Here is a 72,089-nt window from a genome sequence, read left to right as displayed (position 1 = left end):
CCAAGTCTTAGAGTTGCACTCCAAGATTGTGGCTTGAGTGACATAATCTTAAGAAAGGTTTATAACACTTATCAAATGTAGAGTAAAATGTTACTTAGTCTTGTACATTTGAAATTGGTAAGTTGTGATGTTTTGGATAAAACAAAGATCAACTAAGACCAATTGTCAGAAGTGTTTGTCTTGATAAGAAACTAAACTAACTCTTGAATATTTGTTTGTCAAGCAAAGTTTCTTGAAAAAGAGAATCTTATATGTCAAGAGGTCAGTGGGAGTCTTAAAGATCTTGAAAACGTTTCGAGAACTAATCGAGAATAAAACCTATTATTTATCACTAGCACACGACTTGAGGTTTGCAACCTATCGTGTTGACATATTCATGTTTTTGTGCCCCTTCCAGTTAAAATTTGACTATGGATGTGAGTTCTATGAGTTCTTAATTGTTTGCATAAGGCAAAGCACCCGGATCAATGAAAGTTTCATTGATAAGTATGGGTGAGCTGCTTAACAACTTCGAAGCAATGGTAGGCCCTCGTGCTATCGGGTGGCAATAAATTAAGATTGAACAAGTTCAGTCCATATGAGTTTGGATTTGTCACTAACCTTGTCTTTTGGTTATGGTTTTGACAAATAAACATGGATAGGAACACATACACCATAAAATCTAAGTGTCATAAGGTTTCTCTCCAATTCATGAAAATGATTGTGAGGAAATGCTTTCACTAAGTAGATTTTAAGGAGATATAAATTGAGATATTTGCATTCTCAAATTCGATTATGATTACGACATCCTTCTTGATAGTTCGACTTGTGAGAAATGGAAAAAGTTCTAAACATTTGAGACTTATTTCTGTAAGTTCTAAAATTGTTTAGACACATATGTGAGCTATCCGAGGAAGGGTGTATGAGTTTGAGAATACTAGATAAAGTCTTATCGAAGCATGTCGTATTAGAATTTTGAACTTTGGTAAGAAAGTCCACAAGTATCGATTTGTAGAAGTCCAACTTATTTCTGGGTACAAGTCAAAGCTAATGGGAGCATAAGTGTTATGCTCATAACAATGTAATTATTTTGCTAGTGGGAGCACAATTATTATGTTAAGTGTTGCGAGTTAGCAATGTTAATTATAGAAAACAAAAGTTTCCATTCGCAAAGTTCCAGGGTTTGAAAAGTTGTTTTGCTATAATTAAGGGAGAGAAATTCGTACTTCATTTCAAATCTAAATGCTTAGACTGAGATTTTTAATCAAATTTATTCAAGGATATATATTAATGTTATGTGAAAAAGATTTGACATAAAGAAATTGTATATATGGAAATATTATAGCAAGAGACTTGTAAAGTACTATGTCTTTATATGAAACATTATGTATCATATCTCATATGCTTCGGGTATATGATCGATTACATATGCTATAATATTAATCTGTTCTATTTTTCCATACACCTAGGGCGTTAAGAGGGAAAAGGGACTAGAACGAGATGTGACTAAAATGGTTAAGCAATTATCGAGGACAATCTGAGGTTTACCGAAGTTTGGTTGCTTATAGACAGTTGGAAGTATATTGTAAATTTTGGAAGGATCATATTGACATACTCTGAGAAGAGGTAACTCTTGTTCAGAAGGGATAGTCAAAATGGGAATATGTAAATGTTACCACAAGTGGAAGTTAATAATTAAATCTGTGTAAGATTAGAAAACTTAAATGCAAGAAGGATGTTCAAAGGAATGTACTTTGAATATGAGACTTTGTTTCCATGGAATTGCTCACCGTTGGAATACTTTGTAATGTCTGTTGCCAAGTCTTTGTGATTTTTGTGCATAATCATTACAAGAGGATCATTGTATATAAGTTTAGAATCGAACATATTACAGTAAATGGCAAGAATTTGGTATTATTACATTTACGGTAAGGATTTGGAATTATGAAGTGAATTTCATTGAAGAGGTGTTCAATTGATCTATTTCACAAAGAAAAGATCATATGTAAACATAGTGTGTATGCGTGGAGCATGGGATAACTATTGTTCTAATTCAAGTATTAAGATGATTATTCGAAGCATTATACAATGAATAATGTGTAATTGATATGATGATTAAATAAAAGGTGTTTTATTTATATTCAAAAGTTTTGAGACCATATTGGATTCGATTATTCTTGTGTTTCACTTTGCATGTTTTGACTTCCAGAATAATAAGATTATTCAAAATATCCACAGTCGATCATACTTTGGAAGTAGGTATTGAGGCAAGACTATCATGAATCTGACTGTAGATTGTCTAGGTGTTTTAGACATAGCACAAGTTTGCTGCAATGTTCATGACTATAATGAGATTCGTGAGTAATCTCATAATAAGATTTGAGTATTGGACTAAACCCACACTCATTTGAATCACTTCATGGATTTTATCACGAGTGATCATGAGACGATAATATCTTATATTCTTGAAACGAAGAGATATGAGTTGCAGTTTACAAGTCGGTTGCATATTGATAATATGTAAACGCACCAGTAACTCAGTGTTATAAAACATATTGTTGCGTGTGATTTGATAAGTAGATAGATCAAGCATATAAGTCGAAGTTTATCCATTCCTTTTACCCTTAGAGGGATAAAAGCAATATATGTGGGCCCTTTGATGATTTAGTGATGACAACCTAGGAGCTCGGCCAAGCCTGGACTGATTTGATTTGTTCAATTAGTCGGTCGTCTTAAATCGAAAATCAGGAAACAACAGATGGACAAAGAGAATGATTATAATCCATGTCTCGGTCCATACGATATCTAGAATGACAAATATATGATCCCTAATCTATTGGACGCGTCATTGACTAGGTCAGAGTTCGACAACGACTTTTAAGAGCTACGATTGCTAGTCGGGATTTTGGAGTCGTACTTATAGTTATAGTTATTAGACTTATACAAGTGGGAGACTGTTGGATTAGGTGTCTAAGCCCATAACTATAATTGGTATATATGTACTTGACCCGAGAGTAGCATGGTCCATTTCGGGTTGCATATCACCTGGGCAATTTGATAGGATGTTTTGAGAAAGAGGTTGATGTGATTTTTTAATATGTTATAAGTATAATATATTAATTGAGGAATCATATTATTTGTATTGATCAAGAATTAATTTTGAATTAATTTAGTGATCAAAAGAGACTAATTAAATATACAGGGGCTGATTGTGTAAATCATTGATATATATAGGTTGGGTAATAATCCATGATTGATTATTGATGGGCTAAGGTCCCGTTTGATAGTTGCTGACTGAGAACAGTCTGTCTGAGTAAGAAATTCTGACTGAGTAAGAAATCATGTTGTTTGATTGAAAATCTAACCGAATGTCCTGACTGGTGTAAAATGACCATTTTACCCTGATGCTATATACGTTTCTATGCAATATTACAATAATAATAATAATAATAATAATAATAATAATAATAATAATAATAATAATAAAAAATAATAGACATTAATAATAATAATAAAATAATAGACATTAATAATAATAATAATAATAATAATAATAATAATAATAATAATAATAATAATAATAATAATAATAATAATAATTTATACAAAAACCTCCACCATAATAGACATTAAATATATTATTTTAAAGATAAAACACAAAAAACCTTTCAGCTTGCTGGTAAACACCATTGCTTCTACAAGGGAGACCCAAGTTCGATTCTTGTAGCCTTCATTAGTTGCGAATTTTTATCCAAGCCAAGGGTACTATTGGAAAACCTTGTTTTCTTTCTCAGTCAGCCAACTCCCAACTTCTTTCTCGGTCAGACATTGCTTTCCGAGTCAGACGCCAAGATTTTGTCTATCAAACACCTTTTGTCTGACCGAGTCAGCAAAAATGTCTGACCTCACTTAGTCAGATGCCATATCAAACTGGGCCTAAGCTTATGAAAGAATCCATAAAGTGTTAGTCCATTACAAGCGTAAGTGTAAGAATTAGGGTTACACATGACACTTGGAATTCTACACCATATATATGAGACCCCTTGACACAAAATTGAGTGACTAGTCATCTTAGAGATACTATAGTTGATTTTGGTGTGCCTAACCTCTCTCTCAAGTTTCTCCATTTGTTCATGGTGTGTTGTGAATCTTTTGAGGCATCACACTTGGGGTGCTAAGTTCTTAAAGGCCAAAATAAAACAAGCTACAAAAGGAGGTAATTTTCTAACTAGTATTTTATGATTTAAATATCAAATTGTATGCTAGTTGTAGGCTTCATGCTTTGGATAATTTTTGTTGCATGTATAACTATTGAAAACTTAGATCCAAAGCATTAGGGTTGTATGTGCACCATAGGATTGTTGTAATACATAAAAACCAACAACCACCACCTCTCGCACATAAATATTCGCTAATTTCTCAACAGAGATGCTCTCGGAGATCGGAATAAAATGGACACTCATCGTCAGTCTATCCACAATAACCTATATGGCATCCACACCCCTTGCTGTCCTCAATAACTTTGTGATGAATTCCATGGTGATCTCTTCCCATTTCCACATACGAATGGGTAACGGCTGAACCTTGACATGAGGCCTCTGATGTTCGGCCTTGACCTTCCTGCAGGTCAAGCATCGCTCCATGAACCATGATATCTCCTGATTCATGCAGGGCCACCAGTAAGTCAACCTCAGATCCCTATACATCTCTGTGGCCCCTAGGTGAATAGAGAACTTGGATCTGTGTGCTTCCTCCAGGATCTTTAGTCTCACACCCTCGGTTATTGGTACCCACATCCGACCACACTGTATCAGAACACCTTGACTATCCCAAACAAACAAGGGAAACTGACCCTGAATCCCCTCTATCTTCCCGTTATTTTTCTTCAAGCCCTCCACTTGAACCTCCTTGATCATATCTAGCAATGGAGAGATCATTGTCATCCTCAAACAAATGTTCCCAATCGGGGAACCCGCTGTCTTACAGCTCAAAGCATTGGCCGCCACGTTGGCCTTTCCTGGATGGTATAAGATCTCACAGTCATAATCTTTCAGTACATTTAACCACCTCCTCTGTCACATGTTTAGGTTCTACTGATCCATCAAATACTTTAAACTTTTGTGGTCAGTGAAAATGGTGCATTGAACTCCATACAAATAGTGCCACCAAATCTTAATGGCAAACACCACATCCCCAAATTCCAGGTCGTAAGTGGGGTATTTCTCCTCGGGAGGCTTCAACTGCCTCAAGGCATACGCAATCACATACCTTTGGTATATCAGTACAATGCCTAACCCCGAGATCGATGCATCACATTACACTACCAAATCATCCAACCCCTCAGGTAGTACGAGAATCAGAGCCTCACATAACCTCTGTCTCAGGGTCTCAAAAGCCAACTGCTGATCTGGGCCCCATTGACATGTCACATTCTTCTTGGTTAGGTAGGTTAAAGGTACCGCAATCTTGGAGAAATCCTAGATGAATCTCCGATAGTACCCCGCTAGACCCAAGAAGCTACGAATCTCAGATACGTTCTTTGGTACTTTCCACTACATCAGTGCCTCTACCTTGGCTGGATCCACAAAATTAATCTCCTGGTTGATGATGTGCCCCAAAAACTGCACCTCTCGCAACCGGAAATCACACTTTGAGAACTTGGCATAAAGCCTTTCCGTTCTTAGTGTCTCCAATACCTCCCTCAGATGCTGCTCGTGCTACTCCTTGGTCTTAGAATCGACCAAAATATCATCGATAAACATGATCACTGACCGATCCAACATCGGTCTATACACCCTGTTTATGAGGTTCATGAACGTTGTTGAGGCGTTAGTGAGCCCAAATGGAATCACCACAAACTCATAGTGCCCATACCGAGTCTTGAAAGCTATCTTCAGTATATCCTCATCCCAAATCCTCATCTGGTGGTACCCCGACCGGAGATTAATCTTGGAAAACCAAGATGCCTCCTGTAGCTGATCAAACAAATCATCCATCCTTGGAAGCGGATAACTGTTTTTCACCGTTAACTTGTTCAGCTCTCGATAATCAACACACATCTTGTGTGACCCATCCTTCTTTTTCACGAATAGGATCGGTGCTCCCCACGGGGAACTGCTTGAACGAATAAACCCTCGGTCATGCAGCTCCTGAAGCTGCGTAGATAGCTCCTGCATCTTGGGCGGAGCTAGCAAGTACGGTGTCTTGGCTATCAGAGCTGCACCCAACACCAAATCAATGAGAAACTCTACTTGCCTCTTCGGAGGCACTCCAGGTAACTCCTCGGGAAAGACATCCCGAAACTCCTGTACAACCGGTACATTGCCCAAATCTGTCGAGATCTCAACCATCATATCCGAGATATATGCCAATAATCCTGAACAAACCTGCTGAAGAAGTCTCCTAGACCTCACAGCTGAACAGAGGGTTGGCCCCTGTGAGGCCCTCTCCCCACAAATAACCAGTTCTCCCTCACTTGGGGTTCGAACCCTCACCAGTTGGCGCTCGCAATCTATCATGGCCCCATTGGCCCCCAACCAGTCCATCCTGATGATCACCTTCAACCCTCGCAACGCTATCGGGACTAGATCGCACGAAACCTATCCCTAAGAACATTCATGACACATTCCCGATACACCCTCGCAGCACTCACAGTATGATCGTCCACAATCTCAACCTCAAGAGAGGAGTCCAAAGTCCCTGGCGCATCCCAAAACTTCTTGCTAAGCGCAAGATATACAAACGATTGGGTATCACCCGAGTCGAATAGAACATGAGCCGACTTACCATTGACCAAAAAGGTCCCTATACATGAGCATATATATATATATATATATATATATATATATATATATATATATATACACACACACACACACATAAGCAATACAAATCAATATCAAGTAAGAAAGATGAAACACGTACCTGCCACGACATCTGGCGTTGCCCGAGCCTCCTTGGTAGTCAACTGAAATGCATGACTCTTCACCGCTGGAACATCCGCCTCAGCAGGTGTGGCGAGTGCATGCGTAACCACTGCTCCCCCTCCCTGTAACCTCAGACAACCAACCTTTTTACGGCCGGTCAGGTTGTAGTGGAAACAAATCAAGCCCTTCTTGGGGCACTCCCTGCTTACGTGGCCCAACTGACCACATGTATAACATACTGGGTCCCATTCCCTGACAAACACCATCATGAGATCTCCCACACTTGGCACACCGGCCACGACCCTGCTGGCTCCAACCAGAAGAATCAGAGGTCTTAGGATTTTTAGTCTGACCCACAACTATATATGCCTACTCTGGTTTCCGCTTGGTGCGAAATCCAACTCCATCTCCCACTCACGGGCCTTCTCCACCATCTTGTTCAGGGTTTAGCACCATGTAAAGCTCACAAACTCCCGTATATCATCCCTCAACATGGAATGATACCTCGTACTCCACATGTCCTCGTCTGTAGCATACTATAGGATCAACAATGCTTGTTCCCGAAACTTGGAGGTGATCTCCGCCACAATCTCGGTAGTCTGTTGGAGTTCCTGGAACTCCCTCACTAATCGCTGCACCTCAATAGGTGATGCAAACTCCAGATCAAAGAGATTAACAAACTTTGCCCACGTCATCTCAGCCACTTTGGCTGCTCTCACCTGGCTAGTAACCTCTCCCCACCAATCCTAGGTTCGATCCCTCAGCATACACGAAGCAAAACCCACCTTTTCCGCACCAGGGCAAGATCTTGTGTGCTGGGTGTTCTCTATGTCCGCCACCCAACGTCGGCTAACTATGGGGTCCCTGACCCCGAAGAATTCTGGCGCTCCGCACGCATTAAACTCCCAAAACGAGGGAGTTCGGGCCCCGTCCTGGCCCGCAACAATCTTAGCTTTGAATGCCCTAAGCCTCTCCTCAATGATCTCCATCATCCCTTCCTTGACCGTCCCAAAAATCATTGGGGTAGCATCAAGGATGCACCTCATAACCTCAGTTGCAATAAGTTAGCGCAACCTCTCATCAATGGGCTCGCTAGTGTCCCCCGACCCAAATCCAGATCTTGATCCTGATCCCCCTACTCCAAATCATGTCACCACCATACTGAACTGCAATATCATAAAATGTAATGATCAGGATGTCCAAAAAGAAAATCCTCCCATACTGTTTCTCCTTAGAGCGTCCAGATCTAACATTGGTTCGGGTACTGGTCCTGTGCTTCTAGTAGTATGGGCCTAATACTACCTTCCACACCTATCTGTACCTTCCCCCAAGGCTCTACTGCATAGCTCAAATCCTAGGCTATCCTTATATTTACTCCATCCATATCAAATCATTACTCAATCGTAACAGGTTGCCTTATGCATGCAAATTAGACACAGAATAGGATCAAATAGACTTTCGAATAATAGAATCTACCTTAAGACCACAACCAGACAAGGAATAGAAAATAAGGCCAAATTAATCATTCTGAGGCTATAAGACCCTAATCGTATACAATTTTGAAAGCATACACATAACAAGATTCATACTAGTATCATAACTTATATATCAGTATAACATGGCTAACATATTGGGGGAACTACTTACTTGGCTCGGCCGATTACGCACATTGCACTCTCCTCTTTTCCATTTTAAGTATTTTTAACTTTGATTTTTTAAAACAATTTTACCATTTCCTTAGTTTGATTCTTGACACACCCGAGAGTGTACCTGAATCCCTCAAACAAAGGCTCTGATACCAACTTGTAACAACCCAAATTTTCAAAAGAAAATTTTCATTTTTGAATAGTTAAAAACATTCCCAATAAACCATAAAATCTCAAGTACATTTGTTTTCAAATTCATAACATCAACAATATTATTCAAAACATCAGATTGTCCCATAAAAATGCCTGAGAGAGAGTGCATGCCACATCATCAAGCCTTGCCCTTGCCCTTAGGCCCATATGTACCTGAAACAAATCCACTAACTATAAGCTAATTGTTAGTGAGTTCTCCAGAGCATACCCTACACAAAGCACATAATGACATAATCATATTAGCTATAAAAGCTACATAAACGACATAAGCCATGCATATCAACCTATAAGGATGTCGTGAAAAACCTCGAAGGTCTTACTTTGGGTGCCACTGGAACCCCCACATGGTCCTAACCCACTGCCATTGGAACCCCCACATGGTCTTAACTGTCTGCCATGTGAACCCCCACGTGGTCTTTCCTAACACAAAAAATATCATATAAACTAAATGTACAACATACTAGGATGCCATGGAAACCATCCAAGGTCTTAAACTGAATGCCATGGGAACCCCCGCATGGTGTTAGTCTACTTCCACGGGAATCCCCGTGGTCTTCCATACTAGTATCATAAAGATAACTATCATATCACATATCCCACAATCAACTAGAATTCCACATAACATATAAATGGGACGGCCTTGGTGACTTCGACCCACTGGTATGGTGAGGAGACTCGCCTCTGTCTGCTGAATCCGAAAGCTGCTCTAATAATAGTCTGTGACCAAACGTGTTGAACAATTATACCATTAACCCAAGTTAGGGTTGAACATCATCCAATTAGAGGACCCAAACCCCAAGTCCTTTCATAATGTCCCAAAATGTCTTCCTTTGCTAATGGGCCCAAAGTCCATCTTCAAAATCATTAATGGGCCTCATGGCCCAATAAAGCCCACTCGCAGTAACCATGGCCCAAAATAGATAAGTTGGCCCACTAACTCAAAACGTGACTAGGCCCAATGACTAATTAAGGACCAAATGGTTTACAAGCCCAAATCAAGCCCGAATCCATCTGAGGTGTGTACGCCTTGCGTACCACCCTGATACGCGCAGCATACTGAGTCCCCGAGTTGTACGCGCTGCGTACTCTAAGTTACACCCAATGTACAAAAAGATTATGCACCATCTTCCATTAAGTGCTTAATACTCGACATTCTAACGTCCAATATCATATCTGAGCTCATTAAGACGTCCTAGGGCATAAAGTTGGCAACTTTATGCCCTTGCATGTTATATGGAACTTAAAAACTACATTATTCACATTAGGACTTCATATAAAGCTTCAAACTCATGCATGGAGTCTAGATACTCTTTAACCTAGCACCTTGATGCAACTAGCATGCTTACAAGGCTCAGATCTAACTATTTCAGTCTCTGGAGCTGCTCAACTATCAAGAGAAGGTCCAAAACTAACTAATGGGACTATATAGAAAACACTAGCTAGACCTAATGAATAAGATGGAAAGATCAAGACTTTATACCTCCAGAGGCTCTTGAAGGTGAACTAGATGTAAATTCTTGAAGCCTAATGTCACTCGAAGCATGCTTATCAATTCCTTCTTCTTGAATGAACTCTAAAATGGCAACAAATACACTCTTTAAGCTCAAAAACACTTTCACAAGGGATCCTTGGTGCAAAAGGGTGAAAGGATGTTATGGAGATTGATTAGGGTTTGTTCTAAGAGGGTAAGGGTGTTTAAATAGGTGTCAAGTCCGAGAATTAGGGTGCTGGCCCTCTGTCGCGTACGCCCCGTGTACCTATACGTACGCCCTGCGTACGTGACCAACCTCCACGTTTATGCATCCTTAGTACGATAAACGTACTCCTAGAGTACGCCCCACGTACTAAGGGACCTTTTAGGCCATCTTTTCCATTTCAAGGGTCTAAAGAGTAATACCTGATTTAGAGTGTTACAATGTGCAGCGTACTCAGGACTACGCATGATGTACTGGTCAGTCAGCCCAAACTTGCTCCAATGTCTTAACCCATTAAGCTTTAATGCCCAAATTTTATATCCAAGTTCATAAAAGTGTCTTAAGTCATAAATTTACAAACTTTATGCTCTTGCATGCCTTAATACGACTCAAACCATGAATTAAGCCTTCTCTCTCTCTCTCTCTCTCTCTCTCTCTTAAATGGTCACCAACTCATGCATGGTTGAGTATTAACCTTCAAGATACGATTTTTATGACTTCATGAACCTCTAAGAGTAAAAAAGGACAACTTAAATGGTTTGGAGTAGCCCATACTCCAAAAGACCAAGTTATGGGACCAAAAGATGCTAACTCTTCCCCTAAACCTAGATCTAAGCTAAGAATGAACAATTTCAGACTTTATACCTAAAATGAGCTAGAAATGATATACAAACTCTGGATCTAAAAGCTTCTTCTTATCATTTGCTTCTCCTTAGGCTTAATTCTTCTTCGAAACCACAAAAGAACACCCAAAATCTCTTTGTAATCTCAATATGCACTCAAGATGGCTGGGGTTTCGAGATTAGCATTAAAAGGAAAGGGGGCTGATAAGGTAAAGAAGGTGAAGGGATTAATGTGCTTAAATAGGGTGCATACCTTAAAATTTAGTGTTTGTCTCTGGCTTGAGTACGCCCAACATATATAAGGATCACCTCGATCCGTGCATGTAAAGGGTGTACGTCGTGTGTACCTTATGTATGCCCAACGTACTCGAGTCTAGTCTAAGGTTAAAAGAGTTTTAATGAAAGAGTTTTACCTGACGAATCTGGGCGTTAAATAACCGATACCTAAAGAGCCATAAGGTTAGTCAAGAAACACCAAATCCCCCTAAGAGCAAACAAACTACTAACACCCATACCCCATATTTCTTTTGAGCTAAAATAATTTTCTACCTAACAAGAGGTATTTTTTCTCGTCCATCTCATCCCTAAGAATAATTTATTTTATAAAGTTTCTAACTTAGATAAAAACACCTTTATGAGGTTTATAAATCGATATGAAGTAAGTTGGAACAACACCGAGCACTGATTTGACTAGGGTCAACCTCTTGCCTATCGATAAGGTCTTAAATTTCCAATTCGAAAGTTTAGAAGCAACCTTCTACACCATTTCTCGCCAAGAATCCAAACGAGTCATATTATCACCATCAATAATGTTGGTGTAAGTTTATATAGTATTAGAGTTATTACACAATACACAAATAATCTAGTAGAGAAGATGCAATAGCCGATTTAGATGAGGCTATTAAGGTAATTTAGGACATGTTTCACTTTTTATGCCATCTTCATGTGTTTTACTTAATTATTTTTATCTGTTCCTTTTTGTTGTTGTTGGCTGACAATAAGGTAGAAATAGAGAAATTTAATCGGTAAACGTAATGTGAAGGCTTCGATATGTTAATGTTTATTTAATTTATAATTTACTTATGCTATAAAGACTATTTTCTATCTTTTTTAGGTAATAAGACAGCAAAAATAGTATTTCAAAAAATAATAATAATATGGTAGTGTTTTTTATTTTTTATTTTTTTTTTTGGAAAAAAAAATCTACTATATTCTACTCCTACAATTCTCCTAAATCCTCACCTATGTCCCTTGCAGGACTTGAACCCTCGACCTCAAAGAGGGATGACAACACCAGATAACGCTCGACTAGAAGCCCTTTGTCATATACACATTGAGGTAATTTTGTATACACATTGAGTTAATTTTAGCGCCTCTCCTCAATGTTTTTAACAATTGAGAAAATAACAATGCAATTATGGAAATTGAATAAAAAAGTAAATAAGTTAAATGTATAAAGAGTAAGGAATTAATTGGCAAAACCCCCATTTTCTAGACTTTGTGTATTAAGTCTTCAAAATACAAATTGTCTGTCATAATTAGATTTCATAAATGTATTTCTGTTTTTTCAAAAGGTACATAAAATTGCGACATACAATATACAATGTTTGTCGTAAATGCATGTCGTTATAAAAGTACATAAACAATCACGGCATACAATGTTTGTCGTAAATGCATGTCATATATGAATGACCGACAGATGTCTGTCATCTTTCATTTATGTATAAGGCTTCAAGGGCAGACATTTACATGCCATTTGTACCCTTAAATAACACATGCATGTAATTAAAAGCCTTTTTTCTACTAGTAACATGAGCCTCACTGCCACATACATTTAAGATACAAATCCTTATAAAATTTTCCTAATAACAACGCCACCTATCGCCATAATCCAATATCAAACCAAAGATTTATCTTCAAGACTTCCAAAAGCATCACCTTGCACCATCATAAATTTGGTACTCTCAAAAGAATTTCAGGCCTCTGCATCCATTTAATATATATATATATATATATATATATATATATATATATATATATATATATATATATATATATATATATATATATATATATATATATATATATATATAGAGTCAAGATCAAATAAGAAGGAAAATTTTGGTAGGAAGGTAAGAAGTTTTTTTCTACATATTTTTTTAGCAAACAAACAAAATGAATCATCACATGATTCATTTGTAAGATGATTCATAAGAAAAAATTCTCAAAAAAACATGTTGATAATTCATTTATACAATGATTTTGTTGTTATTTACTAAAATTGTCATAAAAATGAATATTTTCTTAATTTTCTTAAAAATGAATCATGAAGATGTTTTTTTGAAATTTTTTTTCTTGTGAATCATCTAGTGATTCATTTATTTTGTTCGTCAAAAAAATATGTATAAAAAAACTTCTTACCTTCCTACAAAAAAAAATTTCTTACCGATATATATATATATATATATATATATATATATATATATATATATATATATATATATATATATATAAAAGCTCATCATCTCCTATCTCCATTTTCCTTGTAATAAACATCTTATCCTTCTGGTATCTTTCCATATGCCTGATCAGATCTAGTGACGCCTGCGCAGTAAGTTGGGGCTCACACTCCAGCAGTTTCATGTTGCTTGTTGAGGATATCAAATACTACAATTTTGAATACTGGTATTGAAGCTAAATAACATCACCTGTAAAATATAACACAAATAAAATGACAGATAATGTTTTGAATTATCATATAATATTACCGTTTACCCGCTTAGATATTATAGTTTCCTCTCATGCTCTCTTTTCTCTTCTCTTTGTATTCCCTTGATAGCATCCCTTTTACTGTATCCGCCTTCATAATCTTTCCTCCATACCCATACTTCTACTATCAACCTTTGATAAATCAAAATAAAGCACAACTTCAATTTTAAATCTAAGATCAAATCAATATGCAATTTAGATTAAAACAAATAAACCTACATCGGAGGACACCATAAAAAAATTGAAAAAAAAAATACAAATTATAAAATCGAGCATAGTACTATATCGGAGGGGAAAAAATTGGAAATTTTTTTTTAATCATTAAAATTAAATCATAGATCATAAAAACTGAATCATGGATCATAAAAATGATCCATGCTTCAAATATAATAATCCAAAGTTTTTTTTCAATTTTTTTTCTTTCTGATATAGTATTATGCTCGATTTTATGAATTATATTTTTTTTTAAAAATATTTTAAAGGTTTCCTCACGAGTACTCACCGAAAAAAAAGTCCTCACCCGATCGTTTCTCTCTCTCTCTCTCTCTCTATATATATATATATATATATATATATATATATATATATATATATATATAGGTTGACTTTATTTATATATATAAAATGGGTCGAACCCTTGATTCCTAGATTGTTGATTTTATTTTTGTTAGGTTTAAGTCCGACGAGAAAAATATTCTACAACTAGCAATTCATTTATTTTCAAACCGAACAATTTAGTATCTATTATTTGATCGACTAATCCATTATTTAGAATGGTTGAAGAGTCGAATGATTTGGCAATTCCTCACAGGGGGGATGAAACAAGAGAATTTTAAATTAGAACTCTAGATTTTTGTTCATCCCTCGCCACAATAGTATCTTGGGGTTTGCAGCGATAACTTGCTATATCTACTATACGACCATTGACTAAAATATGTTTATGGTTAACTAACTAGCGACCTCCCGAAGTAGTCAGAGCCATACCCAAGCAAACAGAATGTTATCAAGGCGCATTTCAAGTAATTATAGTAAAACCTGACCTGTTGACCCTTTTGCCTTTCCATTGATACGAACGTATTTAAGTAATTGTCGTTCTGTAAGATCATAATCAAAAAACAATTTTTTTTCTTCTAGGCAAATTCGATATTGAGATTTTTTCCATGAACGCGATTGGTTTCTAAGATCACTTCCAGATCTGGGCCTTTTATTAGTTAACCCTGGTAAAGGCCCAAGGTGGCGTATTTTTTTGAAACAAGGACCTCGGTAATGCGACATGAAGACTCTTTATTTATATTTAATTATTAATTCTTATTGATGAAATTTCATTCTACGGAATAAACCTAAACTAAAAATGAACTAAATTCTAAATAAAGTGAAATTTACTTGGTTATTCTATTAAAGAATAATGAGATGAGTTGGATAAATGTCCAGATCTTTATATTCTATCTATAGAAAAAGAAAATGATTTTTTCGTTAGATAGTTGAAAATTACTATCACATAATAAATCAAGGGCTTTTTCCAAAAGAGGTGAACATTTTTTTTTCAATATTCTTTGATTTCAAGGATGCATCATCAATCACGTAAAACATAGAGTAAAATAAATAGAGAAAAGCCGACTATTGGAATCGAACCGATGACAATGCGATGCTCTAACCTCTAAGCTAAGCAGACTCACATAACATAAATTCGATATAAATTCGATATGTATAAGAATTCAATAAACTCTTAGAATCTTTGATATTCACTATTATACTATTTTAATTCTTAGCTATTCATATTCTCTATTCATAATGAATATTAATATATTAAAGAATAGAATATAGAATTTCAAATAACTATTAAATATTATAGAATATAACGATTGATCTAGCGATATAGAATTTACATTTTTTTAACACAATTAAATATTTTTTTTAATAAGAAAAGAATCGACCGTTAAAGTATTCGAAATTTCACGGGTAAATGAGTGGAAGAGAAGCAGATGTATAACATATGTATCCACCTATATTGAATTGCCGGTACAGAAATGAAAAAAACCATTTTTGATTGGACCGAATATAAGGCTACTATAGATATAGAAGATGAAAGAGGATAGAGAAGAAATCAAAGACAAATAAGAGAAAACACTTTTTCTAGACAAGAATCGGCATCTATCTAATGAATTCAACGGTTTCGGTATAAATGAAAGAAAAAGGGGAACGGGATCACAATGAGATTTTCATCTCAAAAAGGGGGATATGGAGAAATCGGTAGACGCTACGAATTTAATTAGATTGAGCCTTGGTATGGAAACTTACTAAGTGATAACTTTCAAATTCAGAGAAACCCTGGAGTTAATAAAATGGGCAATCCTGAGCCAAATCAAGTTTTCCAAAAACAAACAATGGTTTAGAATGTGAAAATAAAAAAGGATAGGTGCAGAGACTTGATGGAAGCTATTCTACCGAATGGAGTTGATTGTTTTACATTAGTAGGGGAATCCTTCTATCGAAACTTTAGAAAAGATGAAGGATAAACCTGTATACATACTAGAGAAGAATTGTTGTTAATTGATTCCATATTGAAGAAAGAATCAAATATTCATTGATCAAACCATGCACTCCATAATCTGATAGATCTTTTGAAGAACTTAATCACTGATTAATCGAATGAGAATAAAGATAGAGTCTCGTTCTACATGTCAATACCGGCAAGAATGAAATTTATAGTAAGAGGAAAATCTGTCGATTTCAAAAATCGTGTGAGTTCAAGTCCCTTAATCCCCAAAAAGACCATTTGGCTCCCTAACTCTTTATCGTATCCTTTTTTTCTTTATCATTTTTTCGTTAGCGGTTCAAAACTCCTTATGTCTTTCTCATTCACTACTCTTTATACAATGACCGTAAAACTACATGTGTTATATATGATACATGTACAAACGAACATCTTTGAGCAAGGAATCCCCATTTGACTGATTCACGATCAATATTTTTATTCATACTGAAACTTACAAAGTTGTTTTAACAAATTATAGCTCCGTGATGAGGGTTTGTAATACCCTTTCAATTGACATAGACCCAAGTTCTCTAGTAAAATGAAAATGAGTATAAGACATGATGAATAGTTTGGATATCTCAGTTGGTAGAGCAGAGGACTGAAAATCCTCGTGTCACTGGTCCAAATCTGGTTCCTACCACATGATTAATTTTTATGAGTCTCTCTTCTACCAATTAATTGATATGAATACATATTCATTAAGAGTCTAGATAATAATACATATTCTCCATCTCTTTCTTTAGAACCTCACTTATTTGATTTTTATAGAACCCCATATATATATATATATATATATATATATATATATATATATATATATATATATATATATATGGTAAAAGTTCAAATGAGAACCACTAAAAGTTAAGAACCATTTGATTAAAGGTATTTTTGTCTATTTAACATAAACAATACAAAAACATACAAATGCTTTATTTTAAAATCAGATCTATCTTTTCAAATTATAAATCATTTCAAACTCTCCCACCATTTTTGAAGAACACACATTCCCTGTTACCACCACCACCTAATGAGGTTGTCACCATCGTTTCTCGCATCACCCCCACCATCAGAGAACCACCGTCGGAAGACCACCTTCACCTCCCTCCACTGTTGTTGTTCTACCACCACCTCCACCACTCTAGACATCCAACTTTATATTTTTCCGGCAGCCTCCAGATCTGTGATTTTCCTACGGTCTCCAGATCTGCGATTTTTCAACTTCAGATGATCGATTTTCCTACTAATGTTGCACTAGACCTTCCCGATTTGTGATTTTCCAACCACCACCACCTCCTACACCTCTCGATTCTGCTCTACGATGATGACAAGCAGCATCACCTCCTCGTATCAGATTGATGTTGAAGCACCGATGAAACACAACAAACTCGCTTCCATCTCTTTCTGGATGATCTTGGATGAAAAACCACTAGATCTGTATCTGATATGATGTGTTTGAGTTCTAACACTGATGAACACCACCATTACATTCAACCGCCACCATCATTAATGTCTTGCAGCTCCGGTGAAACTCTTCTAGGTCATCTCCATCTCTTTCTATTAGTTCTCCACTTACACACCACCGGATCTGCATCAAATCTGATGTGTTTGATGTATTCTAGGTGTTGATATGGTGGTTATTATGTACTTCATGGTAGTCGACGCCTTGATGGTGGTTCCACCACCGGGTCTGATTAGTTTCTCCTCCTCCCCTTCTTGTATTTCTTATGTAGTTTTTCTCCATCATTGATGATCACATCATACCAGATCCACATAGATCTAATAAGATCTGACATTTAGATGTCATTTCATAAAGCCTTTTGTTTTCTAACAAGCTTCCTCGCCTCAGATCGTCTGAAAAGCCACCAAACATCATCAACCTCTTAGATTTAAAGCCAAAGACGTACCAATTTCTCAGATGTAGTCAGATATGGTTGTGCTTGATGCATTTTCATACATAGATCTGGTGTTTATAGAGCATTTCTGGTGTTTATACATGTGAGTTACCTATGATAGGATGCCACTAAGATTGGCAATGAAAGAAGCATGATGACAATCCAAAAGGCATATGAGTGATCGATATAAGCGAAGAATTCAAAGCAATACTATAACAACACTCACAATGCAGGCTCAAAAGCAAGAGGAAAGATTAGACCTACAGCAACAAGGTACACTTTTCGAATATATAAAAGATTCCACTAATATTACACTCGAGGTTGATAAGCTATCAAATTGAAACACCTTATTATACTTTAAGGAAAAATTAGAAGATTAGGCACATGTTGAACTTCACCATGACACTATTACGGTAGCCAAGTCCTTTTTGGACTACCACTAAGATAGAAGTACCCTTCTACGAAGAAAGCAAATGAAAAAAGGGATATCACAAATGTGTAGGTTGCTCGGAGCAAATCAATGCTGTAAAAAAGGTCACCATCAACAATCTTTAATCAAATGAAGACAAAACACAGTTGCAGAAAAATAGCAACTTCAAAGGAACTACTAATGGAACGTTAGAAAAGAAAAGGAGGGAACCCAGCAAAGAAAAGACAAATAAAACACTCAAACAGTGGCAAAAACCAACTCGCAAAATGGTGGGTGATAGCTAATGCCCTGAATCTGGTCCCAAATTCATCCAACAAATTTGATTATGGACTATGAAGACTGTAACGGGTTTCATTTCCACACAATATATGTTGCGAAGAAAATATAGAAAACACAGGAATTTACGTGGTTCACACAATCAGGGTAGTCAAGCTACGTCCACAAGCAAACTAAAGAGATTTCTATTGATTTCATAGTGAGGATGAGGTGCAAAAATGTAGAATTAAGGTTGAAGATAAAGATGAATGGAAGAAGGAAAAGTCAAATGTACCAAAATACACTTAAAACAAGCCATTGTCACAGAAAATGGATTGATCAATGGTCATAAGCTGATCGTGTTGGTTTATAGGTTTTATCGACCAAATATGGAGAGAGTGGTATTTTGGACCAACCATTAAAAAAAAAACAACTGACCGAAACTACACATTAAGGAATGGTCCAGGGAAGAAATTACTAGTTATTCTAATAATAAACAAAAACCTCCACAGTAGCATGGGATACCTCAAATGTTCATTTCTATGAAATGGGTTTGGTTGAGGGATTTAAGCAACAAACTGATTTAAATTCACAGACAACTAATGGGAATTCATGCCAAAAAGAATGGATAAAGAATAAATATACATACATTCAGTCTGGGAATAGCGTAGGGTCTGAAAGTTTTGAGCTCCATAAATGATGCTTTTAAGTGTTGTGTCTGACGAGATTTTCTCCATCCTCGTAACTCTATGACAGTGTGTGATGTAAGGATCCTATCATTATTTGTAGACTAAAACCATCAGCAAAAAGAGGATCGTACCTGTAGAGGGAATGGTATCACCAAGTAGCACCTTTAACCAATCAGGGGTGGTTATCTTGAAGTAGTCGCGACGACAAAGATAGTAGGCTCCTGTGGTCAGCTCAAAATCAGATAGATCTCCTCCAATAACTTCTTCCCCTTTCGTGTAACTTTTGCAGTTTTCTAGCTCTAATTCATCATCATCTATGTAAACAAAGCTGGCACTACACTCACTTACCATCAATCCATTCCCCACAATGGACACATTGATTTCATCACCAGTGTCTAATATGTTTCCAATTGGCCAATAGCTTAACCACACAGCATCTTCATAAAATCTCGGTTGGCAATAGACCATAGGGTTGTACATCCAATTAAGACCCTTGGTTATATTACTTATTTTGATGAACAAAACCCACATATCTTCATCCTCGCCTGATAGACTGTATAAGCAGGTTACATTTAATCCTCGGATCATATGTTTTTCAGTAGAAGGCACACGAAAGGATAAGAACGGAATCGATGACATATAATCAGGAATTGGCATGTTTTCATCCCTTATGCCTGGCAGATATGTGCTCATTATACCATATTCATACAACACCTGCCCACACAAATCGAACAAATATCTACTTAATCATATGCTAACCAATTTCTCGGAATAGATGTGTTTTTGTGTGCTTATTCATGAACTTGAGAGAGAGAGAGAGAGAGAGAGAGAGAGAGAGAGAGAGAGAGAGAGGTACCTGGATAGGCAGGTATCTCTCTTTAGTAATCTCATCACCCACTAGGTCCACCCAGTAATCTTGATATGCTTTGATCCATTTCATATGACCCAAATCGGCTTCATCATGTTTTGCTATTGGCACCAATTTGAAAAGGCCTTGAATTTCAGAGATTTTGTTACAACCTCGATATACAAATTCCCGTAATCTGAACCGGGTTGATTCAAATGTTATTTTCTCCAGTGAAAAACACCAATTTGTATACAGCTCTTCTAGTGTACTTGGGAGACATAGGAGGCACTTGAGATTTGGACAAAAAGTCAATTCTAGTACCCGAAGAGTTTTAAGATTAAGGCTATTGGGCAGGACCTCAAATAGATTATTTCCTAAATTCATGTAAAATAATGATTGGTCACTAGAAACCACTGGAACATCATTGTTTTTTACAAGGTTGCAGTTATTGAGAAACAACAATTTTAGCGAGTCTGGTAATAAAAACGGAGATTGTTGAATTCCTGCATCAGTGCATACACCTGGAAACTGTTGCGCATGATTTAAGTAGCTCTTTAAAGTCTTCATAAGATACTTGCACCCTGTAAAGTCCAATAGAGCAAGACTCTTAAGGCCTCCGATGGATTCACAAACATGAGTAAGATTGCTACAGTTCCAGAGAATCAAACTCTCAAGATTTGGAAGTCGGGAAAGATTGTGGATACTGACAAGTTCGTAACACTCTTTAAGATTTAGAATCTTCAGTGAATTAAGAACCTATTCCAAGAATAAAACCTAATTAATTTATCATTGTTCATTACACAAATATTTTCCAAGGTAAACTGAACATAGAATTATTCCTACCTTGGGAGGTTCAAACCTTTTCAAATTTCCATAACTCATATCTATAGCCACCAAGCTGCTCATCAATAAGCCGGAGGGTATTGTTTCTAAAGGACATCCATGCCAGCACAACCATCTTAGTTCTGGAAAATTGATCTTATAAGACCCTGAGAGTACTACAAATTTGAGCTGGAGCAATTTTAGTTTGTCCATCTTTGCAAGTGAACCAGTTTTAAGGGTTAATGGCTGCAAATTTAGCATTAAGTGAATAAATTAGTATACCTCATATATGAGTGAAATTTCGATTTACTTCTAACTAGTAGGTGTTTGGCAAAAAGATGTAATGTAAGAGGAAGATAATAGTGAAATTTCGAAAATCTTGAAAGTAAATTAAGTTAGGGGTTGAAGTTTGAAAACATTATAATGAATATATCAAACAAAACGACATATTATGGTGTGTTTGGGTACCTAAGCTTATATACATTTAAGGGTATATTTACATTTTTCCCAAAGAATTATAGGATGGAATTCAACCCGGATACAACCCAAATTCTAGAGCAACTTTACATGCATAGTTACTGTTGAAAACAGCAGAGTGATTATAGTTGCACACAATGGCATGTCAAAGGGAAGCAACCAGTCATACAGCTCATCTACCGATCATATTCAACAAATCTAACACTACTCAACCATCATGGGAGTTAGAAAAATAGTGATTACGTTCAAGTTCTAAACATGAGAAGTTAATGCTTAGAGTTCCTTGTTTAGTGTTGAACTAGGAAGACATCTACCTTAATTGAAGATGTCATTCCAAGTTGAAGCAATAGCTAATAGCCTGTTTGAATTTCCATGTTTCTCATTTCATTTATTTATTCACTAGAAAGTTGGTCAAATTGGTAAGGTCATAAGGACTAGATTAGATCTTTAGGACTCATAAGTTTCCTACTCACAGTGATGTATGACAATTATGTATCACGATAATAACTGTAATTATTCCCTTGATTTATTAATAAACCACATTAATTCACTTCTTTGGCTTACATCTGATCTCATCTCTTCCTCGAGCTTTCGCATGTCAAGTACTAGACCTTCAATTGAATCTGAACCCTATTAAGGAAAGACATGAAATAAGAGGACACTTTTTAGCATGGTAGGCTGTGATAGGGCAAGTAAATTTAAAGATACACATAAAAGCTCTTAATTACCTTTCCTTTTCCCAACAAACGATAAGATTCATAATTTTGCGAGACTCTACTACGTTTTGCAGGATCTTTGGACTCTTGAAGGACTATGTTTCTTGCCATCTCTTGAAGCAGTTGATGCATTATCAGTTTGTTACTTGGTGATACGGTAAGAAGGCATTTGTTAATTAGAGTCATGATCCCAGATTTTGCATGCCAGTCATGCTCCAATATCTTTACCACATAATCCTCATATTCACCAACAAAGAAAAAAGCAATATGCAAAAACAACTCTTTGTTACTGGCTCGTGGCAAGGAGTCGAAGCTCTTTTGTAGTATACCTTGGATTTTACAGTCAAGCTCACCTTTCAATGGATAAAGTGAATTCAATGTACTTTCCCAAATCTCTATTATGTTACTTTGTTTCCTTGGGTCCTCAGCATCAACAAATAGAGAAGAGCCCAGTACTTTAAGAGCTAGTGGGTTTCCACCACAATACTTCGTTAATTCAACTGCGAGCTCCTTGAAACCTTCCATGGGAATTTTGGATCCAAATGCATGGCAACTTAAAAGCTCTAATGATTCATGATCATTCAACAATTCAAGTTTTTCAACCTGGCACCTCCAAGATATGGACCCAAACCATGCATTTATATCTAGAAGTCTCGTAGTTATTATGATCTTACTTTTTGTATGGAACGCCTTTGTTCCAAGTAAAGCACCTAATTCCTCATGTCCATCAATGTCATCAAGAACAATAAGCACCCTTTTCACTTGTAAGGCCTCCTCGACCTTCCTTGTACCCTCTGAAACATTAGATATCCTGGCATTCCTTCCGCCTAAAATGTCTGTGAGAAGTTGTTTTTGTAGCCCAAGCAAACCGAAAGGCTGTTTGGAGTGCTTTCCAATCTCTTCAAGGTAACTGCTGCTTTCAAAATCCTGCTTGTTTGAGTTATAAATGAATTGGGCCAGTGTCGTTTTGCCAATGCCTCCCATGCCACAAATTGCTAAAACATTAGGACCAGATTGCTCATTTTTCAACCAAGAATCGATACCTATAGCTCGAGTGTCCATTCCAATTAGATGAGCTGGAGTACTTACTAGTTTCATATCTAGTTTACAATCAATTGCATCAACCACATTTGCGATAAAGTCTGTTTCAGATCTGCAATTACAAAAAGGATAAAGAAAATGAGCAGGAATGCGGATAATGCCATACCATTAGTTCGAATTAAAATTGTAGATTTAACATAAATAAATGGGGGAAATTTTATCCAGTGAGAAAAAAAGAAACTCTTTGGCTCCAGTCATGAGTCAAACTTGTATATGATGCATCAAGAAGCTTTCAGCTGTTGACTTATTGACATAACTAATGAAATCATCGCAGTATTTTCCAAACTTCTCAATCAAAGAAATAATAATATGCTAAAGTTATCAAAACATTTATCAACAAAAAATCCACAGGTAGAGACCAAAATTTTGCTCCATGTTAAGATTAATATATAATTGTCAAATTGTTAGACAAAGTCGCATCAGTTGAATTGTATTTAAGTAGTGATTGAATTACAAGAAGAGAAGCAATGGCATACCCGGACAGAACCATGCCGGCCAAATCAGCTACCTCCTTAAGAGCTTTCTTCCACAGGTTCACGTTGTGATCTGTCCACTTTGAAGAGGCTTTGACTTCAATTGCAAAAGTTTTATTTTGTTTCCTCACATCAGAAGGATCAACATGATAAAAAACAGGTAGAATGAAATGATTGTGCTCCCTTTTTTGTTGGAGGATCAACATAAGCTCGTCCAGGCACCAAGAGGAAGTTGCATAGTTCTCTGACAACACAACTATTGAAGCCCTAGATTCTTTGATTGCTCTCTGGATCTCCGGCTTCAGTTCTTCACCCCTGTTGATATCGTCGTTATCCCTAAAAGCATCAATTCCTGATTGTTTTAATGTTTTGTAAAGATGATCGGTAAAAGAATAACGAGTATCTTCGCCTCTAAAGCTTAGAAAAACGTCATAGCTGCTGCCATTAGCGCCAGGAGAAGAAATAGAAGTCATTGAAACTGGATCTAAAAAGAATGAAAAGTAAGTCATCGGCAAAATTTTCATCTATTTAAACTGATATATAGTAAGTTATTTGTTGATAAAGGTGGATGTTGGTCAGGTATATGTTCTAACCTTGTTTTAGATGTTGGTCAGCGGCCCAGCCGATATCAGTTTAAATAGATGAAAATTTTGCCGTTGACTTACTTTTCATTCTTTTTAGATCCAGTTTCAATGACTTCTATTTCTTCTCCTGGCGCTAATGGCAGCAGCTATGACGTTTTTCTAAGCTTTAGAGGCGAAGATACTCGTTATTCTTTTACCGATCATCTTTACAAAACATTAAAACAATCAAGAATTGATGCTTTTAGGGATAACGACGATATCAACAGGGGTGAAGAACTGAAGCCGGAGATCCAGAGAGCAATCAAAGAATCTAGGGCTTCAATAGTTGTGTTGTTAGAGAACTATGCAACTTCCTATTGGTGCCTGGACGAGCTTATGTTGATCCTCCAACAAAAAAGGGAGCACAATCATTACGTTCTACCTGTTTTTTATCACGTTGATCCTTCTGATGTGAGGAAACAAAATAAAACTTTTGCAATTGAAGTCAAAGCCTCTTCAAAGTGGACAGATCACAACGCCTTCGCCGGAATGGTGTTCATATTATTAAATACTATATCATTGTGGGCTCTCCATATGCACCAAAACGCGCCATAACAAATGCTAGTTAACATTTTCCTTTTTTTTCGAACAGTTCCTCCATCTAGCTGCAAAATCCAGAACCTCCATCATTATCATATAATAATTGCTATATTATTTTCAACATATCGTTTCTAATAATTTTATTATTTCCAAATAATCATTTTCATCAATTTTATTATTATCAAAATATTTTGTTCAATCTTATTATTTTCTTCTATTTCATAAGAGATATTTTTTTTCAAACTTATTATATTTGTTATATTACAGTGATATAAATATAATTATAAGAAATATATGAACTCAATAACACATCTAATAATTGTTGATGGATATAGATTAACTAATCTTCACCATACCCGATACAAACAACCATTTATTGAAAACTATCATTTATATCACTCTTACATCTTGTATATGTATGATGTATCGAATCATGATTGTTGGAATTTCATTCAATAATGAAGTATGTGCCACGGGTGGTTCCCCATTCAAGTCAAATCCAGCATGAGCATTGGCGTATTGGTTCCTCAATCTGGTAAGAACATTGGACTATTCGTTCCACGTTTAAGTCCATCTAGTATGAATATTGTCTTACTACTTCCTTATTTGAGACCATCAAGAATGAATTATGCCTAGTTGGTTCCCTATTCAATTTCACGATTAATGAACTATGCGTAGTCAATTTGGTTCGTGATTCAAGTATGAAGAACTGTATTTGTGAGGAACTTAAGTTTGATGCTAAACACTGTATACTGACTGTTTTTGTTCTTAATGAAGGTTTATTGATAATTGATGGATCCATTATCCCATCAACTTTCATAAAAACTAGATTTTCCATGATTCGTTTGATTCTTGAATATTTCTTTAAACTATAACATCCCAAGAATCATGATAAAATTTTTCATTTTAAAACCAAGAGCTTCAAACATCAAATAGTTCCAAAACATTCACAAGATACAATGTCAAATCATTAGAGTAATAATATCCAAAAAGGTGCGGAAAACATGAGGAGAGGATGTTGTGTCATCACGTCGGGCCCTTCCCTTTAGTACCAGAAATACCTGAAACCATAAACACAACCGTAAGCAAAAGGCTTAGTCAGTTCCTCAAGAGTACCACATACCAAACATACAGTTGGGCCCCGCCCTGGGGTATATTTCAACCCAATAAACAAGTATGGACCCCGCCTTGGGATATATTTCAACCTGAACATGCCATAATGGGCCCTGCCCTAGGGTGTATTTCAACCCGGCATACCATAGTGGGTCCCGCCCTAGGGTGTATTTCAACACGATCACAAAACACATATATATCACATAACAACTAGCAATATATATATATATATATATATATATATATATATATATATATATATATATATATATATATACAATCTAATAATGGGCCGATATTGGTGCCTTTGACCCATGCATATAATGAGGAGACTCGCCTCTAAATGAAGATAACTGAATTACACACTCGAGCTGCTGCTAACACGACTCCTCACTCTAAACATATCCCAAAATAACCCTTATTAACAATTAGGGTTATAACCCATAAACAATGGTCCAAATCATCCTTCATCAAATTAAGGGCAAAAGACCATTTTACTCTGTCCATACATAACCCAACTAATCAAGCCCAAAACCCAAGTGGCCTAAGGCCCAAAAATCGGTCCAATGGGCTACTGAGAGAACGCCCGGCGTCCACTATATGACACCTATCATCTCAACACCCAACATTCTCATGTTTACGCCTAGCATAAACCACTTAGTTCCAAATTCTAAACTAAGATCTTAATGGCTTAAGACCTAACGTCCAAACTTTAGATCCAAAAGTAACAAAATATCTAAACCCATAAAGTTGCAACCTTTATGACTTTACATGGCTACAAAAATCCCAACACTAAGATCATAACTCATATCATACTCTAAAACTCCAAAACTCTTGCATGGAAGAGTATCAAGGTCCAAGCTTGCATTTTTATGATCCTAAATATTCTAAAATGCTTGAAATGACAGCCCAATCCTCAGGAATGTTCAAAACTCACAAAGATCAAGATCTTGGGATAAAAGGGCATAAAAAAAAAAAAAGCTTAATCAAGACCTACAAAGAATCCATCAACATCTAAACTTTATACCTCCAGAAGATGTTCTAAGATGCAAATAGTCTAGATCCAAAAGTTTAAGAGCAACTCCACCACTGCAAGGGTCTTCCTTCTCCACCAAGAACACTAAAATGGCACCAAAATGACACTCCAAAGCTTTAAAACACTCATACACACTTAGGGTATCGAAATGAGGGCTAAGAGAAATGGAGGTTGGAGTTAAGACGGGTCTTGAGGCTCTAATGTCCTTTAAATAGGGTGCAAACCCTTAAAATTAGGGTTTTCCCTTCGCGTGCGGACACCTGGAATCATCATACAAACTCCTGGCAATCGTATGGGAACCCGCGTTCAACCTTTAAACGCCAATGCCTGGTGTGTGTAACCAAAAATGCAAAATTAATATAAACAAAGCCAAAATTCTAAATACCTGGAAACTGGCATTACATAAAACCTTTGCAGATCATGATCAAAATTAACATCACCACATTACATATATAGAAGGATCCATCAAGCTTTCTCCAAAAAGCATCAATTAAATCTAATGGATTAAGTAAACATGTAGTTAAAAAAGATAAAATATCGTTGAGTGATTACAAATATAAAAATTGTCAACTCAATCTGGAACATTAAACGAACATGCACATACATACAACGAAAATTCGTAAGCTCATAATGTTAAAAAAACATGTTCGTAATTGACAACGACATTATGAGGAGTCATCGGAAATCCTTTTGACAGATGAAGCTATTCTAATAATTTATCCATATCATGCTCTTTGAACTATAGTAAGGAATTATAAAAAAATATTTTTATATCTACAATAAAAAACAGATGAAGTTCTTCTAATAATTTATCTGTATCATGCTCTCTGAACTATAGTAAGGAATTATAAAAAAAATATTTTTATATCTACAATCAAAATTCAACTATCGATATTTAAGTCTTCTAGAATTGTCTATTAACTTTACTTTAGTTATTTATTAAGATTTATAATTATCGTTTAATATTAATTTACAAATTACAAAATTAACTAATAATGGATAAATGTAAATAAATAACAATCAACATGTACACTTTTAACAAACAAAAATACACTAAATTTTAAGATTTTTATAGCAAGGGGCAGAATAATTAGACTTTCCTGGGTTTTTCTAACAATTTAGCATGCTTGTCGCCTGAAAGGAAAGTCGAATTTCAAATTAATTTGATATCGGTCGCTACTTGTATCTCTCTCTCGATATTATGCTCATATGGAGATGCGTGAGTTAATGTCCCAACTCCAAAAATTACTCGACAGAGGCTTTATCCATCCGACTTCTACATCAGCGGGTGCACCAGTATTGTTCATTAAAATAAAGATGGGTAGATGTGAATGTGCATCGATTATGGCGAGCTCAAAAAAATCATGATCAAGAATCGGTACCCGTTACCATGGATTGATGATCTATTCGATCAACTTCAAGGGCTTGCTTAATTTTCAAAATTTGATCTTTATTCTAGTTATCACCAAGTCCACATAAAAAATAGTGACATCTAATGATGGAATTCGAAAACCGTTATGGTAACTACGAATTTTATGTGATGGCATTCGGTTTTACAAATGCTCTTTCTGTGTTTATGGATTTAATGAACTGAGCCATTTCTCAAAAGCTTGGTTATCATATTCATTGATGATATTCTTAATTATTCGACGGCCAGAAAAGAACATGAGAAAAATCTATGAGAAGTATTGGAAATCTTGAAAAGCAGGCAATTTTACGCCAAATTCTCAAATAGTGATTTCTGGTTACGATAATTTCAAGTGCCCTAAGATAAGGGATCACATAATCCTCCATTCTGCAAGATATCATGTGGACAACTGACATGGAACATAATCATTCTCATTGTCCAACAGTTTGTTTCCCGATTTCTGATTTTGTAATGACATAGAACTTAATTGAACACATTAATTCAGTCTTGACCGGGCCCGACACATAAGTAAACACCAAATCATCGAGGGGCCCAAGATATTGCTTTTCCCGTTAGGGCAAAAGGAACAGATAAACTTTGACTTATATGATGGTACTATTTACTCATCAAATTGTACACAACAATACGTTTTATAACATCAAGTTACTGATGCGTTTACGTATTATCAATGTACAACCAACTCGTAAACAACTCATATATAATTGTCTCATAATTACTCGTGATAAATTCCATGAAGTAATTCTATGAGCGTGAGTTTAATCTTATACTCAAATCCCCATTTTAAAAGCACTCGTGAACGTTGCAGCAAACCATTGTTATGTCTAAACCCTTAGACGATCTACAGTCCAATTCACGACAGTCTTGATTCACAACTTACTCCCAATGTATGATCGACTGTGGATGTTTTGAATAATCCAATTATTTGGGAAGTAAAACATGCAAAGATGAAACACAAGATAAATAATTTACAAAAGACAGCAAATAATACTCATAAATAAATCTCCATTACTTAATCATCAAATGTCAATTACATTTATTTATTATAAGTATCTAAATATCTATCTAATCACTAAAATTAATATCATCCTTCAGATTAATGCTCATGGCATGCTGAATGTGCTTAATCCTACTAAGACCCTTTGTGAGGGGATCGACATGATTTTCTTATGATGATAACCCTCTTAACGATGAGGTGTCCTTCTTCTACTCGATGTCTGATAAAATGATATTTTATGTCGATATGCCTAGATCTTCCATGATCTTTTGGTTCCTTGTTCAAGGCAACCGTTCCTTCATTATGGCAAAAAATGTTCATCGGCTCCTTAATGGCTGGCACAACTCCAAGGTCACAAATTAAATTCTTTAACCATATAGCCTCCTTTAATGCTTCGCTCGTAGCTATATACTCTGATTCACATCTTGAATCAGCTACAGTCTCTTGCTTGGAACTTTTCCACGTTACTGCTCCTCCATTAAGGGTAAACAGCGAGCCTGACTGAGAACGGAAGTTGTCTCTGTCTATCTGAAAACTGGCTTCGCTATACCCTGCAACTCTTTAGTCATCACTGCCACCAAGTACAAGGACCCAGTCCTTTGTCCTTCGTAGATACTTAAGAATGTTCTTAACCGCTATCCAATGAGCTTTACCTAGATTTCCCTGATATTGAATAACCGTGCTCAAAGTGAAAGCCACGTCAGGGCGAGTACATGTCATATCATACATGATTGATCCAACAACAGAAGCATATGTAACTCGACTCATCTTTGCTATCTCTGCATCCATACTCGGACTCTAAGTCTTACTCAACTTCGTATTACTCTGGATAGGAAACTATCCCTTCTTTGAATTCTCCATGTTAAAACGCTTTAGCACCTTATCCAAAAAAGTACTTTGACTAATCCCAATTAGTATTCTACTGTTGTTTCTCAAAATCCTTATTCCCAGAATATATGTAGCCTCTCCCAGATCCTTCATAGCGGAACACTTTCCAAGCCAGGACTTAACCTCCTGCAAAGTTGGAATGTCGTTTCCTATAAGTAATATGTCATGAAAATACAATACCAAGAAAGTGACTATACTCCCACTAGCTTTGACATATACACAAGACTCATCCTTGCTCCTAGAGAAGCCAAACTCTTTGACTTTCTCATCAAAGCAAAGATTCCATCTATGAGAAGCTTGTTTCAATCCATAGATTGATTTCTCAAGCTTACACACTCTATTGGGGGTATTTAGCATCAACAAAACCCTCTAGATGACTCATGTAAACATGCTCAGCCAACTTTCCATTAAGGAAAGCAGTTTTGACATCTATCTGCCTGATTTCATAATCATGAAACGTAGCTATGGCTAACATAACCCTAATAGATTTGATCTTAGCCACTGGTGAGAAGGTCTCATCATAGTCAACCCCTAGGGTTTGAGTAAAGCCCTTCGCAATCAATCGTGCCTTGAATGTGTGTACCTTTCCATCCATGTCGGTCTTCTTCTTGAAGATCCATTTGCATCTAACTGTCTTATGACCTGGTACATTATCAACCAAGTTCCAAACTTGATTGTCATACATGGACTGGATCTCGCTGTCCATTGCCTCTTTCCATTTAAAAGACTCAGGGCCCGCCATGGCTTCCTTGTAGTTAGAACGCTCATCCAAATTTACCATTGTACTATCACTGATAAACATATCACCATCTGTAGTAATATGGAAACCATAAGACTCTAGTGTCGTTTTAACTCGAGTGGAGCGCCTGAGAGGCAATGACTCGTCATTTGGTTCAACAAAATTTTCTTCCTCGGGTTGAGCACTAGTTTTAGAGGTTCCTTCATTGCTTGACTCTTAAATTTCTTCAAGACAATTGTGCACCCACTGTCATGTTTGTATATGAGCTCTCTCCGCGAAAGACTCATTGTCGTGCTACTAAGACCATGTTCTCACTAGGTCTATAGAACAAGTATCCAAAGGACTTTTGTGGATAGGCAATGAAAATACATCGCTCACTTCGAGGTTCAAGTTTATCGTGAGTCTATCTTCTAACAAAAGATTCACAACCCTAAACCTTGATATGTGGCAACGAGGGAACCTTCCATGTCCACATCTCGTGAGATGTTTTGGCAATCTTCTTCGTCGGGACTAGATTAAGAATATGGGTGACAATATGTAAGGCATACCCACATAATGATATTGGAAGTGAAGCTCGACTCATCATGGAACGAACCATGTCCAACAAGGTTCGATTACGCCTCTCAGCCACACCATTAAGTTGTGGTGTCCTAGGAGGTATCAATTGTGAAACAATTCCATATTCCTTGAGGTAGTTGTGGAACTTGATACTAACATATTCACCACCCCTATCGGATATGAGCATCTTGATCTTCCTGCCCAATTGATTTTCAACTTCATGTTTAAATTCTTTTAACTTTTCAAAGGTCTCTGACTTATGCTTGATTAAGTAGATATATCCATATCTGCTATAATCATCGATAAAAGTCACATAAAATCGATTTGCATCCCTTGTGGTGGATTTGAAGGGTACACACACATCCGTGTGTATGAGATCAAATAATCCCTCACCTCTTTCACATGAACCCGTGAAAGGTGATTTAGTCATCTTTACAAGAAAACAAGATTCGTGTGTATCATTTGACCTTAATTCAAATGATTCCAACACTCCATCCTTTTGGAGTTAGGCAATGTGCTTCTTGTTGACATGTCAAATACGACAATTCCACAAGCATGCTTTGTCTAAACCATTAGACGCATCAATTTGCAACATGCTATTTCTTAAATTGTCTATAACAGTCATAGTTTCATATACACCATCACAAGGTAATGCTTCAAAATAAAATACACCATTACAATAGGCATTAATCAAACCATTTTCATTATTAAAAGAATATCTAAAACCTTGGCTGTACAAACCATGAAATGAAATAATATTCCTTGTCATTTCTGACGAGTAGCAACAATTATTTAAATATAAACTTAACCCTTTACTAAGAACTAAAGAGTTAATCCCAATCTTGGTAATAGGTGATGATCTCCTATTTCCCATAACTAGGTTTATCTTCCCATGCTCCACATCCTCACTTCTTCTTAGTCCCTGCAAGTCAGAGCAAATGTGAAAACCACATCCTATATCAAGGACCCAAGAATTAGAATGCGATGAGTTTTTTGATTGAATAGTGTAAACACCTATCGAGGTTGACTTGATCTTGACATCCTTTATATCTTGCAGGTACTTGGGGCAGCTTCTCTTCCAATTCCCTTTGTCATGGTAGTAGAAGCAGGCAGCCTCTTTTGGACCAGAGGAGGGGGCTTCAAAACTAGACTTTCCCTTCCAGTTCTGTTTCGAGGGAGGGGGCTTCATACCTTTCTTGACATGCTCTTTGATGGTAATTCTCCATCAAGTCCTTTTACATCTCATAAGGCCAATAGTCCTTATAAAACCATTGTAACTCAGGAGTCATAGTTGCCACCATGATACACGACACTTTGGTCACGTCTTTACAGTGGGCCCTATACTTAGCTATTTCTTCAGGAGTAGCTTTTGTTTCATCTATCTCATTCAGCTCTTTGTTGAGGACATATTCCTTGACCTCGAATCGCAAGGCCATCCTAATGCTTCACATCCAATCATTAAAGTTGGAGCCATCGAATGTGACCTTGGTACAAATGCTCAAGAGCGAGAAGGTGTTCGAGGTGCTGTTATTGGAGGAACCAGAAGCATTTTTGGAAGTTGACATCTGCAAAAGAAGAAATAATTTTTTTTGATTAAATAAGGAAATCCTTAATATAACACCCAAATGAAATGTTAAGTCTAGGACCCAACATAATAATTCACAATTTAGAAAAGGGATTCCGTAATCCAATCGAAAATTATTTGAAGGTACGTATATGATGATTTACCAATTTCATCAAGAAAAACGAAATTTAAAAGAATTACATTTTTAAATGAAATTCCTAGATCTTTTGAGATTCATTGAACTATTCAATGGCATGTTTAATCTCGATTATGCCCTTTCCATTTGTGACTGGGATACCGAGGATCACAAACTAGGTGTGAATAACCATGCAAATTAGCTTGGTACTCTCAATGTCATTTACCACCTAATCAATGTACCGATTAACCACACACGCTCCATTGATCAATGATAATTTACGAGCTACCCATTTCCACCCTTTATTTGTACATATTAGTGTGTTGGTTAACCACATACGCTCCACTAACGACTTTTATAGAGTGTAATTTGCAATATCATGGATTAACATCAAATTCACATTTTCCTAAAGTAATTAGGATTGAGAATTTTATGAAAATGTTTAGTTACTTTATTTACTTCCTTATACTTATTAATGAGAGTTTAATATCCTATCAAACCCATTCCACTAACGACCCTCCACTAGTCAAGGGTGCGGTGGGTAAGAATGGATACCCAATGGTGGTCATTTTATAAGCCGCTTCCTTAAACACCCCTTATAAACTTGCTTCGTGAATGAGGCCTACTAACGGTAAGACTGGCCTTTTCTTATATATATATATATATATATATATATATATATATATATATATATATATATATATATATATATACATATAAAGGGTGTATTTTAAACATTTAAAATACTAGGGTTCTAGAATTTAAGTTTTCAAAATTAAACTATTTAATTAAATTTTAAATTCCAAAACTAAGGGGGTATTTTTAAAACTTTTCAAAAATAATAGGTTAAAATTTTTAAATAATAAAGTTAATAAATTAATTTTATCTTTATCTTAAAAATTTAACCAAATCATAACTTTTGATAAGGATATCCAACTACCTTTTTTCAAAGATTCGATTTTAACTAGAAAAAACAAATTAAGGTAATTTTCCTAATCAAGCCAAGATTATCAAAATCGAAAAATCAAGGATCTAACCAGCCAACTCGTCGAGTCTGAGCAAGACACTCGTCGAGTTGGGCTAACTCGTCTAGTTCCAAACATGAACTCGTTGAATTCAATGAACAGAATGACGATTCTGCTCCCTTCTCCTATGGCTGATTCGCAATTGCATCAAGTTCAACTGAAAAGCATCCAAGGCTCTGATACCACTGATGGGTTATGAGCTTAGCTACAAATCATATGTGTTCATGCAACCCTAAGATTAAGGATCTAGGTTTTCACTAGTTGAATATGCAAACTTGAATATCAAAGAGAAAACCCTAGGAAGCTAGTACATAATTCAAAATCTATACAAAATAGGGTTTAGATGTGTACCTTACTTGTTATGTAGTAATAACAAGAAAACCTTGTAGGTCTTGAACTCTTGAAAGCAAGTCAAATACGACACCTCTAATGGCTTACAAACACTCTTTTCAAGAGGATGAGAGGAGGGAATTCTCTTAGAAATTCGGCTCTACTAGGGTTAGGTGCAAGTGGTCGAAAATCCCAGGGCTTAGCCTCCTTATATACTGCAGGTTTGCTTAATCCCAAAGCTAGGGTTTGCAGGAGGAAACCCAAATTTCCTGCTTAAGGCTTAAGCAACCCATGGACTCCACTTCTAGAAGGCATTGGACACAAACTTATATGGCCACCCTATAATTTTTGTCCACTCCTATCCAATGGGTCCAAGAGCCCAGTTTCACAACTATCAATGATTTGCAAAACAACCCCTGTACTTTTAATTAATCCTAAAATTAGTTCCAATAATTTTGATTAAATATTAATTAAAGAACATGATTTCTAATTAATATATTATTTTCATAACATATTAATAAATCATTTATATCAATTTATTATTCCAAATAATAAATTCAACTTCACTCCAAAAATCATCATGTCAAGTTGCAAGAGTAAAGGCAACCCAAAAGGACATGTGCTTCTATTAATTCAAGTATATAACAATTATATTTATGGGCTTAGACACCTAATCCAACAATTAGACATGCTGTGAATAGAGGTAGAAGGAACCGAGGAGTGAAGGAAGCAATGAAAGGTGGATTTAGGGTCATCTTAGGTTTCAAGGAAAGTGTAGGACATGGCTGCATCTATTGTCATGGAACTTAATGTAAAGACATTTTCATCAAACTTAACATGAAGAGAGATAACAATGTTGCTGGTGTGAAGATCGAGACAACAATATGCTTTGAAATGTGATGGATACCCTAGGAAAATACATGGAGTAAATCTTGGTGATAGTTTGCCAGGAGCATTGTTGTGAGGAAAACAAAGGCAACCGAATACTCAAGGTGCGAGTAAGAAGGTGGATTTGCAAATAGATTTGATACGGGGATATGTTGTTCAGGGCAATAGAGGGAGTGATGTTAAGGAGATAAGTATCCACGTTGAGTGCCTATGCCAGGTAAATAGTGGAGGCAAGCTTGAAAAGGAAGGGTAAAAATGTACTTGTTTATAGTACGAATCATACGCTCAGACTTCCTGTTTTGTTAAGAGGTATGGGGGACATAAAAAGTGTATTTGAATTCCATGGGAATCACATAGGTGGTGGAACTGGGTATTGTTATACTCACCATCATTATTACATTGATGGGATTTAATTTTACATTTAAATTGATTTTGAACATATGTCCAAAAGATAGAAATTTTTTAGAAGACCTCAAATTTAGCTTTTAGCGGATAAACCCAGAGATAATGAGAATATTGATCAATAAATAACACATAATATTTAAGTCTAGAGTTGCTAATAATAGGAGATGTTCAAACATCATAATGAATAACTTGAAAAGGAAAAGAAGCAACGGTATCAAATAATTAAAAGGTAGGCACACATGTTTTCCTAACTGACATGATAAACATAAGCTTGGAAACTTATTTTATTTACACGAAATCAACATTTTGAGAAATTAAATGTTGAAATACACCATTACCAGGGTAATTAAGATGTTGATGTCAGGTGCTAACTAAGACAAGAGTTGAGGAGACTGGAGTGCGGTAGGATATAGATTGCTAGTGTTGTCAGATCACAGGAGGGTTTTCCGAGTTTGAAGATCCCTTATAAAAAAAACCCAAAGGGATTGAATTCACTAGAGCATTTTTTTTATCAATGTTAAAGTTTTGAACAAAGATTAAATTTTTGATAATTTGAGGAGTAATAAGAATATTTTTAAGAACAAGAGGATGATACAAATTATTTTGAGGAATAATGGAATGTACCGAGGTACTAACATGGATTTTAGATCCATTATCGACTAAAAGCGAAGGTGAAATAAAGAATTTATCGTTAAGGAAACAAAGTATGCGTATACATCTGAATGAAGATGTGTAGCCGCTCTGGTATACACGTTCCACCCATTGTTGGAAGGATATGTCTGTAGTCTTCAACATTTTGGGCAAGGTTTTAGCTTGATTTGGGCTCGCTGAACTGGGATGTTGGAACTATTAATGTATATTGTGTATCTTTCCTTGTATTTTATTGTAGACCATTAGTTAGTTTGTTTATATCAATTGATAAAGCCATTGTATATTGTATTTATACTTCTTTTATTAATGAAATCTTGATGAGAAACATTTTTGTTGGATTAGTGTCTAAGTCCATAACTATTTTGGTTTGTAGTTGATCCGATTATGAGCATGGTCCTTTTGGGTTACCTTCATCATGGCAATATGTAGGATGAATTAAGGAGAGAAAGGTTTAAATATGATTTATTAATATATTATGAGAATAATATATTAAAAGAGAAATCATATTGTTGGATTAATATTAGTCAAGAATTAATTGATAATTAATTTTGTGGCTAAAAGAGATTAATTAAATATAGGGGACTGGACTGCAATTATTGGATAATTGAGTTGTTGGGCTAAGGAATGCTAAAGGAACAAGCAGTGAACGAAATTATGATGGGAGCACATCATATTTTCGTCCATGGCCTTATCCGAGAAGGTTCCATGCCCTGCTTAAAGTTTAAGCTATCCATTAGGGTTTTGACTGAAATCCTAGCAGCCCACACAAGTATATAAAGAACCCCTTAGGCCCCAAAAATGTGGTGAACTAAATCCTTAGGGTTTCTAGACGTTTTTGGGTGCCTCCTCTCTTCTCCTTCTTCATCTAGTTGCTTAGTGGTGTTTGTGACTCCATTAGAGGTGAAACACTTGAGGCACTAAGCTTTCTGAAGCCAATCAAAGCAAGGAATTGATTGTTATTACAATATAACAATCAAAGGTAATTACTAAACCCTTATTTCATTTTTATATGATAGATCTAGGGTTTATAGCTTTGGATATTCAATTGCATGTTCATTAGACAAACTAGATCCAAAAGCTATTAGGGTTTGCATGTACACCATAGGAATGATGTTCTGCTCGAAACCCATCAACATTCATCAAACATGGCATCAGAATTTTTATGATCTTGGATCCCTCCCAGCCGGCCCTACTCTTTTTTATATGCATTCATGTCAAATCCAATGTACCCCTTATACTAGAACTCAATAAATTGAACTATGATGCACGACTTGAACTCTTCCTCACTCATTTTTGTGCATATGGTGTTCATGGCTACCTTGATAGCTCCATTAAACCTAAAGACTCAGCCGATGCAGATTGGGACAACCTCGATAATCTGGTGAAATCTTGGCTCTATGGATCTATGACGTACTCTCTCCTTACCATGATCCTCAAATTGCACCACTACTCATTCCATCTAGACCGCCCTTGAAGCACTTTTGGGAAAACAAGAATTCATGATCCATCAAATTACACAATGAACTTCGTGCTTTGGTTCACAACGATCGTTCTATAACCGATTACTGTCAGAAAATGAAGGCAATTGTTGATTTGGTTGGCAATATTGATGTCTCGATCCTAGAGAAACCCTTGGTTACCTACATGCTCAATGGTCTCACCCCAAAGTTCAAGAACATTTCCATGCTTATCCACTACAAAGATCCACTTCCTTCTTTCCTTGAGGATCGATCTACCCTAGTCTCCGAAGAGTTATGTGTAAACTGAAATCACTCCTCTTCTCCTACTTATTGTGATCATGGTTCTGTCCCTCAAGTGTTCATTGCCAATAACACCAGACCTGATTCTTGACGTCCCCACCAAAATTGATCGTCCTCCAGTCGGCATATCGGAGAATCCTCTTTCAAGTCATTCCCAATTTTCTGTCTTCATCCGTATTTGGCGACTGTTTCTTGGAAAGTTTAATATGACTTCCCAATGGTGTACTTCTTCGTTTTTCATCAGTCATGCTAAACTTCTTTAGAACCTTTTGGATATATTTTTTCTTTGAAAGCTTCAAACTTCCAGCAACTCTCTCTTTGACTATGCTCATCCTGAGAATTTGTTTCACAACTCCCATGTCCTTCATTTGAAACTCTTTGGAGAGATGCTGCTTTAGTCTATTGATTTCCTGTAAGTCTGACCCAACGATGTGTTGGATTAATGTCTAAGTCCATAACTATATTTGGTATGTACTTGACCGACCCGACATAGTCCATTTAGGTTGCACTTCACCGACACAATTTATATGGATAATCTTTTGAGAATAGTATATTAATATTTTATAAGTTCTAATATATTAATATGGAATCATATTATTTTAATTAGTATTGATCAATAATTAATTTAGAATTAGTTAAGTGATCAAAATGAACTAATTAAATATGGACTCTTAGATATATGTGTGTGGTGGGCCAAGTTCATTTAGGGTGGGCTAAGCTTTCATGGATAGTCCATGGAGTGTTTAACCCTTGGATCATATGAAATGAAAGGTCATGGGTTTAACCCTAGTCTCCACACTATATAAAGATGCCATTGGTTGGTGAAATGGGCACTAGTGTGGGTACACTAAGAGGGTTAGTCGATTTCACTAGAGAGAACCAAAGTATCCATATTCTCAAAGTTTTCCAAAGTGTTTTGGTGATTTCTGATTCCACTTGAGGCTTCCACACTATTGGGGCTAAGCTCTTAAAGCTTGAAGACATCAAGCTACACCAAAAGGTATGTCATCTAACTAGTCTTTGTAGTATAGTTGCCTCATAGTATGCTAGTTAGGATTAAAGCCTTGGAAAGTTCTTATTTGCATGTATAATAGAGAAAACATAGATCCAAGGTTTATAGGGTTGCATGTACACCATAGGAGTGTTAGAATGCTCAAAACCCAACACAATGAACATATCATCAACATATAATAAATGAATAATGTAAGAGGATCTAAACTTCTTCAGATAACACCGATGGTCCATCTCACATCTCCTGTACCCAATTTTCTGCATGAAGCTATCAAACTTTAAATGCGACTTCCTTGGGGCTTATTTTAGTCCATATAAACTCTTCTTTAGTTTAAACACCATATTCTCCTTACCCTTCACCAGGAAACCTTTTGGTTGGTATATGTAAATATCTTCCTCAAGGTCATTATGTAAGAATGTAACATTAACATCCCGTTGTTCTAGATGTAAATTTCCAGCAGCCACAATACTCAAGACCAATTGAATAATAGTCATCTTCACAACTGGTGAGAAGATTTCATTGTAATCAACCCCCTCCTTCTGTTGGAAACCCTTTACAACTAGTCTGACTTTATACCTCTTATTTCCATCAACTCCATCCTTGATTCTGAATACCCATTTACTTTGCAAAGCTCTGTTTACAGCTGGTAATTTGACCAAGGACCAGGTATGGTTCTTGTCAAATGAATCCAACTCCTCATTCATGGATTTCTTCCATTTTATATAACTTTAGCACCTCAACATAAGATTCTAGCTCTCCATTTAATTTTAGTAATAGGTAACTAACTGATGGAGAATATTTGCTAGTGGGTCTTCGTCTCTGGTCAATCTTCTTAGATTACGAGTTTCAATATGTCTGATTTGGAGCTTCGTTTTCTGACCGGTTTCGGATTTTGGTTTCTAGGTCTTCATCATCTTCAGAACTCTCACTGACTTCATTATTTAATGTCATTTTAGTACTCCTATTTTTTCCTGAGCCTTCACCTATTTCAGGATGTAAAACATCAGCATCTGTCAATTCTTCGAACACTGTCTTCTGAATTTGTTTGCTCTTTCTTGGAGCTATAGCTAAATCATCTTTATAGAGAACATCTTCATTAAAAGTGACATCTCTACTCATCATCACTGTCATGGTTTGGTTATACCATCATCTATAACTCATATCATCCAGCCTATACCCGATAAATATACACTTCTTAGCTTTACTTCAAGTTTGTCTTTTTCTGCATATTTAACCTTCACATAAGCATTACAACCAAATACATTAAGGTGAGATAGAGATATTTCCCTTTTATTTGATACTTGTTCTGGAAAAATAAACCCAATGGGGGACCAAGGGTCCATGGTTTATAAGGTAAGCAGCTGTGCTCATTGCGTCTGCATAGAATATTTTTGGCATCCCTGCATGTAACCTCATGCTTTTAGCTCTATCGTTTAATGTTCTGTTCATCCTTTCCACAAAACTGTTTTGTTGAGGTGTTTCTTGAATAGACTTTAATGTCCTAACTCTGTGTTTTGCACAGTAATTGGTAAACTCCTTGTTGCTGTATTCACCCCTATTATCGGAAGTTAGACATTTTATCCTCAGATTTGTCTCGTTCTCACAATAGTTTTGAACCTTTTAAAAGTACAGAAAAGGTTAGATTTATTTTTCAGAAAGTAAACCCATATCTTTCTCGTTCCATCATCTATAAAGGTAACGTACTACTAGGAACTTCTTGTTGATGAAACTGGTGTGGGACCAAAGACCTCAGAGTATATCAGCTCAAGCTTCTCTGATTTTGGTGGTTGACCTATCTTCATGAAAGTAAATCCTTTTTGTTTACTGAATACAAATGGTTCACATAATGCGACCCTCACATTCTTTAGTTCTGGGATCCTGCCCTTTGAAGCAAGAATCTGCATTCTCTTCTCACTCACATGGCCAAGTATTTGGTGCCATAAAGTAGAGGACTCCCTATCTCCAATAGTTGCATTTTCTTCTCCTAAGGTCAACTCCACCATATATAGAGTACCATTCTTATTTCCTTGAGCAATGACCAAGTTTCCTTTAATAACCTTCCATTTACATTTTGCAAACTTTACATCATATCCCTCTTCATCCATCTGTCCCACAAGATCAACATTTTGTTCAGATCAGAAATGTATTTGACATCCTTCAAAATCTGGGTAGTACCCATTGATGTTCTTAAAGCTACATCTCTGATACCAGTGATCTTCATAGTTTTACCATCAACTAGATGAACAGTACCATTGTAAGGTTTGACATTGCTCATGATTTCTTTGTTGTGGAAAGCATGAAACGATGCTCCAGAATCCATCACCCAAGACTTGACTGAATTTTCTATACAACAAATCAGTGCATCATCATAGTCTTCAGCTGCATTCATCTACTTCTTGCCATTATCTGCAGGAGGTTTAGGGCATTTATTTATTTATGAAATGTCCTGATTCATTACAGTTCCAAAAAATGATTTCTTTTCAGCTTCTTGATTATCCTCTGATCCTTTACTTTGATCTTTTTCTTCTGTATCCACCTCTGTTTTTTTTCATGCCCCTCTCTTTCTTATTGAGTAAACTGGTGGAACCTTCTCCTATATTCATTCTCCAAACATCTTCGTCAAGAATTAGATCTCTGATGCTTTCGAATGCGAGTTTCGTAGTTTTTGAAAAACTACTTACTACAGTAACTGTTCCAACCCAAGTTTTGGATGACGAAGATAATAATGATAATAAAGCCTCGACTTCGTCTTGGAATTTAATTTTAACGGAATCGGGTTAAAATCATTAACGTGTTCTGTCACAGACTCTCCTTCCTTCATTTTCGGGTTTACCAATTGTCTGATCGAGAAAACTTTGTTTTCTTCGAATGGCTTTTCATATATGTTGGACAACCTCTTTATCAAACCAAACGTGGTCTTCTCATTAAAGATGTTGTATGTGACATTCTTCGCTAGTGATAATTTGACAATGCCAAGGACCTATCAGTCTAGCAAATTCCATTTTGCCTGATCCATCTTCTTAGGTTTTTCTTCAGATAAAGGTAAGTGTAATTTCTTCTGACATAAGTAATCCTCAATCTACATCTTCCAGAATCTAAAATCATGGCCTTCAAATTTATCGGTCTGCACTTTCCCATCTTCTTATATAAGTAATCGTCAATCTACATCTACTAGTTGTTAACAAAAGAACAAAACGATAAACAAAAACAACTATGAGGAATATGAGAAATCAAAAACAAAAATAAAGCACACAGAACACATAGATTTAAATGATTCACACTATCTTGTGATAGATTACGTCCACTGTGAAACTAGAGAAAGAGAGAGAGAGAGAGAGAGAGAGAGAGAGAGAGAGAGAGAGAGAGAGATTATTCCACATACGCTTTTCTGCTACAACGTTATAGATATAGCTATTCACGATTATATCAACTAGAAAATTTGACCTAAACATTTAAAGGGACAAGCCCTTTTTGAAAAAAAAAGAATTTGTCCCACCCAGGGCACACCCAAGATCTTGACATTGGCTCCCAAAATAAAAATATTCAGTCATTAAAATTTCAATCCTGATGATTAGTCTCCATATTTAACATTCTTATTGTCTATCTTCATGTTGATGATCAGCTCATGACAGGAAATAAGAAATTTTAAAAAAGTGATGATGCATGTCTTTTAAATGACACATTTGGATCTCATATCATATTTTCGTGGCGTAGAGATTAAGCAAGACAAAATTATGGTGTTCATCCATCAAAAGAAATCTGCAGAGGAAATTTTGAGGAAGTTTCAAATGGAAGAGTGCAAAGCAGTGAGCACCCCAATGAATGAGAAATAAAAGTTTAGAAAATAAGATGGTGCATATAAAGTTGATGAAGTTTAGTTCTGGAGCTTAATCGGTCGTTTGATGTATCTCAAAGTGAGAATGGTAGAAATTCTATTGCTATTAGTATTTTATCACGATTTATGCATTGTGAAAGTGTGATACATTTTAGGGCAACAAAAAGAATATTAAGGTACATCAAAGGTACCATCAATTTAGGAATCAAGTTCGAGAAAAATCGAAAAATGAAGCTGCATGGTTTCTCAAATTATGGTTGGGGAAGATTGATTGATAATATGAGAAGCACATCAGGCTACTATTTCATCCTAGGCCTATGTGTTTTCTCATGGTGTTCATAGAAGCAGCATATTGTAGTGCAATCTACCACAGAAGTAGAATTCATAGCAAATACAACAACAATAAATCAAGTTTTATGGCTGAAAATGATTTTGTGTGATTTGCAAGAAGAACAAAAAATTAGCGTTGAGGTTTTTGTTGACAATGAAGAGGCTATTGAAATCTCCAACAATCTGGAATTTCACGGGAAGACAAAGCATTTCAACATTAAGCTCTATTTGTTAAGAGAAGTGTAGTAAAAGGATGAAGTCACTACAAGTCTACTACAAGTTTGAGGACCAGCTAGCAGACATCTTCACAAAACCACTTTCGGTCAGCAAGTTTAAAGCAAAGTGTGTTGAAAATATGCTTTAAGGAATCCACTAATGAGGAATAAAAGTAGTTATGGTTTCTCTTAGTTTTTTTTTATTTGAATAAGTTTAGTTAGGAGTTAGTGAATAGTTATTCTCTAGTTAATTCTGAATAATAGATATATAAGCCATGTATTTCAATGATTTGGGTATTTCAATTTCCCAATTCAAGTCTTTGCTTAGCTTATCTCTTGTGTTCATCTTTGTCCTGTTTAAAACCTTTTTGCTTCCTTTCATTTGTTTAGAACTAACAGATTCGATGTTGTCAAGGAGATCTACAAGTGACTTAAATCTTGAAAAAATAGGAAGCAATGTTAGAGTCGTCCGGTTTGATATTCCGCAACTCATTATCAAACTCCATAGCGTTTACATCATTGTAGGTTTAAAAACAAAGATTCAAGATCCTTCCATATTTTCCAAGCAGAAGAATTATTCATCAACACTGTCTATAGCTTATAAGAGAGACTGAGAAACGGAGTTGTACATCTACATCTTTACAATATCGATCCTTTCCCATTCTACATGATCTGATATAACTCAAAGATTTTTCGTTATGTTCTTCCAAGTATGTATAGACCCCGAGGCCATTACGATGAGTTTCAAATAACTCTCTCCAAGCATCATAATTGAGATGTTCTAATTAAAGAAACAACATAATCGATGCCTTGATGTTTTTTATTCCATAAGATTTTTCATAAATATCTTGTTTATCGGTTGTGTCACCTTCACCCATTGATGATAGATCACGGAAACAAAAAGAAGCATAGATCAATTAGAAACGGAAAAGTAGTGAAAGACAAAGATTAATTAGAAAGGGAGAAGTAGTGAAAGACCAATATCAAATGAAAGAAAGAAGAGAGGGAACCAGAAGGGTTTAGCATCGGAAAGAGGAGATCGGTGGCTAGGGTAGAGAGAACTGTTGGGTGACAACAAAACAAGTTAAGAAATTCAGAAAAATATGAAAACAAATTGCGGTGAACTTACGAAAATAGAACTTCTGAAAATGTAAATCAAGTGAACACGATATTTAACGTGGTTCAGTCAATGTGACCTACATCTACGGGTGAACAAGAGAGAGAGAGAGAGAGAAAGAGAGTAGACTTTATTAACTTTCTGAAACTATTACAAGCACTCAAAATTGTATCTCACTTTGAGCTATCACAAAAATCTAGCAATTTACAATGATGAGCGTATCAACCTACTTATACTTGAGGGATCAAACCTAAAACCCTAATGGGCCAACCCTATTGACCCATAGGCCCATGAATGGTGACAACCAATCATATTCCACCATGTAGCATCTTCTAGATCATATTTCCATCTTGAGCATCATAGAGGACTTCATAACATACTTGGCTCATCAAGGACCAAGATGGCCCATCTTGTGCCATCATGGCGCAACACGAATATGGATGACGCAAGTGGTTTCAAGTGTGGGAAAAGAACACCAAGATTGGAGCAACAACACCACCATGGTGCAATAAGTACATGCATGGCGCAAGAGCATACCTCATGGCACAAAAAGGATCCTGATGGCGCAAGAGGGGGCATTATGGCGCAAGAAGGAATGTCATGGCGCAAGAGCATCCTTCTTGGCCCATCCCTTTAACATATGGCGCAACAATATCCCCTTGTTTTTCTACATCACTCCCAAGTGCTCCAAAGCTCTTCCAGGTGCTCCAAAGCCCAATCTTCATGATCCGTTCCTTTGGCACTTGGTCCATTCCTCTATCACATAATCCATTCCTTTCTCTGATTATCCATTCCGTTGTCACATGCTCCTTGAACCCCAAGTGCTCCATTGTGACTTAAGTGCTCCATGTTGGACACGACTTCATACCTCAACAATATCCCACTTGAAGGCTTGAACAACTTAATTTTCTATTCAAAGTCTTCATCATTCTCTCAATCTTTCTCCCTTTTTATGCCAACCTCCGTCCTCAAAATCTAGGAAGGGTAGCCGAATCCATGTCTGGCTTCAACTTTTCAGTGGTACACACCTAAGTATATTCATCTGCTGATTTCTCCATACTAAGGATTTTCTTCAACTTAGTAGCCCCTTGGTTCATTGTCTTGAACTCTCTGGTCAGCCGCATCTTAAGCTCATTGATCTTCTGCTTCTTGGAACCAACAATCAGCATGTCATCAAAATTTAATACGAGGATGATGTATGAGGAGCTTAACTTCTTCAATTAACAACCGTGATCAACCTCACGCCTTCTAAACTCACTCCTCCTCATGAAGTTATCAACCACTACTTAGAACTTTGTGTTGGATCAGTGTCTAAGTTCATAACTATAATTGGTATGTACTTGACCCGACTCGGCATGGTCCATTTGGGTTGCATGGCATCGGAACATTTAGATAGAACGTTTATGAGGAGAGGACATTTGTTACATATTAATATATTATAAGTTCTAATATATTAATATGAAATCATGTTATTTAATTAGTATTGATCAAGAATAAATTTGGACTTAATTTAATGATCAAAAGAGACTAATTAAATATATGGGGATTAATTGTGTAAGTCATTCATTCTTATATATGTGGGCTTATGATCCATGATTTCTTATGTTGGGTTTAACCCATGTGGTGACCCATGGAAACTCCATGGAGGTTAAAACCCATGGAGCATAAAGATTGGGTAAAGTCATGGGTTACATGGTGTAACCCTAATGTGCACACTATATAAGGACCCCTTTGGTTCAAGAAATTGGCACAAGTGACACATATATGAGGGCTAGCCGATTTGAGCATGAAGTGTCTTCTTCATCTCATGGTTATTCCATGTGTTGGTGATGTTGTGTGAACCATTTGAGGTGTCACACTTGGGGCAATAGGCTCTCGAGCTTCATGGAGTCAAGCTACATCAAGAGGGATGTATTCTAATTAGTTATATTACCCAAGTATCAAAAGATTGTATGCTAGATAGGATAATACCTTGGAATATTCATATTTGCATGTATAATAGAGAGAACATAGATTCAAGGTATTTTGGGTTTCATGTACACTTAGGAGTGTTAGAATGCTCAAAACCCAACAGTGGTATCAGAGCCTAGGCTTGTTTACAATTATACTTGATGCAAAGTGCTGAAAAATGTTGAAAAAAATTGATTTTCGGGCTGTCTGGGCACTGGACACGCCGAGTCCATGAAGAAACTCATCCTACTCGTTGAGTAGGTTCATACACTCGACGAGTAGGACCCCCAGACAACATATTTTCGACTTTTAAGGATGGAATTGGACTAGAATCATTACCCTAAGCTGTTTTTGAACCTATAAACCTATTTTTGATGTGGTAATGTTCATTCTAATCCAATTTCATAGATAATTGTCAATAAATTCATGTTTTGTATTAGTTTAAGGATTAGGCTAATTACATGAAAAAGTTTGATTTGAATTATCTTGTTCTTATGAGTTTGTAACATCCCAAAATTCCAGGCCAAAAATTTCATCTTTTTTTAAGTAAGTTATTACATAAAACCATCAGTATAAAAACATTCATTATAATATCTCGTGACAAACCAAAGTGTCGATAATCAAAACATATTATCGTAAAACCATATCAGAGTGTAATCCCAAAGATCTCATGTGCGGGAAACATAGTGTGATGCGCTGCGATCGAGCCAGCTCCTTTCCTTGAAAAGAAAGTACCTGAAACCAAAACTGAAAACCGTAAGCACGAAGCTTAGTGAGTTCCCCAGATACCACATACCATACAACCCATCTGATCCATACATGCCATACATAGCCAAGAGCCATACATAACCAACATATCCATAATCAAGTAAGGTGCTATGTGCCAAACATAGTCTTGCTAAGGTGCTATGTGTCAAACATAGTCTTACTAAGGTGCTATGTGCCAAACATAGTCTTGTGGTTATGCCACGGGCCGCACGTGGTCTTCATGGTCAAGCCTGGGGCCACTCCCTAGGTCATACAGACAGGTGCCAAGGGCCAACCCCTGGTCTTTCATGCAAGTATCACAAAGACAACTATACATACTACTCTACTAGGCTACTCCGCATATAGTGTGCCAGGAGCCACCTCCTAGTCTTTCATACACAAAGGCATATAGTGCGCCAGGAGCCACCTCCTGGTCTTTCATACATATTGCCTAGGGCTAACCCCTGGGTCTTCCTATCATACATAATAACATAGTGTGTGCCAGGAGCCGCCTCCTGGTCTTGCATGCATAATGCCTAGGGTTAAGCCCCTAGTCTTCCTATCATATATAATAACATACTGTGTGCCAGGAGTCGCCTCCTGGTCTTTCATGCATAATGCCTAGGGCTAACCCCTGGGTCTTCTTATCATACATAAACTAAATGGGTCGGCATTGGTGCCTTAGACCCATACAAACAGTGAGGAGACTCACCTGGTACTGCTGAACTTGTTGGTAATCCCCCTGGCCGCTGTCTGACAACTCTCTCTTAATTGCTGCTCCACTAGCCCCCGAGCTACCAATATCAATATAGTACTTACTCTAACTGTCCTCCGAAAGTCAACTAAGTCCACTCTGGTCAAAGTCAAAGTCCTAGTCAAAGTCAACCTTCCAGGTCAACCCTACTCGCCGAGTCTGCCTACTGACTCGCCGAGTTCATATGTTCAGAATCCTTTCATTTGCGACTCGACTCGCCGAGTCAGCCCTTAACTCGCCGATTTTACCGATTTTCGAGTCTTGACCTGCCCAACTCACTGAGTCCCCACTCAACTCACTGATTTGAGTCTTAACTCGAAGGGTTTGGGGTTTCGCAACCTGACTCGCCGAGTCCAAGAACAGACTCGTCGAGTCTAAGGCAATCTTCAACAGGCTCGCCGAGTTGTTCTTCCAACTCGTCGAGTTCCTGCCCATCCGCAATTGTCACACCCCAAAACCGATAACGGCGGAATACGTTTCAGGGTGGATGACGTAGCGAACAGTATAATCACAATTTCATAATAGTAGAAACAAGAAACATACAACCATAGTATTACATAGTGAGTTTAATTATAAGCGTGTTTTGTAATGTTTAACAATCACCCAAAAGTAAATCAAAAATAAGAGATGGGTCTTGTGTGCTCCACCTTCTCCAAAAATGCCGCGTCTGTACCTGTCTATCTTTGACCTGAAGATACAAGTTATTTTGAAAACGAATATCAGCATAAAGCTGGTGAGTTCATAAGAGTTTAGTGTGAGTTTTTGTATACAAAGCATTAGTGCTGAAAATGTATCATTTATGTTCATAAGTAGTAGAAACTTAGAAAATCCCATATTTTCCAGAAAATGCATTGTAAGTGACAATCTGTGAAAAGTATGCATTCTTCATTTCTTTGAAACAGTTTATTGTAAAAATATATTGGCAAAACTCCAAATAACAAATGTGATAGAATAGGTTAAGTCTGTAATCAGTGATAGAGGTGCGAGCTTCCTTTAGTGATAGATACTTACTTACTTCGGGATGCAGTTTAGCATTTAGTGTAGTATTTTAGAGTAGTTGTAGTGTATTCCTTGCATATTACTAATAGTGAGGATAATAGGGGATCCCATGACCTTCCGGGTCATGCACAGTATAGTGAAGTAGTGGCATCCCTGGGCCTGCACGGCGCGGACTGAGTTTAACAGTCGGGATGTAATAGCGTCTGCCCCGTATAGATCTATACATGTAGAGTCGTCTCCCTGCTGGAAAACTCCGGGCGTAGTGGATAGCGAATAGAGTATCTCGTAGTGGGATAGTGTATTATTGTTTGTTTAGTGTTTTCTCTATTTTTATAGTGTAGTAATCTTTTAGTATTGATCATAGTGTATTCTCTTACTAGTGTATCGTCTAGTAATAGTGAGTATTATAGTGTAGATAGAAATGACTTTAGCGAGTAGTAGCTGTAGCAACCGTAACTATACCTATTATAGTTATCTTAGTGGGGATGGTTCTTGGCATGTTAGTGACTTGAGTATTAAGCGAAAGCAGTAACATTCGTATCCCACACTGATATAAAGATTACATAACTAAGAAATCAACGACAGTCGGACGGATAACTACTACCCTAAGCCCACAATCAAACAAGAACAGGAAATAAGGCGAGATATCGGTCCTAAGTCCTCCAAGTCTTACTTATATAAATATATTAGAGTGGTTACATTTTATAAATAAATTGATTGAATAAAAGTATTTTTCCAAAAGAACATTTAAAATCAGACTCACTGTTTAAAAATAGTTTGAAAAGGGTAAAACCCGTTTATAAGGCATAGGGACAAATCACATGTGATTTGAACTAAAGGTAGTGAATCACATGTGATTAATCCTTGTAACGCGGAGATCGTTCTGTAAAACTTTACATAACATTTATAAGCAACTTGTATCTCCCCCCTAAAACATTTAAAACATTTGAAAGGTTCATTAAGGGGTATGAACTCACCTGAAATCGCGGAAATCGGGTGAATCGGGTAAATCGGGTAAAAGTGTCGATTGAGCGCTTGGTACCAAATAACCACTTGAGCACCTTTTAGGACCCTAATGTCATATGAAATATGTATTTTACAAGAAGTTAATCATCTTATGCTTTTCATTATAGTATTTGGACATTCTAGCATCGTTTTCGGGGTTTTAAGGCCTAGAAAGGGTTCCCGGGAGTGGTATAAGGCCATGAATGATTTACGGGAGGGTCCATGAGCTCACTCCCTTGGAGTTTATGGCCCAAAGGCCATCCTTTGGGAGTTTATGGCCGTAAGCCCCCTAGGCTTGGCCGTAAACTCATGTGGTACTCCAAAGTGTATGTTTAGGGCCTTATCTCACTTCCTTAATTTAATGGTATGTGTTTTGGACTAAGAGGGAGGGATTTAACATCATAATTTGTGACATTTTTGGGGAGTTTACGGCCAAGACTTGTTCTTGGGCCGTAAACTCCAATAAATCCTTCAAGATATATGTTTTAATGGTACAACATGGTCTCATACACCTTAGATAAATCCTATAAGGCCTAAAAATGAGTTTTGGGACAATTTGGCATCAACGTTTGGGGAGTTTACGGCCCAAGAACATCCTTGGCCGTAAACTCTTCATTTTGCTTCCAAATGTGAAGTTTAATGGTATACACACTTCCAAAGGCCTTAGCTAAATTCCTTACATGCATTTGAGTGGTTTAGGGACTTGTTTGACACAACTTTTTGGGTGTTTACGGCCCAAGCTTAAGCTAGGCCATAAACTCCTCATTTTGTCCTCAAATGGAGTTGTTTGATGCATTTAAGTGTTCCTTGGAGTCAAGTCTAATTTACCAAACATCCTAGAAGTGTTTTTGGGGCTTTAAACATAGATTTAGAGTGGTGTTTGAGGTGTTTACGGCCTAAGCACAAGCTTGGGCCGTAAACTCCTTTTTAAGCATCAAATCCTTGTGTTTTAGTGTCCAAACCCTTCTAGATATATGCCTTAATTAGTATACTAGCTTAAAGGAAGGAAAAACATGGTCTTTGGCATGATTTTGGGGGTTTACGGCCTAAGGAGCTTCTTAGGCCGTAAACTCCTTTTTGGTCCTTGATTTCTATGATTTTGGCTTCTAAATTCAGTAAAGTATGTGTAGATTAAGATAGGGGATGAGTACTTACGTTTGGAAGTCGGAAATTAGCGGAATTGGGGTCGATTTCGGGTCTAGAGAGAGAAAGTAGAGAGAGAGAGAGTGGGTGTGTGGTAAAAGAGTATTCAAATGTTGTGTACACTCATTTCATATGTCTCGGGTATCGCACCCGATACACGGCTACCCGATGTTTAAAGTTAACTGGGTTAAAACTTTTTACCCGGGTGAAGTGGTTGAACATGTAATACAACTCTATTAGGTTAAACGGGGTTAACACATACGAGTTATATTTCTTATGATAATATCAAGCCATGCATAAATTTAGATATTCGGATATTGACGATTCCAAATGTTACATAAAATAACGTATAGTGATGTGTTCCGTTAGTGAAAATGGGATTTGTAACGGAAATAGATTTGGGGTTGTCACAGCATACAACTCGCCGAGTCTACCCATGTGACTCGTCGAGTTACTACGCGACTCAAGTCTGATATCTAGCCCGACTCGCCGAGTCATCTCCCAGACTCGCCGAGTCCATGCATGCATTCCGACAATTTCGAGTCACAGAGCTTCTCCTTTGCTCCAAACAATAGATCTCGTCTTCTAAGACTATCTGAACACGTAAAGTTGCTAACTTTACGTGTGTCTATGATGCAATGAAGCCAAAACACTACAAATTAGCTATTATGGAGGCTAATTGGGCTAGAACAAGGTCATGGCTACCAAAAGATGTCTTTCTTGAGCTCCTGGAGCTCAAGGATGTCTAGATCTACAATATGAACCGATATAACTGCTTCATCATTACGAATTTATGGCTTTTGAGCTCAAAACCATCCATTTGGGGGCAAACTAGATCTAGAAGTACAATAGCCAAGGTGAGAGCTTTATTACCAGAAAGTGATGAGGTTGAGAAGCTAATCCTGGACCAACAAGCTTCTCCTTGGACCTCCCAACTCTTCTCCTTCTTCTTCTTCTTCTTCTTCTTCTTCAAAGCTTGCAAATTACTTCTCCAAGGCTAGACCTTGCTCCAAGAAAAGGATATGGTGGCTAGGGTTTGGGGTTCTGGACTATAGGGGCCGCAAATGAGCCTTGGGGAAGAGAATAAGGTGCTTAAATAGGGTACCAAGTCCCGGAATTAGGGTTTTCCCAACCTAGACCAGACTCGCCGAGTCGGTCACTTACTTTACACCCGAATCCCGCTCCGACTCGCCGAGTTCCTCCCTGGACTCGACGAGTCAACCCTCTTTAACTTATGGTTTTCCTTTCCTTTCTTGACCTTTCTGATTTCGGGTGTTACAACTCTCCCCCACTTAAACTAAACTTCGCCCTCGAAGTTCGCTATGGTCAACTACCTTACCATCTGGTTACCATTTTACCACTAGGTACACCCTCCGCGCATCCGATCCAAAACTTGAAGATATCGCTTTTAGAATAACCCGTTCCCTTACTACCCTTGAGTACAACACTTTTATCTAACTGGTAATGATACCAATACTCCTGTTACACTTGCCCTTGATTCGCAAGGGGTTTACCCTTTTGCCCTACACTGTCACTGGCCTTTCTAATGTACTTTCCACAAGCAACACCCTTCCCAATTTCCTCCGAGGACCGATCCTCTGCTGAAACCGCAATCCAGACCATTACCAGTGCTGGCCATCATACCAACAGTCACAGAATAACCCCCATATAATGCTCCAATACTGAAAACTCTACCCAATCATGAGAATTCAGACAATCCTTCGGGTAGTAGATCCCTCTTTGCTATGTTTAAGGCTCAGTCAATAACGGCATCACCGCGCCAAATCCTTTACTTTGAGATCATTTGATCCCCCAATGGGCAGCTTAGCATCATCCGATCAGCTCACGACTTTTTACTGAATTCCTGTTGTCTCCCATTTGCTTACCGGATGAACCGAGACCGCCTTGGTCCCAACTAATCTACCATTACCTGGAATACCGGTTTCCCCCATGCTACCTCGGAGATACGGGCCCCTCGCCTACTCTCAGCGAACCAAGCTACCAATGAAAGCTACGGCTACCCACAGTCTTACGCCACTCCTGGTCTTCAATGACCTACCGTCTCCGGACCCAAACATGATGTGGCCCACTAACATCCGAGCGGCTGCCCCGCCCTGAACTTAACTATCTGAGAAACCCGGCCAATGAATCACACACCTGATATATTCGCACCAGTGAATAGGGACCGAGGAATGCTACGGGCCACCCCGTAGTCTCACTATACTTGCTCTGCCAACTAGCAAATGCTAGGGCCACCCACATAGTCTTGCAACACTTCAGCGCTGCCAGTCATCTAAAGCTACGGGCCACCCCGCAGTCTTGCTATACCAATGCTACGGGCCACACCGCAGTCTTACTAAACTAGTTCTATGGGCCACACCGCAGTCTTACTAAACTAATGCTACGGGCCACACTGTAGTCTTACTAAACTAATGCTACGGGCCACACCACAGTCTTACTAAACTAATGCTACATGCATATGTGAGTCAAGTGAAGGACTAAGGGATCGAGTACACATTCTTGTGCACTGGTCAAGTCCACCATAAAAGATCGATAAGACTATTCGTCATGATTTACTAAAGTTTAGTAAATATGGTTATACTTACAAGCTTAAGTATAATTCTAAAGCATTGGAAAAATTTCAGTGTATGGCAGGACGGATGAGAAGAATCAAATTAGATAGAAGGATAAAAGTTTCTCAAATCTGAAAACATGGGAGAGTACTTTAGTATCGTGTTTTGTGTTCATCTCAATGATTAAGAAACCATGTCACAATTGGTCCTCTAAAGACATCTTAGTGCATTCATATGGCTAAGAAGAGGAATCATGAATTGCTGAAATGGTTAAATCAAGAAGATGAGTCATACTTTGTTCCAAAAAAAAAACAATTCTTTGAGTCATACTCCAAGATTGTAACTTGAGTGACACATCTTAAAGAAGGTTTATAACACTAGACAAATGTAAGAGTAAAGTGTGTCCCACTCTTGTACATTTGAAATTGGTAAGCTGTGATGTTTTGGATAAAACAGAGACCAACTTAAGGCCAATTGTGTGAAGTGTTTGTCTTGATAAAGAATATGCACTATCTTTTGAATATTTGGCAAGATAGCCTTATATGTCAAAAGGACAGTGGGAGTCTTAAAGATCCTCAAAAAAAAATTCAAGATCTAATAAAAAATAAAAACCTATAGTTTAACACTAGCACACGACGTGAGGTTTATAGCCTATCATGTTGACATATTTCTATTTTTGTGCCCATTATAGGTAAATTTGGCTTTGCATATGAGTTCTTAGAGTTCTCACTTGGTTGCATAACAACTTGGAAGCACTGGCAGGCGCTTTCGCTACCAGGTGGCAAGAAATTCAGATTGAGTTCAGTCCATTTGAGTTTGGATTTGTCATTATCCTTCTCTTGTGATTATGGATTTGACAAATCCACATGGATAAGAACACATACACCATAAAATCTAAGTGTCATAAGGTTTCTCTCCGATTCATGAAAATGATGGTGAGGAAACACTTTCACTAAGCAGATATTAAGTAGATAACAATTGTGATATTTGCGTTCTCAAAGTCATTAGTGGAGCATGTGTGGTTAACCAGCACACTAACATGGAATTATGTGAAATGACAAAGGTCTAAACAATTGCGACTATGATTATGGCATCCTTTTTTATAGTTCTGAAATTGTTTAGACACACATGTGAGCTATCTAAGGAAAGGTGTGTGAAATTGATAAAGTTTTATCCAAGCATCTCGTATCAGAAGTCTGAACTTTGGTAAGAAAGTCAATAAAGTATTGATTTCTAGAAGTCCAACTGATTTCTAAGTACATGTCAAAGATAGCGGGAGCATGAGGGTATTGCTAATAATCATCATGTTAGTGGGAGCATGATAATTATGATAACGTTGCAAGTTAGCAATGATATTTATAGAAAACAAAAGTTTCAATTCATTGAATTGTAGGGGTCGAAAAATTGTTTTGTTATAATTAAGCGAGAGGAAATTATACTTCATTTCAAGTCTAAAAGCTTAGATTGAGGTTTTTAATCAAATTTAGTCAAGGATATATATGTATATATATATATATATATATATATATATATATATATATATATATATATATATATATATATATGAATTTTGTGTTGGAATGGCTCAACATAAGGAAATTCTATATATGGGTACATTATTTGCGTTCTAAAATTCGATTATGATTACGACATCCCTTTTCATAATCTGAATTATGAGAACTTGGCAAACAAAAATATTATAGCAAAAGGACTGGTCTAGTATCATGTATTTATGTGAGACATCATGAATTGTGTCCCATATGCTTTGGATATAGGATCGATTGCATGTGCTATAATATTCATCCTTTCTAAAATTTTCCAAATTCCTGGGGCATTAAGAAGGGAAAAGGTATAGAATTGGATATGAATAAAGGATTAAGTAATTGTAGAGGACAATCTAAGGTTTACCAAAGATTGGTTGCTCAAGGACAGTTGGAAGTATAGTGTTAATTTTTGAAGGACCATATTGACATATTCTGAAAAGAGGCAACTCTTGTTCAAGAGTGATAGTCAAAAGGGGAATATGGAAATGTTCCCATATGTGGAAGTTATTCATTAAATCTGTGTAAGATTAGGAAACTTAATGCAACAAGAATGTTCAAAGGCAATGAACTTTGAATCTGAGACTTCGGTTCCATGGAGTTGGTCTCCATAGGAATACTTTATAATGTATGTTGACAAGTCTTTGTGACTTTGTGCATAATCATTAAAAGAGGACCAATGCATATAAGTTTAGAATCTAACAAATTTAGGTAAATGGTAGGAATTTGGAATTCTTGCATTTGCAGTAAGGAATTAGGAGTGTGAAATGAGAATCATTGGAATTATGTTCAATCTATCTATTTCACAAAGTAAAGATCATAGACAAACTTAGTATGCATACTTGGTGTATGGCATGACTAGTGTTTAGAAAAACATTGTGTGCATGCTTGGAGCATGGGACAACTATTGTTTTAATTCAAGTATAAAGTTGATAGTTTGAAACAGTATGCAATGAATGATGGGTAATCAATATGGTGATAAATAAAAGATGTGCTATTTATATTCATAAGTTCTGAGACCATATTGGATTCGATTATTCTTGTGTTTCACTTTGCATGTTTTGACTTCCAGAATAACTAGGTTGTTTTTCTTGAATGACTAAGTTATTCAAACCATCCACAGTCGGTCATATGTTCGAAGTAGATATGAATCAAGACTGTCATGGGTTGGCTTGTAGAGGTCTAAGATGTTGGACAAAGTGGTGCTACAACACTCATGAGTGCTCATAAGTTCTGAGTATTGGATTCAACCCACGCTCATTGGAATCACTTCATGGATTTTATCACGAGTGATCATGAGATGATAATATCTTATATTATTCAAACCTAGAGATATGAGTTGTTACTATGAGTTGCTTATAAATTGATTGCACAAAACCAGATTGGTAACTCGATGTTATAAAACGCGCCTTTGTGTATGATTTAACAAGTAGTAAAACAAGCCATATGAGTCGAATTTTATCCATTCCTTTTACCTTCGGGATAAAAGCGATATATGTGGGCCCCTCGATGATTTAGTGATGACACCCCGAAGTGCTTGGCCAAGCCAGGACTAATGTGATTTGTTCAATTAGTCGGTCGTCATAAATCGTAAATTGGGAAACAACAAATGGACAAAGAGAATGATTTATAATCCATTTCTCAGTCCATATGATATCTAGAATGGAGGAATATATGATCCCTTATCTAATGGGCAAGTCATTGACAAACGTCTGAGTTCATCGACAAGGTCAGAGTTCGACATCAGCTTTTGAGAGCTACGATTGCCAGTTAGGTTTTGAAGTCATACTCAATAATAGTTTTAGACTTATCCAAGTGGGAGACTGTTGGATTAGTGTCTAAGTCCATAACTATAATTGGTATGTACTTGACCCGACTCGGCATGGTCTATTTGGGTTGCATGGCATCGGAACATTTGGATAGACCGTTTGTGAGGAGAGGACATTTGTGACATATTAATATACTATAAGTTCTAATATATTAATATGAAATCATGTTATTTAATTAGTATTGATCAAGAATAAATTTGAACTTAATTTAGTGATCAAAAGAGACTAATTAAATATATGGGGATTGATTGTTTAAATCATTCATTCTTATATATGTGGGCTTATGATCCATGATTCCTTATGTTGGGTTTAACCCATGTGGTGACCCATGGATACTCCATGGAGGTTAAAATCCATGGAGCATAAGGAATGGGTAAAGTCATGGGTTACATGGTGTAACCCTAATGTGCACATTATATAAGGACCATTTTGGCTCAAGAAATTGGCACTAGTGACACATATATGAGGGCTAGCTGATTTGAACATGAAATGTATTATTCTCATGGTTATTCCATATGTTGGTGATTTTTTGTGAACCATTTGAGGTGTCACACTTGGGGCACTAGGCTCTCGAGCTTCATGGAGTCAAGCTACATCAAGAGGTATGTATTCTAACTTGTTATATTACCCAAGTATCAAAAGATTGTATGCTAGATAGGGTAATACCATGGAATATTCATATTTGCATGTATAATAGAGAAAACATAGATCCAAGGTATATAGGGTTGCTTATACACTTAGGAGTGTTGGAATGCTCAAAACCCAACAATTTGCTTCATGTCATACATGTTTTCTTTCTTCTTGAACACCAGATTTTTCTTACCAGCTGTAAGAGCACTTTCTGGCTGTGCCTTCAAGATGTCTCCTTCCAAGTTATCATAAAGGATATCAGTTGTATTCACATCTAGTTTCTCTAGATGGAGATTTTCAGAGGCCACTACATTTAACATAGAAGTAATTGTAGTCATATTCGCAACTGGAGAATCGTCCACTCCCTTCTATTATATTCCCTTGACCACCAATCTTCCCTTGCAAGTTTTACGACCATCTATCCTATCCTTAACTTGAAACATCTTACTGCTCTGCAGTCCACTCAACTTTTCATCCATAGCCTTTTCCTACTATATGGAGTTCATCCTCAAGGCCTCTGGTTTTGACCCATCCTCACACATCAACATGTCATTGGTTGATGGAGAATACCTCACTGGAGTACTTTGCTTCGTGGTCCTTTGAATAATATGTGGTTTGATCTTTGAAACACCTACATCTCCACCCTTATAACCATTATCACCAGAGATCCCACTATTTCCAAGTTTATTAGAGCTCCCACTACTTCTTGAACATATACATATCCTTTGACCAAAGATAGGTTTTCCATGATAATGGGATCCTCCCACTAAAGAATCTGAAGTTGGACTGTAAACACCAGAATGAACTGAAACCGACTTCCCAAACTTAGGTGGATTTCCTATCTTCGCAAATTTGACTTTCTTTTGTCTGCCAATAGAACATGGCTAAGAAACATCTGTCACATTCTTCGATTCTAGCATCCTCCCACTAGATACAGTCTTCCTCATTCCATCCTCACTCATATGAACAGATCTTTTTTGGCATAGCATGGATGTTCTAATTCCTTCAACGATGCTTGCTTCCTCTTCAGAAACCTCCACCGTATACAGTGTACCATGTTTCCGACCCTTAGCAATGATCAAGTTTCCCTTCTTCATTTTCCACTTGTGATCACCAAATGTAACATGACGACCTTCATTATCAAGTTGTCCAACTCAACATCCTCTTTAGATCTGAAATGAACTTGACATTCTTCAAAGTCCAATCTGTACCCAGAGTCATATTGAGAACCAAATCTCCGACACCCATGATATCCAAAAACTTGTTATCTTCTAGCCTGGCGTTCCTTTGGTAATGCCTGAAGTTCTACATCACATCTTTGGAGTGACTAGTGTGAAATGATGCACTAGAATCCAAAACCCATGATTCTATTGAATTTTAAACTGAACATATGAGTGCGTCACCTTCAAAATCTTCTGCCATATTCATGTCCTTTTAGCCTTTATATGGCATGAGAATTGGGCAATGACTTTTGACATGACCACTCTCTTTGCAGTTTAAACAGGTCACGTCCCTCCTGTTGTTTTGTCCACCTCTCATTCTCGAATTCGACCTTCCACTTCCCCCCACATCCTCTGTTGGACCCCTTCCTCTATCTTCATTACTTAGAATACTATTTGAAGCTTCTCCGACGCTACGTCTACATAAATCCTCACCAAGGATTAAATCGTAAATGCCTTCAAATGTCAACTTAGAACCCCTAGCTGAGCTGTTAACTGTTGTCACTGTACCAGATCAACTTTTAGGCAAAAATGATAATGATAGCAATGCCATGACTTCATCTTCAAATTAAATATCAACTGACATCAACCTTGAAAAGATTGAATTAAATTCATTAACATGATTAGTCACTGAGCCACCCTCTTTCATCTTCAAATTTACCAATTGTCGAATCAAGTGAACCTTATTCGCAACTGAAGGTTTTTAATACATGTTAGATAGTGTATTAATCAACTTATGAGTAGTCTTCACATTGATAATGTTGTATGCAACATTCTTTGCCAATTATAATCTCATGACACCAAGTGTCTTCTGATCTAACAATTCCCAATGTGCCTGCTTCATTTCTTCCGGTTTACTTTTGGACAATGGTCCATGTAAATTCTTTTGGTCTAGGTAGTCTTCAATTTGTATTTTCCAGAAACCAAAATTGTGCCCATTGAATTTGTCGATCGTTACTCTCCAGTCTTGAGCCATAGCTCTGATACCAATTTGCTAGGTGACAACAAAACAAGTTAAACACTTCAGGAAAATATCAAAACACATTTCGGTTAACTTGTGAAAATAAAACTTCTGAAAATGTAAATCAAGTGAACACAATATTTAATGTGGTTCGGTCAAGGTGACCTACATCCACGGGCGAACGAGAGAGAGAGAGAGAGAGAGAGAGAGAGAGAGAGAGAGAGAGAGGATTCTATTAACTTTCTGGAACTATTACAAGCACTCAAAATTGTATCTCATTTTGAGCTCTCACAGAAATCTAGCAATTTACAATGTTGGGGTTTTGAGCCTATTAATACTTGAGGGATCAAACCTAAAACCCTAATGGGCCAAGCTCATTGGCCCATGAATGGTGACAACCAATCATATTCTGTCATGCAACATCTTCTTGATCATTCTTCCATCTTGAGCATCATAGAGGACTTCATAGCATACTTGACTCATCAAGGACCAAGATGGTCTATCTTGTGCCATCATGGCGCAACACGAATATGGATGGCACAAGTGGTTTCAAGTGTAGCCCAAAAACATCAAGATTGGAGCAACAACACCACCATGGCGCAACAGGAACATGCATGGTGCGACGTAGCCGTGCATGACGCAAGAGCATACCTCATGGCGCAAGAGGAACCCCTCATGGCTCAAGAGGGAGCATTATGGCTCAAGAAGGAATGTCATGGCGCAAGAGCATCCTTCTTGGCCCATCCATTTAACATATGGCGCAACAAGGTCTCCTCGTTGCTCCATATCACTCCCAAGTGCTCCAAATCTCTTCCAGGTGCTCGAAACCTCCTTCTCCATGATCCGTTCCTTTGACACTTGATCCACTCCTTTCTCAGATGATCCATTCATTTTTTCACATGCTCTATGAACCACCCCCCCCCCCCCCCCCCAAAAAAAAAAAAAAAAAAGTGTTCCATAGTGATCTAAGTGCTCCATGTTGGACAAGACTTCATACCTCAACAAGAACTTAGGGATAAGATCTTATACCATGTTTCGAGATTATTCTCCGATTCCCCTTCTCATTCCAACATTATATATATATATATATATATATATATATATATATATATATATATATATATATATATATATATATATATATATATATATATATATATATATATATATATATATATATATTACATGAAGAGGGACACAAACATTGACAAATACATGGGCCAAACACTATATAGAAATACATTAAAATAAATAATAAAACACTAACAAGTAGCATTTTCCACTAAGGTGCATGAATGCATATGTTTCCCATGAGACCGAGTCATGCCTACAATCAGATATTACAGATTTTCTAAGACATGCTTCTACGCATTCCTTCGTGGCATTGTCTCTTCAATGGTCTATAAACCTGTCCTGATGGCTGCAGCAAACCGTAGGCCTGTTCCGAAATTAATTTTTCCCATTGTTTGGCAAACATTAAATGACAGATCCATAATTCAGCCAGCACAATAAAATTAACAAAATGTAAAATAAAGTAAAACTTAATTTCAAAAAAATACAATGTTACATAATAAGAAACAAATCACAATCTATAACTGTTCACTTTGAATTTTCATCGTTTGGAAATGGTTATTTCCGTTGACTCACAAATAGTTGCAGCCATCTTGGTTTTTCCGCATCATCCCGCTTGGTTCTTATTTGGTTGGATGTGGCGGTGTACTAAATGCATTGGGATAGAGTTTATGCCCCACAGTACCAACAATTTCTCTAATAACAGACGTCTCATTATTCCTGGAAAAATGATGTCAATTCTAAATTTAGAAAGTCTCTTGGGGTAGGAGTATATTGCATCAATTTATAATTTCATTTGCAATACTTATGTCGATGGAAGGGAATAATGAAATAATGGAATATACAAGGAAATCAAATAAGCAAGCTAATGTAATGAATCATTATATTCCATGAACATTTTTAGTACTTGCTATCTAGAAATTAAAAGCACTTTTGTATGAATTCTTTATATTATATGTAAATACAATATATAATTTTAAATCTATTTTATATATTATTTTAATTATAATTAACAAACATTTATTTAAAATACGATAGATTAAGCATAATAAGAGGTCACTAAAACCCAAATAAGTGAGACTAAAAGTGATGTTTTTTCTTATGTTCAAAATAATAAAAATTGACATCGATTAAAACGAAAAAAAAAATTAAAAATAAATGGTATCTAGAAATGTTACATAAAAAGTAAATTATATTGCAATTTTCATTCATTTCCATGATGGTGGAAGAAAAAGAATAAACCTCTTAACAAAGTATTTAAAATGTAAGGAATCACTCATTCAGAAATCACAATTGGTCCATTCCATTCCATTTTGGGAAAACAAAAAGGTTTTTTTTTTTTTTTTTTTTCATTTATATGGAATGAACGATTTCATTTCTTCCCTAATTCCATCACCCCAAACACCACCTTAAGTACTAGATAAAACGTACCTAGAAACATGGAATCCGGGCAAATTAGCAACCTCTGTAAGTGCTGCCTTCCATCGATCCACCTTTCCCTTCCATGTAGAAGAAGTTTGATACCACCGTAATGCAAAAAGTCTCTGGTGTCCCCTAACATCTGAGGCTTCAACATCATAAAACACAGGTAAAACAAAATGATTTGACTTTGCCCTTCTCTCAAGGATCAACAGTAACTCATCCAAGCACCGAACTGAACTTGCATAGTTCTCCGACAATACAACAATGGATGCCCTTGCTTCAGAGTTTCTAAGGTATCCACCTCCAGATACGAAATGAAGAGAGTAAGGGGAAATTTGAATTCCTGCTGTCACTAACCTATCACACAGATGATTTTTGAATCGAGTGGTAAATATGTAGTCACAACTCAAGTAAACATCAAAGCAGCTAAACTTTTTCCATGGAGAAGCCACTGTGCTCAAAGAAGATGCAACTGGAAATTTACCCGCCAACAGACCCTGAAATTGATAAACAGACAAGTGGAGTGGGTGAATACATGTTTTTTGTAAATCTTCTTTCAGCAAATGTTTTTTCTACTTACCTTTGCTGGGGAGTCACCAGATTCAGTGACAGCTTTCATCCCCTTCATGAGTAAGCTCGGTGATGTGATCTCCACAGACTGTTTGGTTGTATATTTGTCAAATGAAGAAATGGTAAATATCCTATACACGGAATGACTGAACCATTTCTCATATCGGCTAAGCTTAATGTTATATTACCTCTGATTCTGAGACACTAGATTCAGATCTAGTGGCAGATTTCATCGTCTCCTTGAGTGAGCTTGATGTGAACTCAATAGTTTCAGCAATAGATGCTTTAGACGTGTGCACATCAGTATCCGCAGACTGTTGATTGTAAATTTCCGAGTTGAGGGGAGGGTAAAATTCATATGTGAGAGTCAGTGAGACAATGCTAAGCTCTTTTCTGTTTAATTATTAGGCTTGATGTAAAATTACCTTTGATGCAGTAGCAGAAATCATTGATGGGATCCCCAGAGTTTTACCAACATGAGATGATTTTGACATCTCTCCAATCTTGTAAATTTGTTCCTGTTTGTTTCGATAAAAACACGAATAAACAAAAATCTTGGTTTATCATCAAATTAACATCAAAATATTAAAACAAAAATCTACCGATTCAGAAGCATGGACTATGCATTTAACAGTTTTCAATTCTATAAATGACTGATTCAACTGCTGAGGTCTCCCTGTCTTTCTCCATCCTCGTATCTCTGCAACAATGTGTGATATTAGAAATATCCTTTAATTTGGGGCATAAAATATAATTAGAAACTTGCCAGAATTAGCTTGAAAAGAAGAGCATACCTGTACAGTCAACGCTATCACCAACTAAAATCTTAAACCAATCAGGAGTCAGTCTTCCAACCTCGATAAACTCAAAGAAATCACGGCGACAAAGATAATATGCTCCTGTTCTTAGTTGAAATCCAGAATAATCTCCACCAAGAATTTTTACCCATTCCATGTCATTTTCCAAGGTCTCATTTACTACCTCATCATCATCATGTGTGTACACAAGGCTTACACCACACTCGAGTATCTCCAACCCATTCATCACAGTGGTAGAAACATTAACTCTATCTCCAACTTTCAATGTGTTTCCAATTGGCCAATAGCTTAACCATATAGCAACTTCACCAGATGCAGGTTTGCCAAAGACTATGGGATTATACATCAAATCAACACCATTGCTAGTGGTGATTTTAGTGAACCATGCCCAATCCTCACCTGATGTTTTATACTTGAGAATTATGTTTAATCCCTTAAGCCTCCTATCCTTCGGTCCCAAAGGCACATTAAATGACAAAGATGTGGATTCTGATATATAATCAGGTGTCATATTAGGATCATTTATGTCTGGTAGAGAAGTGCTCATTATGTTGAATTCATACAATATCTGCACAACACACACAACACACTTCAGGCATTCATATATTAATAACTTTGCAGTTTGTATCTTTGTGATGATTTTTAAAGATACTAACAGCAAACCTGGATACACAAACTTCTGCCTTTGGTGAGCTCATCATCTCCAACCAGGCAAACCTTATGATTTTGATGTTCTTTTAGCCATTTCAAATGTCCCAAATCAGTTTCATCAAGTTTGACTAGTGGCACCAGTTTAATAAATCCTTCGATTTCTAACAAATTAAGACAGCCTTCATAGCCGAATTCTTGCAATGTGAATCGACATGATTCGAAAGTTACTCTCTCCAATGACTTACAGTAATATACATACAATTCTGCAAGTGTACTTGGAAGACATAGAATCCATTTAAGTCTTAAGCACCAAGTCAAGTCAAGGACACGGAGATTTTTAAGATGATTGTACATAGGCAAGAATTCGAATAGGTTATTGCCTAGATTCAAGTATTGCAAAAACGATTGACTACTGAAACACAAAGGAGAATAATCAGTACTCTCAAGGTAGCAGTCATTGAGGAATAACCGTTGTAATGAAGGTGGCAAGGAGAAGGTAGATAGTCCTTTAACTCGTTCATCAGAAGTTGAAACTTTTAGCTCTTTTAATGGACTTTTGTGCTGCATCTTCCATGAACTCTTCCACAATTTCTCACACCCTGTCATGTTCAATAGAGCAAGACTATTAAGAAGCCGAATGGTCTCACAAACATGAACCAAACTGTGGCAGTTCCAGAGAATCAGAGTCTCAAGATTAGGGAGTCGGGAAATATTGTGGATTTCGAGTAACTTGTGGGAGTCTTTAAGATTGAGAATCTGCAACGATGGAAGAATCTGTTGCAAAAGTAACAAGAATTACTTAGCATTGTAAATCCACCAAAAGACCATAAAAATAGAGAAGCTAAAAGGCCAAGAAATAAGAAGAGGATATATAGTTCCCTACCATGGGTGGTTCAAAGACTTCCAAGCAGCTATAACTCATATCTAAAGCGACCAAGTTCCCCATGAATAAATCAGAAGGTATGGTTCTTAAATGGAATCCAATCCAGCAGAGCCATCTTAGTTGTTCTGAAAAGTTCTCGTAGGATCCGGTTAGTTGCACAAATTTGAGCTGGAGCAATTTCAGGTTATCCATGTTTTTAAGCGAATCTGTCATAAGCTCTGTAATCTGCAAAGTTAGCAAAAAAAGAATTAGTATCATTACCTCATATCTATAATTAAATGCACCAAACATACCCTAAGGGTCATGATACTATGCTCAAGGTCCTGATTCGCTGTAAAGTGATAATTACTGAGATAAATTCAGATACATTGTGTTCTATATCTCCAGCATGACAAGAGGTAGCACTATACCGAGTTGAGCTGAGCTCGAAAGTATTGATTACTACATCAAACTCGAGCTTCAATCAAGTTTTAGTGTGGAATCGAGCTCAAGATTGGTGCCCTATTGACTTGATTACACCCACCACACTTGCATCCTTCCAACAAAGTTGGTGAGGAATAGGTATAGATATTTAGGGTCTACAAACTTTCCATCAAAGAAAAATATAAACATATATTTTACCACAATCCCCCTCCCAAAAACAAAAGAGAAAAGACAAATTACAAGAACTATGATCTACTACCTATGTCTTCTTCATTGACGATAGTTCTCCCCATCTCTTGGAGTAACCGATGCATCATTACTTTTTTGTTTGGTGACACAGAAAGAAGGCATCTATTAGTTAGGGTTTTAATCCCAGATAATGCTGAGTAATCATGCTCCAATATCTTTACCACATAATCCAAGTCTGTGCCAACAAAGAAACAAGCAATATGCAAAAACAACTCCTTGTTAGAGTAACGTGGCAACGACTCATAGCTCCTCCTGAGTATATGTTGAATTCCAGAATCAATCTCTCTATCCAATAATTTCAATGTACTTCTCCAGTGAAGGATGTTATCTGTCTTTGGAATGTCTGCACTAACAAATAAAGATGAACCCAATACTTCAAGAGCTAGTGGATTCCCTTCACAATAACGTATTGCTTGTATTGTGAGCTTCTCGAATCCTTCTATGGGAATTTTTGATCTAAATGCATGACGACTTAAAAGCTCAAGTGATTCATCGTCATCCAATAATTTCATTTTGTATTTTCGACACCTCAAAGATCTGGGGCCAAGCCATTCTTCGGTATTTAGAACCCTTGTTGTTATAATAATCTTGCTTTGTGTATTAATGATGCTATTCCCAAGTAAAGCTATTAACTGGCCCTGTTCGACAATGTCATCAAGAACAATAAGTGCTTTTTTTGTTTGTAAGGCTTCCTCAATCTTACACATACCATGAGAAACACTAGGTATTTTTCTATTCTTGCCCCCTAAAATGTCTCCCAAAAGTTTTTCCTGTAGCTCACATAAATCACGGGAATCTTTGCATCTACTACCTATGTCTTCAAGGAAACTAATGTTTTCAAAAGTTCGCCAATTTGAATCTATAATGTACTTGGCCAACGTTGTCTTCCCACTTCCTCCCATGCCACAAATTGCCAAAAATTCTTCTTCAGATTGCTTTAGCCAGGAATTGATATCTTTATGACGAGTGTCCATCCCTGTTAGATTTTGTGGAAGACTAACCAATTTGAAATCTAGTTTATTGTGAATTGTATGAACGATATCAGCCAAAAACGTCGTTTCAAGCCTGGAACAATAGAAGGAAAATGACCAAGTTCAGCACATGGCATTTAAGTTGTTTGATGCAACCGAAGAAAACTGTGGGCGATAAACAAACATTACACATGTATAATCAACTAATGCATGTTTAAATTCAATCATAGTTCATACTTTTAGAGACATAGTAATTCAAAAATTACATTAGAAGAGTACGATGATATAGAAGAAAATATAAAAGCTTGATCACGTACAAGAGAAAACGAGGAATGTGAGCAAACAAATTAAGATTATTCAATCCATAAAGAATCATATCTTCCGATCCTAGCAAGAACTATCTGACAATGAAAAGAGGAATGTGAGCAAACAAATTAAGCAAAGTATATTAGATATGTGGGTATAAACTATTAGCCAAAAAGTGTTTTGGAAACTCTAATGTTTTTCATGTATGTATGATAAACTTCAGGCTTGTACCATTATACCCTTTCCAGCAGCAGACTTAAATTTCCCCACCTAATATGTAATATAAGGTTTTGTCCTTGTTAAAAAAGTACAAGTTACACAATTACCATTATATTAGTGTTCCCCGCATAACTTGCATAATCCAAAACTTTAAATGATACAAAGATAAGTTGATGAAGTGATTAGGTCAAATATAACGTGAAACAATATATTAAGAATTTAGAAGAAATTTAGTTGCAACATTAACTTTGTTGTGGGAAAGGGCAGTATCGCAGTGTTGTTTTGATCAAGAGTTTAGTCATATATAATCCCTACAAGGCAACATATCAGTGTTATAAAAGGAATCTACCTAGTCAAAATTTTGAGCTAAACCAACTTTTTTTTGTCGGAATTTCACACTACTAACAATAAGAAAAATATTATATATGAATAAGGATGCTTTTTCAGTAACCATTAAATTATAAGTAATAGATAAAAGCATACCCAGAAAGAACCATGCCCTTCAAATCAGCAACCTCAGTAAGAGCTGTCTTCCACCTATTCACGTTATCATCAGTCCACCTTGTAGAAGTTTGCACTTTTATGTCAAAAGATTTATCTTGTTTTCTAACATCCATGGGGTCAATATGATAGAAAACAGGTAAAACAAAATGATTGCATTCCCTCCGCTGTCCAATAACCAACCAAAGCTCGTCAAGGCACCATGTGGAAGTCGCATAATTCTCCGACAAGACAATTACTGAAGCCCTGGATTCCATGATTGCTCTCCTAATTTCCGGCTTCAGTTCTTCACCTCTGTTGATTTCATCAGTATCCCTAAAAACGCGAAGTCCTCCTCGCACTAATGCCGCATAGAGATGATCCGTGAAAGAATTGCGAGTATCTTCGCCTCTAAAGCTTAGAAACACGTCATAACTGCAGCCGTTAGCCATGATAGTATAAGAAGTGGAAGCAACGGATAAAGTGTGCGGGGATTGAATATGAAAAAATCAAACGCCGTGGTCTTTCTAATAAGCAAATCAAACTTGGTGTTATCAACAACAAGAGAATTCTTGTTGTTTCCCTTCATCCACCGTCACCAACGATGAATCCGGCATTTAGTTGCCGTTTAAACCATAAACGACGAGACGCAAGAGGACATGGTTTCTCATTTTACATTTTATTTTTATATTTTCTATTAAAAATACAAATAGTTAATAAAAATACTTAGAACCAGAATCACAACTATAACAAAAACACACGCTAAATAATAAAATAATGATTTTAAAAGTCATATACTTTTTAATTTTAACCATACACTCAAATATCAAAAAACAAATATCTTTATTATTTTAATAATACATAACTCATAACTTTTATTTAAATATTATGAAATTAGAAACATAACAATAATATCATTTTGTTAATTAATAGCATAGATCAAATAATGATAAAATAACGCTAACATTTATTTTATATAATTTTCAAAAATGTTAACTAGTGCATTACCTAAAAAAGTTAAAATTATTGAACTCTAAGGCCGAATGTTGTCGTGCTGAAAGCATGACATATCCAACTCATTGATATTAACGTTTTTTTATTTTATTTTATCATTTTTAAAAAGGTTAGAACGTGGTGTTTATTGATAAATATAAGACCTTCTGGTATGGGGCATCACCCTATACGTGATGTCTTATGTGGCATAGAAAGCCACATGTGAACACCACACCAAAGATGGGTGGGTGTCTTGTGGTGTAGTACCAGTGTCTTGTGGTGTGGTAGCAGTTGTGGAATAAGACAGAGTGTTGTGATTGATGGAACATTTGTTTGTGTCTATCTTTCTCTTCTTCACCACCTATTCAATAGTGAAAACCATTTCCACAACCTAGTGGATTGGTTAAAATAATGATGTGGCTTCTTTTCACTCTCTTCTCATGAGAGAGAGAGAGAGAGAGAATGAAACATGCATCATTTGCCTCACACTTTATCGTCGGTGGATAGTTATTGTCGGTATAATGTCACCGACTAAAAAAGAGTTGTGGGGTAGTGTTTACCGTCAATAAAGGTAGCCAAGTTCGCATACCAACGGTAAAAATACTACCATGCCATCTAGCCTATGGAGCAATAGATATCAAAATAAATTCAAGAGGATAAGTCCCAATCATACATTCTTTGAGTTTCGTGTTTTCCACTTGTATGGGACAAACCGAAACAACTCATAAAATTAAGGAATTTCATAAACACACAAAATACAATCACATCACAATTAAAAATACAAATAGAAATAAAGAACACACAAAATTTTAAACTGAGCTATGCATGTCTAGACAAAGTAAAGAGAAGTTTTGATTAATAATAGTTGTTACACATATTTTTTTATGTATTAGGGTTACATTAATATAGGAAATGTCTATTTATTAAGACAAGTGGACCTAAAATCTACTTTGATTCGGACGTAAGAAAAGTCACCTACACATCATTTAACAGTCGTACACAAAAACTGCTTCTCGAGAAGCGATCTGAAGACTCAAGTGTAATGACCCATACTTTTAATAATATTTCAACACAAATTTTATGGAAATTATCAGAGTATTTAACATTGTTTAAAAACCCAAAGTTTCAAAATCTTCAATGCATTTTTAGAAAACATATACGGGCGAACCAAACATTTTTTAACCACACTTAAGGCAACAATAATAAATGCATGAAACAAAATTCCAATCCATGTTTTTGATGCTTCTAAGTGCACTCTCTTAAAGACTTTCTACCTAAACCTAAAAACATGGACATTATATATATCAGACATGTTGTCTGGTGAGTTATAAACAATATATAATAAATAAAACTAATTATTATCTCTTTACTTCTCTTATCTAATTAGTCACACATATGTCAATCACATACAGTAACCATCCATCTCTACTCTAGTAACCAATTAACCGGTCTCTGTCATCTCTACAATTTTCATGCAAAAACTCCAGACAATCTTCATTCTTGGGATCCCTATCTTTTATTCAATATATACATGTGCATATAATATCATTGATGGGTTTTACATGTATTAACGTGGATAATTCCTTAACACGTAAGGGTACACGCAACCTAAAGATGTAAGTCATAACACTATTGATGTAACATTCTATCGAACAACAAGAACACTCTAACCCTAGGTAATTTTGAAAAATATAGAAGGAAAAACATACATTTTGATTGTTGTAGTAACAATCAAGAATCCTTTCTTCAATAACTTGGAAGCTAGCAACATAAATGTATTGCCTCTGATAGTTCACACCTAACACTAGTAACAAGAAACTTTTGAGAGAAGAGAGGGGATGTTAAATTTTCAGCCTAGAGCTCTTGAGGATCAAGTGGCCAAAAATTGTAGCCTAAAGGATCCTTTTATAGTGCAACCTTAAAACCCTAGATAACCCTAAATGAATAAAATAATATTGATTCAATTTGGTAATTATACGGCTTCCTATTTATCTACAAGGAATATTCCAGATACCTTAGAATACCCTAATTTCGTCCACCTCTTTCCAAGGAAGGTTCTGGACTCTTTCTTGTTCAACTACTGAACAATTGCACTTTAACCCTTGCACTTTTAATTAATACAATTAATTCCAAAATTAATCTACTTAATTATTAATTAATTATTATTATTTCTAATTAATATATTATTTTCATAACATATTAAAAAATTCATTTATTAATCATATAATAAACCAATAAATTAGACACACTCTCTAAAAGTCATCATATTCAATTACTAGGTTTAAGGGCAACCCAAAAGGACTTTGCTAATAATTTAAGATAATAGTAATTCAGTTATTGGCTTAGACACCTAATCCAAAAGTCTCTCACTTGCATAAGTCTATAACTGTAATTACCAGTAT

General features: G+C 36.5%; 2 protein-coding genes and 1 pseudogene across 5 annotated transcripts; 1 reads left to right on the top strand and 2 right to left on the bottom strand.

Moving 5' to 3' along the window:
• Positions 1-13,568: 13,568 nt before the first annotated feature.
• Positions 13,569-24,721, bottom strand: LOC111879804 (disease resistance protein RUN1). 4 transcript variants are annotated; one of them, XR_006184882.2, is made up of 10 exons: positions 24,095-24,170; positions 23,607-23,670; positions 22,530-23,512; positions 22,366-22,431; positions 21,346-21,570; positions 20,512-21,258; positions 19,787-20,369; positions 19,616-19,713; positions 13,857-13,982; positions 13,569-13,789 (listed from the first exon to the last, which is right to left on the bottom strand). XR_006184882.2 is itself a non-coding variant. In XM_042896416.2 (8 exons), exons 1-8 carry the CDS (start codon positions 24,613-24,615, stop codon positions 13,944-13,946), a joined length of 3,420 nt encoding a protein of 1,139 aa, XP_042752350.1. In that variant the 5' UTR covers positions 24,616-24,721; the 3' UTR covers positions 13,569-13,943. The 4 variants fall into 4 exon arrangements, 2 of the variants coding, with proteins under 2 accessions (XP_042752350.1, XP_023732004.2); XR_006184880.2 differs by having other exon boundaries at positions 22,530-23,670; positions 24,095-24,721; XM_042896416.2 differs by having other exon boundaries at positions 13,569-13,982; positions 22,530-23,670; positions 24,095-24,721.
• LOC122194986 (30S ribosomal protein S4, chloroplastic-like) lies at positions 14,485-15,415 on the bottom strand (annotated as a pseudogene).
• Positions 24,722-24,732: 11 nt separating the features above from the next.
• On the top strand, positions 24,733-25,269 carry LOC111879781 (toll/interleukin-1 receptor-like protein). Its single transcript, XM_023876207.2, has one exon. It carries the CDS (start codon positions 24,733-24,735, stop codon positions 25,267-25,269), a length of 537 nt encoding a protein of 178 aa, XP_023731975.2.
• The last annotated feature ends 46,820 nt before the right edge of the window (positions 25,270-72,089 follow it).

This window comes from Lactuca sativa, chromosome 7, assembly GCF_002870075.4.
Source record: "Lactuca sativa cultivar Salinas chromosome 7, Lsat_Salinas_v11, whole genome shotgun sequence".
Classification (NCBI taxonomy): domain Eukaryota; kingdom Viridiplantae; phylum Streptophyta; class Magnoliopsida; order Asterales; family Asteraceae; genus Lactuca; species Lactuca sativa.
Note: the sequence above shows the minus strand (reverse complement) of the source record. Positions and strands in the feature narration are given on the sequence as shown.

Bases quoted from the DNA above. Each gene is read 5' to 3' on its own strand.
- LOC111879804 (XM_042896416.2), bottom strand. From the start codon at position 24,615: ATGAAAATTTTGCCGATGACTTACTTTTCATTCTTTTTAGATCCAGTT. The intron at 20,370-20,511 runs GTACCTCTCTCT...TTGTGTGGGCAG, and splicing joins AGAGATACCTGCCTATCCAG to GTGTTGTATGAATATGGTAT. The intron at 13,983-19,615 runs GTATGTATATTT...GATTTATCAAAG, and splicing joins ACGCTATTCCCAGACTGAAT to GTTGATAGTAGAAGTATGGG.
- LOC111879781 (XM_023876207.2), top strand. From the start codon at position 24,733: ATGAAAATTTTGCCGTTGACTTACTTTTCATTCTTTTTAGATCCAGTT.